The 59,705-nt window shown below is 39.1% G+C and overlaps 1 protein-coding gene across 3 annotated transcripts; it reads left to right on the top strand.

Moving 5' to 3' along the window:
• The first annotated feature begins 5,825 nt into the window (after positions 1–5,825).
• Positions 5,826–44,789, top strand: TDRD1 (tudor domain containing 1). 3 transcript variants are annotated; one of them, XM_069460491.1, is made up of 24 exons: positions 5,847–6,144; positions 8,189–8,241; positions 15,535–15,679; positions 17,201–17,306; positions 18,330–18,393; positions 19,203–19,307; positions 19,533–19,715; positions 20,232–20,375; positions 20,890–21,061; positions 22,131–22,217; positions 26,145–26,312; positions 26,435–26,542; positions 27,568–27,738; positions 28,959–29,201; positions 29,607–29,744; positions 32,362–32,472; positions 33,205–33,375; positions 35,271–35,546; positions 36,050–36,169; positions 37,404–37,520; positions 40,501–40,668; positions 41,498–41,725; positions 42,350–42,396; positions 44,760–44,789. In XM_069460491.1, exons 1-24 carry the CDS (start codon positions 5,847–5,849, stop codon positions 44,787–44,789), a joined length of 3,453 nt encoding a protein of 1,150 aa, XP_069316592.1. The 3 variants fall into 3 exon arrangements, with proteins under 3 accessions (XP_069316594.1, XP_069316592.1, XP_069316593.1); XM_069460492.1 differs by lacking the exon at positions 41,498–41,725; XM_069460493.1 differs by lacking the exons at positions 27,568–27,738; positions 33,205–33,375; positions 44,760–44,789 and adding an exon at positions 42,478–42,570 and having other exon boundaries at positions 5,826–6,144.
• The last annotated feature ends 14,916 nt before the right edge of the window (positions 44,790–59,705 follow it).

The raw sequence follows: 59,705 nt of genomic DNA on the forward strand, positions 1-59,705 counted from the left end.
CAAGATAGCATAGCTAAATGAGGAAGTTGAGACTTCGTTCAGGCTAGCTTCAAAGCTCATGCTGTACTGAACCATTGAGTTTTGTAGCTTTAAGACAGAGTGTTTCCTTTGAGTAGAAGAATGGCTCTCTTTGAATGCATGGGGTTACCAGGAAGACAAAGCAAACACTAGGGAAGGAAAAATATTAAAGCTAAGTATTATCTCTGCATGCACTTTTGATATTAAAAGAAGCTCTAGGCTGTGGTTTCATGGCGGGAAAAGAAATGGCTTACCTTACTGTTTGCAGTGTATCCTAGGATGCTCCCAGCAGCATGAGGGAGAGGGGGTAAGATTTCAAAGGAGTTAAAGAGGAGGGTCTTCCCTAGGGAGCCATAAGTTGTACTGCGGTCAAAGCATGAAGCACAGAATAAAAAGACATAGAAAGCCGAGGCCTCATTTTTACCTGTAGAACTATAGAAATTAGTCACTCTTAGTCCACTGCTCTTTTATACATCAGTGATTCCCAATTCAAAGAAAATAAGGATGCCTTTAATAGAAATGTTGGGACCCTTCTATTAATAATTAACTTCTTGTTTAAGCTTTATAAAGCACGTAACTAATTACTGAGGATTCCAGGATAATTAAATACATTTTTATGCATCACCAGTAGCATGTAAAAAATAGTAGGTTGTATATGGGGGAAATTGTTTATTTTAAAACTGGGTGAGGTCAGCCCTTGAGATTTTGTGACCCTTGCAGCAATACCTGTCACATCTCCTTACCTGCATATCAGAAGTCTGCAGCCTGAGGTTGGGAATGCATTATGCCTTAGGGCCTGTCCACTTGAGATTCACGTACGCCTGGTGGTTGGGACCAGATGAAGCAAAGTAGGAATACATGTAAAGTCTTACAGGAGTTTTGTAATATTAAAATTCAGCCTTAATAGCCTGCATCTCAGTTGTGGTGTTACATAAATATGTTTAACTTCATAGAACTGTAAATGTTGAAATTCATACAACTGTACATCAAAGTAAATATAATGGTTTGATCCTTACACATCTTTTAAAAATTCCAAAAGGTTTTAGGTGTCTGAAAGTTTTATGTGGACTCCTGGTTGCCTGCTCCAAAAGCTAATGCATAAATGGAAGTAGTGTTCAAAGTCAGGGATATCTTGACTCTCCCGCTGGACCGGTTGTCAGCCCACATCTGGATCCAGTGCTGTTATGAGAATCCTGTCTAGATGAGGGTCTCTGATGAACTAGAGAAAGTCCACAATCATGAGGAGTCTGGAAGGTGTTATATGAGCAGGTGAAGGACCTGGAGGAAGGGAACCTGATGGCTGTCTCAGATGTTTTTTGTGGTCGCAGGACAGCAAAAAAAGTGAGTCAGTTGGCAAGAGAACCATTTTACAAAGAAGATTGTAGTGCAGTTGGCTGTCCCAAATGAAAGGCAGTAAGACACTTCTAGTCTTAGAACAAGCCTAAATGTCTATTTGTCCTAGGTGTTGTAATGAAAATTGCTAAATAGGGTGAGGCAAGTGAGGTGTTCTTTAAACCTAAATATTACTATTCCACCATATTTTAAGCTTAAATTCTCTTTACTTGCTACCTAAACTTTACAGCGAATCTAAGACTGACAACAACGGTTGTCCTAAAGTCAAATATATTTACTAATATTTGGATTTTGGGAGAGTTGTTGTTGTTGAAGTTTTGTTATTAAATTTCAGTAAACCTCACAGCATGATGTAATTCTCCACTTTAGACTGCCAGATGTCATTTCAAACATTGAATTTCATTTTTCCTGTCCAAGTTGTCATGAAAACAGCATAATAATGCATTTTAAATAGTCTTTATAATCTGAATATCTTTTGAATGCCTAGTTGTAAAAAGCACCATATTGGATGCTATGGGAAATCTAGGGTTTTTTTTTGGCTTATTTTTAAAAATAAGAGTTCCTGTACTCAAGCAACTTAAAATAATCTAGAAGACAGACATAATTATCTATAGGTGACTGTAACACAGGGTAGTGAGGAGCTGACTATGGATTGACTGGCAACCTAAGTTACTGAATAAGGACAGTGTTATGAAAGGCTATCTCAGGAGTCACATGCAGCATGTTAAGGGTCCTCCTGCTTGGTGTCTTGAGAAGATGACTATACCCTAGGTTTATGGTTTGAATATTATTATAATCGTTTACTTGGTTTAGAATGAAATAACCACGTCTTAGGGAAAAAAGGTTTAATTTAATGTGAAATGATACTTCAATCTTTAAAGTGCTTTTTTCTATAAAAGCAATTCATCCTTTAGCATAATTTAGAAAAATGAAAGGACAGTGAAAGATTCCCTCATCAACCCACCTACCCCATAGTACTCATTGTTATTTAAAATTCATTCATCTCTTTTTTTACAGAGTTTTGTGTTTTCTTTTGCAGTTATATTGAATATACAGGTTTTTTTCCTGATTTTTCATTTGCCATTCTAACAGACATTTTACAATGTTTTTGGAAGCCAGGATTCTGAGTGATAATGTAATAGTCTGTCTAGTAGAGGCTTCACAGTTAACTTTTCCTTTTTGCCATTTTAAATGGACATTAATACATATAGGATTTTTTAGTATTTAAGGATTATTTTAATAGGAAGATTTATATAAATAAAGTTACCAAGTCAGTGGCTAGGAATGTTTTTAAAAACTCTTTAGATATATGTATGTTGCCATATTGCTTCCAAGAAAGAGCATATTTAATTTATACTCCCTTCAGTAATGAGTGTTCTTTTCCTTTTTTCTTTTTCTTTCTTTCTTTCTTTTTTTTTTTTTTTGTGTTCTTTTTAATTACACCCATGCTAGGCAGAAAATAATACATAGTTATGTCAGTTTTTCTTCTATAGATAAAGTTGCATCATGTTTTTCCCCTTATGTGTATCAACTAATCTTCATCCTCTCTGTATTCTGTTAATGCATTTTGCTTCTTTATTTTATTGGTATCTGTAGCAATTGGACTGCAAATCATAGAAAACCCCTAGACTGACTTGTCTGATCCCACAGCAAGTCTATGCATAGGCACACCAGAGCTGGAGTGGTGACTCTCCACCCCCCTGAGGGTGTGCTTATTGCTTCCTGCTTGCTGGATGGGTGATACATGTCCAGGCCTCAGGTCCACATAGCAGGAAGACAGAAGGGAAGGACCCTGCTAGCCACATCTGTCCCTGTTCATCAGGAAAGGGTAGAGCTTTCTCAGAAGCCCCCCTCCGGAGAACTCTAATTGTGACCAATATTGTCACTAACTTCAGCTGGCACATCAGAGGTTGGATGGTGTTTGAGTCAGTCAACCATGGTGTCTGCTAAAGTATCTGAGTGTTTTCACTATTTATCCCACTTTTGAAAAGGTATCAAATTTGTCATCCTGGTGATAATACTGTTTTCCCTATCCTGTTTACTATTGGTAGTAAGCTTTTAATTGTTCATGTGGTCAGGCTTGCTATCATTTCCTTTGTGAATTTTTTTAAAACCACTTTTAAATTAAAACAACAACAAAAAATCTTCTGGGATAGTCTGAGGTGGAGATTTGTGTATATTGTGATGCTTGAATGTGGCCCATATGATACTAGTTTTTTTTTTTTTTTGGAGTTAGTTGAGGTGGTCTTTGTAGTCCAGTATACGCTCAATGTTGAAGAATTAATGTTCTTGGTTGTATTGGTCCCTATTAGAATAAGTCTGTTGTGTTGCTAAAATAGTCCGTATTACTGCTTGTCTTCTGTTTGATCAGTAGGGTCTAAGGCAGGTGTGTCCTTAACATTGTGGATTGAATTTCTTCTCCATCAATTGGTTTTTGCTTTACACATCTCAAAACAACATTATTGTGACTCAGAGATTCCTGGCTGCTTGCTGTGTCCTTGGAGTGCTTTTTTTAAAGTCGATGTAAAATATCTTCCTTTGTCTCAATATTTTCTAGCTGGAGTTCTATTTCATCTGCCATTAATATTAATATTCTACCTTTTTTAGTTATTTGCATAGCACATAACTGGTCCTTTTTTTTTTTCAGCCTTACCATAAAATTTGGTTTTATGTGTACCTTTTGTGCCTAACGTCTTCCTCAATGTTTTCTCCCTGTGTCCTTTTTTTTTTTTTCTTTTTTGATACTAATTCATTGATACTTACTTGGGTATGGTTCTGTCATTTTATTTGATGTTTTCTATTTGCCTTGCTTAACTTTTTTTTTTCTGTTGGATTAAGATTTTTTTTCTTCTGTGATTTTAAAGTTATGCATTATGCTTCTATTCTTGCGGGGGGTTCTATAATATTTTAATGCACATTCTTTTTATTTCTTTGCAAAGAAATATTTCTTTTTATTTCTGTGCAAAGTCTAGAGTTACTCAGCATTCACATCCCACCCCCACCCAATTTTACCTGGAGGTTGTTTTCCTTTTGTAATTTAACACTATTGCTCTCTTATTGCATAAAACATTGTAATTCTTAGTCTCCCTCCATTTTAGGCATGCTTATTGGTACAGGTGTACCTCCCCTGGCAGCTGTGGGATCTCTCACTGTAGCCGCCCACCTGCAGTCCTTCTATGAGGAATCTTCCCAGGGTTTGGTTCACTGAGAGTTCCCCACCTTTGACTGTGCTTGCTTTTTTTTTTTTTTTTTTTTAACTTCGTTATCTTTTCTGTATTGTCATTGGATTAGGTTAGGTCTAATTGAAAACAAGAAATGAGATGGAAGTCTTGGGATACCAACAGGGAGGATTTTTCTGCAGTTTCTTTATTTTCTATTCAAAACCATGTTAAACAATATTTAGATATTACTCATGCTAGTTTTCAGCTCTCTGTAACTTTTTTTCCTCCTCTGAGCAGTTTTGGGAGAATAAGCAGAAGTTTTGCCTGGAGTCTGCAGATAAAGCTATAGGTCACTACTTCAAAGAGAAGAGTTGTCACTTTACTCCCTCTGGGCAGGGCACTTAGTATTCTTTAGGAGTAATAGAAATACTAAATAATTTAAAACTACACGTGAAATATTATATTTCTATTGAATGAGGTTATTATAGAACATAATAAACAGAATTTTACAGGTTTTAAAATAAAAAGCAATAAAAAAATAATGAGCCAGCATCATTTCTGGATAGAGGTTTCTCAGGGGCCCTTTGTGACAGATTAAACACGGAATGCTTGCAATAGAGAAAGGTGCACACAGACAGGTCCTTAGAAGCAGTAGGTACAAGTTGCAGTTTATAGAAGTTCAGCTGGAGATTATCAAAGCAGGGGGCTTGGGAAAGCCAGACGGAAGGGGGGTCAGCTGAGATGGATTGTGAAGGGGGACGGGATGGTCAGGCAGATGAGAGAGCCAGGGCCTTGTGGGTAGTGAGTTCAGCACATTCAAGGACTTGATGCATCGTAAAGAGGAGAGAGGATCGAGGGATTCTGAGAAGGTAGGAAGGTAGGTGATGACCGGATTGAAACAGTAACCTCTATTGTGTTTTGCCTTTAAGGTGTAGGCTTTAGGTTGGAAATATGTCTTTTAAAACATGAAAGACCTTTGCTATTACTGTTGTTTCAAAAGCTTTTAAAAGTAATGAATTGGTGTTGAACTCTGAGATTACTCTCTTGATTTCTCTTGAGTTGGTCTTTTCTTGGTCTGTTAAATTTGGAGTTTGTACTTAATTGATAGAGAATGTTTTTTTTTTTTTCCCTTTGTACTTTTTAGGGCTGGCTTTGATGTCATGGTTATGTCCGCTTTGGAATCGTTTATAGGAATTAACCTGTTACATAAAGAAATCACCTGAGCCTACCGTTCTACTTTTGAAATTAAAAGTTGCCTCTTAAATACATTTCTTTCCTTAGACCTCTGTGAATGTTAAGTTGCCTCTTAATACGATGTCAAGAAATAATTTGGAAGCATCGACTTGTAAAATGACAGAACCATTTAATTTTGAGAAAAATGAAAGCAAGCTTTCGCCACAAAATTCTTTAAGAAGTCCTGGAGCACATCCTAACCATCCTAATTTCAGGTTGAAAAGCCCAGAGAATGGAAGTAAAAAGAACAATTTTTTGCTTTGTGAGCAAACAAAACAGTATTTGGCTAGTCAAGAAGACAATTCAGTATCTTCAAACCTTAATGGCATCAATGGGGAAGTGGTTGGATTCAAAGGAGACAGGAAGAAATTGCCAACAGGTGAGTGAAAACTTCAGGCTTACTACTTTTTTATTCTGATGGTTTCTGTGACTTATCACAAGTATGTATAACCACACACAAGTGGGCTATTAACAGAAGAGCCAAATGACTACCTTACAGTATCTGCATTTAATTATTTAGAAGGAAAAACCAGATACCAAATAGCTACCTTTGGCTTGATTGATCACGGAAAGAATTCTTAGGGTCTGCAGATGAGCTTTGTCCCTTATAGTCAAAGGACTGTATTAGGAATGTAGAAAGGAAACCCTCTTGCTTTTTAAAGGGGTGTTCTAAAGATTGGCCATGTTTTTAAAATACCATGCAAATTTTATGCTGTAAATATAGTAGCTCACAAAGATATATCTGAGATTTTAACTGGTTTTGATTTTACTTGTCTTATCATTCGTTTAGTCCCAATTCTAAAAACCTGCTTTTTAAGGAGGCTAGGTCCTGGTAAAATTTAGCCTCAGAATATTTGTGAGATGTGGTCTTTTAACATTATGGTGATATAATTCTCAGAATATGGCCCTTGGGCCTCTGGGGTTCCCCAAGAGGTCAAAACTATTTTCTTAATAACGTTAAAACATTATTTACCTTTTTTGCTATGCTGGCTTTACACTTACGGTACAAAAGCAAGGATAGCTAAAGGCCTCATTAGCTCACCTTAAGGCAGGAGCACCAGTCTGGGCTAGTGATCATTGAGTTTTTCATTGCCATACGCTTGCAGTTAAATCAAACAAAACCCAGAAATGCCAATTTCACTTAAATATGTCCTTTATGGAGCAGTAAAAATTATTAATTTTATTAAATCTTGACCCTTGTATACAACTGTATTTAATATTTTGTGTAATGGGAATTACTCCTAACTTCTGAAGATTGAAAGTATGAAAAGCATGTGTGCAATTGAGTTGTGAGATTAAGGGAAACTTTTCTCGGGTTATCCTTTTCACTTGAAAAGAATGACAGAGTGGTTCTTCAGACTTTGCTATCTGGCAAGCATTTTCGCAAAAATTAATAAAAGTGAGCCTATGACTTCAAGGAAAACAGCTGACAGTATTTTGTTAATGATAAAACTCATGCTTGCAAGCAAATTGAGATTTCAAGAACTTGTGTCTGCCACTCTAAGAACTTTTGGTACTTAAAGACTGTTCTAGTGAGATGCAAGGTGATATTAACACGTGAATTTTTGATACTGTATAATGAAATGTGTCAACATTTGGCAACTCTGCATAACTCAGTAGACTAGTCTTTCCCAGATGACCAGTGCATGGTTTTGCACAGTCTTGCGTGGGTAAAAATCCATTCAAAGTGCAGGTTAAATCAATGGATTGTAATGTAACAACATGAAAAGTTCGTTGATGTGGTTTTAGAGTCCACATTGCAACTAACCCTTAAACTACTCCTTTTTGGTGTGATATTAAAGGAGAATATCCACATTTATCTGAGAAGGACATTAAATATTCGTCCTTTCTGAAAATATCTGTGTGCGGCCAGATTTTTTTTTCATATGTTTCAACCAAAACCACATATTACAACAATGAATGCAGAAACATGTATGTGAATCTAGCTGTCTAAGCCAGACATTAAAGAGCTATGCAAAAATGTAAAACTCTTCTCGCTGTTTTGTTTTGGAAAATAAAGTTTTTCAAAAAATTGTCAACATGCAATGCATTCATTTTTAAATGAATATTTTAAATTTAGTTTTGATTACTAATATAGTAAATGTTGGTAGAAATAAGCCATGTAAATAAAAGCTCTTTGGGTGCTCAATTTTTAAGTGTAAAGGGGTTCTGAGTTCAAAAAGTTTGAGAACTGCTGCCTTAGTAAATGGAGAAAAGCTCACAATGAAAGGAACAATAGTCAAGAAAATTTCAGACAAGTCTTTATTTTCCATTAGGAAAAGTAGGATGTTGCTTATTTACGGTGTAGTTATAAGGCCATTGTGGCATAGCCCTGTTATTTGAATATCACCTAATTATGCTGTTTTGCATTATGAGGAATGAAAAGTATTTGGCTTTTATTAGGAATTATTTTTCCTCCCCAGGAAATTCACCATTAAAAGTTGGAAATAATTCACCACCCAAAGAAGTAAATACTGTAAGTTATTTTTAAAATCAATGTTGTGTTTTTGTTCAGGTAAAAAAATTCTAAACGTTTTTGTATTTTGTTAATAAAGAATACTTAATTTGTAAGTATCATTCAAGATTAAACTTCTTTTCTTTAGTACCTTTTAAAAAAATGCAACTTTTTCTTTTAGGTAAGTATAGATTCACATGCAGTTGTAAGAGATAACAAAGGGAGATCCTGTATAGCCTTTGCCCAATTTCCCCCAGTGGTGACATGCTGCAGAACAATAATAGCACAATGTCACAACTGGGATTTGACATAGATGCCATCAGGATACAGAACATTTCTATCACTACAAGGGTCCCTTGTCCACTTCCCTCTTCTTAATCCCTGGCAGCCACTAATATAATCCATATTTCCACAGTTTTGTCATTTTGAGAATGTTATATAAAAGGTTACATACAGGCAGTGTGTAACCTTTCGGGATTTTTTTTTTTTTCATTTTGCATTTATTCTCTGGAGATTGATCTAGGTTGTATGTATCAGTGGTTTGATCCTTTTATTGCTGAGTAATATTCCATGGTATTGATAGCTTGTTTAACCATTCACCCATTGAAGTGCACCTGGGTTGTTTCCAGTTTTTGGCTATTAAAACTAAAACTGCTATCTTCGTTCATGTACAGGGTTTTATGTAAACCTAAGTTTTTAGTGCTCTAGGATAAAATGCCCAGGGGTGCAATTTCTAGGTTGTACAGTTGTTGCATACTTTGTTTTTTAAGAAACTGCCAAATGTTTTCCAAAGTGACTGTACTATTTACATTCTCACCAAGAATGAGGGATCCAGTTTCTCTGCATCCTAACCAACATTTGGTGTTGTCAGTATTTTTATTTTACCCATTTTCATGATGTGTAGTAATCGTGTTGTGGTTTTAATTTGCATTCCTCTAATGATGCCAAACATCTTTTCATGTGCTTATTGGCCTCTTGGGTGAAATGTTTTCATGTCTTTTATCCATTTTCTAATTGGATTTTTTTTTTTTTTTACTGTTTCGAAAGTTCTTTATATATTTCAGATATTAGTTCTTAGTCAAGTATGTGATTTGTAAATACTTTCTCCTAGTCTGCAGCTTGTCTTTTTATCCTCTTAATAGGGTCAGTTTTTTTCCTTTCATGGAGTATGCTTTTGGTGTCATCTAAAAACTCTTGCTACTCCAGATCCTGAAAATGTTCATTTTTTTCCCCCAGAAAAGTTTGATAGTTTTACATTTTGAGTTTTGATACATTTTGAGTTAATTTTGTTGAAGTTAAGAAACTTAGGTTGAGGTTTACTTTTTTTTTCTTATGGATGTTCATTTGTTCTAGTGCCATTTGTTGAAAATGCTATCTTTACTGAATTGCTTTTGCACTTTTGTCAAATCAACTGGCATATTTGTGTAGGTCTATTCTAAGCTCTCTATTGATCTTTGTATCTGTCCCTCCACCAGTACCACAGAGTCTTGACTACTGGACTATGTAATAAATCTTGGAATTGGGAAGAATGATTCCTCCCACTTTTTTTTTTTTCTTTTTCAAAGTTGTTTTAGCTATTCTAAGTTTCTTTGCCTTCCAATATACAGTTTAGAATAATCTCATCCATATCTACAAAAAAAATCATTCTGGGATTTTGGCAGGAATTGCTTTAAACCTGTATATCAGTTGGGGAATTACTGACATCTTCGCTGTGTTGAATCTTCAGTCCATGAGCACAGTTATCTCTCCATTTATGATCTTTGATTTCTTTCATTTTATAGTTTTCAGCTTACAAGTCTTGTACATGTTTTGCTAGATTTACACATAAGTATCTCATTTTTTGAGTGATTGTAAATTTACTATTGCATTTTTAATTTCCCTGTGTCCCCATGTTCATTGTTAATCTATAGAAATATTATTGGTTTTTGTATGTTTATCTTGTGACCTTGCTGAAGTCACTTATTCTAGGGAATTTTTTTTAGATCCTTTACAATTGTCTACACAGATAATCATATCATTGCAAATTTTCTTTTTTCTTTCCTTTCCTTTCTTTCTTTCCTTCTTGTCTTTCCTCCTTTCTTTCTTATTTATAAACAACAGAAATGTATTGCTTGCAGTTCTGTAGGATGGGAAGCCCAAGATCAAGGCACCAGTCTTGGTGTCTGGTGAAGCCTGCTTGCTTCATAGATGGAACCTTGTTCCTCTCTCTCAAGCCTTTGTTTTAAATTTTTTTTTGTTATGGATACCTAATAGCTGTGTATATTTACGGGGTGCATGTCATGTTTTGATATAGGTATACACTGTATAATAAATCAGGGTCATTGGGGCATCCACCTCAAGCATTTATCATTTATGTAAGGAACATTCCAATTCCACCCTTTTAGTTACCTTAAAATATACAATAACTTATTGTTGACTATGGTCATCCTGTTGTGCTGTTAAAATGCTAGATCTTAGGGACAGTTTTATTTCTTCCTTTTCAATATATATAGCTTTTATTTACTTTCTTGCCTTTATTGCACTGGAAGGAACTATATTGAATAAGAGTGGTGACAGTGGCCATCTTGCCTTGTTTCCAGTCTTAGGGAGAAAATATTCAGTCTTTCACCATTAAGTATTTAATAGAATGTTGGATGGAGGTTTTTGTAGATGCTCTTTATCAAGTTGATGAAGTTTTCCCTATTCCTACTTTTCTGATACTTTTGATCATGAATAGGTATTGATTTTTTGTCAAAGGCTTTTTCTGCATTTGTTGATATGATAGTGATTTTTTTTTCCTTTAGCCTGTTTATTTGGTGGATTACATTGCTATTTTGAATATTTAACCAGTGTCTTGCTTGGATTCCTGGAATAAATCCCACTTTGTCATGGTATCATTTTTATGTGTTGCTGAATTCTATCTGGTAACATTTTGATAAGGATTTTTATATCTGTTTTCACAGAGATTTTGGTCTATAATTTTCTTTACTGTCTTTGTGGTTTGAGTATCAAGGTAATATTAGCTTCATAAAATGTTTTCTGGAAGAGAGAGTGTATAGAATTGGTGTTAATTCTTCTTTAACATTTCAGCCGGGCGTGGTGGCTCACGCCTGTAATCCTAGCACTCTGGGAGGCCGAGGTGGGCGGATCGTTTGAGCTCAGGAGTTCGAGACCAGCCTGAGCAAGAGCGAGACCCCATCTCTACTAAAAATAGAAAGAAATTATATGGACAGCTAAAAATATATATAGAAAAAAAAAATTAGCCGGGCATGGTGGCTCATGCCTGTAGTCCCAGCTACTCGGGAGGCTGAGACAGGAGGATCGCTTGAGCTCAGGAGTTTGAGGTTGCTGTGAGCTAGGCTGACGCCACGGCACTCACTCTAGCCTGGGCAACAGAGTGAGACTCTGTCTCAAAAAAAAAAAAAAAAAAAAAAAACATTTTGTAGAGTTCTCTTATGAAAACCGTCTGGACCTGGAGATTTCTTTTGGGGGAATTTTAAAACTATAATTTCTTTAATATTTATAGGTCTATTCAAATTATTTCATATTTTGATAATTCATGTTTTTTAAGGAATTGATTCATTTTGTCTACATTGTCAAATTTGTGTGTAGAGTTGTTCCAAGTCTATTATCATTTTGATTTCTGTGGTCTATGGTTATGTTCTGTTTAAGTCCTGATATTGGTAATTTCTACCTTATCCCTTTTCCTCATTATCTGTCTTGCTAGAGGTTTGTCAGTTTTATTGATATTTTCAAAGAACCAGGTCTTTGTTTCTTCTCCTCCCCCCCCTGCAATTTTGTTTTTAATCTCATTGATTTCTGTTCTTTGTTTCCTTCCTTCTACTTCCTTTGGCATGTTTTGCTATTTTTCTAGGTTGTCAAGATGAGAGCTTAGGTTATTGATTTGAAACCTTTTCTCATATGGGCATTTAGTGCTATACATTTCCCTATCAGCAGTGCTTTAACTGTGTCCCACAAATTTTGGTATGTTGTATTTCCATTTTCTTTCAGTTCAGTGTATCTTTTGTTTACCTTGAGACTTCCTCTTTGACCCATGCGTCATTTAGAAGTGTATTTTTTAGTTTCCAAGTGTTTGAGATTATCTGTTCTCTTTCTGCTAATGATTTCAAGTTTGAGTCTATTGTGGTCAGAGAACACTCTGTATGATTTCGGTTTTCTTAAGTTTTTGACATTTGTTTTTATGGCTCAGGATGTAGTCTTTGTATATGTTCTCTTTTCACTTGAAAAGCATGTGTATTGTGCTGTTGTTGGATCAGATGATCTACATATCTAATAGATCTTGTTGGTTGACTGTGATATGGAGGTCTGTGTTCTTACTGATTTTCTGTTACATCAATTGTGGAGATGGGGGTATTGACATTTTTAATGCTATAATTATGTATCGTCTGTTTCTCTTTATGGTGGTTTTTCTTCACATTTTGTAGCTCTGTTTGTAACATACATATTTAGGATTGCTATGTCTTATTGGATTGACTCATTTGTCATCATAATGTACGTCCCTCTCTGTGTAGTAACTTTCCTCTGTAATCTAGTTTATCTGATATTAATACAACCGCTCATATTTTCTTTTAACACTTATTTGTTTTTTCCATTTTTTTAGTTTCAATCTGTCTATATTGTTATACTTGGAATGAGTTTCTTACAGACAGCATGTAATTGGTAACATTTTTTAATGCACTCAGCCAGTCTGTCTTTTAATTGGTGTGTTTAGACTATTTATATTTGATGTAATTATTGATATTTAAGGCTTTAAGCCTGCCATTTGTGTTTTGTTCTGTTTTTCTTTTACTGCTTTCTTGTGGGTTACTTGAATACTTTTTGTGATTCCATTTTGATTTGTCTATAATGTTAAGTGCTTTTCCAGTGGTTGCTCTAGATGTTACATAATATATACACAACTTATCACAGTGTACTGGCATCCTCATTTTACCAATTTGAGTATAGTGTAAAACACCTTACTTTCTCTTACATTCCTTTACTCTCACCCCTTTAGGTCTTACATATTTTATCTGCATAGATTTAGAACTGCTTCAGACAGTGTTATCATTTTTGCTTGAACTGTCAAACATAATTTAGAAAACTCAGGAGAAGGAAAGTCTATCGGACCTATTCATATTTTTGTTTATTGTGTTTTTCTTCCCTTTCTATTCTGATGTTTCTTCCTTTATCATTTCCTTTCTGTTTAGAGAACTTCCTTAAGCCATTTTTTTTTTTTTTTTTTAGGATAGATCTATTGGCAACCAATTCTCTTAATTTTCTTTCATCTGAGAAAGTCTTGATTTCCCTTCATTCCTGAAGGATATTTTCCTTGGATAAATTTATCAGATAACAGTTCTTTTCTTTCAGAACTGGTAAAACATTTTGTCAGTTTCTTTTGGTCTATGTGGTCTGTAATGAGAAATCTGTCTTTTAATTGTTTTTCCCCCTAGAGGTAAGGTGTCATTTTTGTGTTTGCTTTTTAAGCATTTAGTTTTCAGAAGTTCGATTAAGATGTGTCTTGGTCTAGATTTCTTTCAGTTTATTTTGTTTGGAGTTCACTCAGCGTCTTGAATTAGATTTATATTTTTTGCCAAATTTTGGAAGTTTTCAGCAATTTCTTTGAGTACTTTGTTAGCCCAACCTTCTTTCTCCTTTCCTTCTGGGACTCTGAAGATGTGAATGTTAAGTTTTTGTTACAGTCCAGCAAGTCCCTGAGGCTCTGTTCCTTGCCCCCCCCAGTCCATTTTCTCTCTGTTGCTGAGATTAAGCAGTTTCTATTGTTCTATCCTAAAGTTCACTGATTCTTGCCTCTTTCCCCTCCATTCTGCTTTTGAGCCCACCATTGTTTTTTATTTTGGTTATTATACTTTACAGTTCTAAAATTTCCATTTGGTGGTTCTTTGTATCTTCTGTTTCTTCACTGAGATTCTGTATTCATTTGTTTGAAGGATGTTTGTAATTGCGTATTATAATATTGATGGCTGCCTTAAAATCTTCATAAATTAACATCTGTCATCTTGATGTTGGCATCTTTTTTTTTTTTGCATTTAGTTGTGATCTTCTTGATTCTTGGAATGATGAATCATTTTCTACTGAAACTGGGATATCATAGATATTATGAGACTCTATATCTTATTTAAACTTTCTATTTTAGCTGGCTTTCTCTGATGCTACTCCATCAGGGGAAGGGGGGTGGGGCTGCCTTGTTACTGCCAGGTGCGTTGAGTGGTAGATGTCCATGTTCCTCACTCAGCCTCCAGTGTTCAGGTGGGGAGCTCTTCCTTCTGCTGGGTACGGGTGGGAGTTTCAGCTTCGTGCTGGGCTTTAGCTGGTTCCTCCCTGGCTGGAAGTGGTGAATGCCTCCTTACGAGGGTAGGGAGAGGGTCGACACTGAGCTATTGGGTGTTGGGAGGGACTTGTTACTGTTGAATGGTGGTGAAAAGTCCTGACTCTTCACTAGGCTTCCTCTGACACCACCCCAGCAGGGGAAGGGGGCACCTCAGAACTGCCTGGTGGAAATCCAGGCTCCCTTGTGGTCTCCACAGGAAGGGTATCATCTCCCCCCACCCCAGGGATGAAATGCCGGCACCCTTTTCTGTTGGCTTTTTCTGAATCCATAACAGTTGTAATAAGGAGCACCTTATTATAGACTCACGAGGCTAGACGCCTGGGCCCCACACTCTTATCTGTGGAGCACAGTATTTTCTGTCATGTTTTTCTGGAGTAGAGCAGTTACTGATAAAAGTTTTCAGTTTTGCTGTCCGCCTGTTTCCTGGTCCTTTGGGTAGAGAGCAGGGTTTTGTTTTGTTTTTTCTTAGTTTAAGTGACAGGGTCTCATTGTGTTGCCCAGGCTGGAGTGCAGTGGCTGTTCACAGGTGCTATCATGGCACACTGTAGCCTGGAACTCCTGGGCTCAAGCAATTCTCCTGCCTCAGCCTCCTGAGTAGCTGGGACTACAGGCATGCGCCACTGCACCAGGTTAGAGGGCAGCATTTCTGTTGGGGCTTTTATTGTCTGTGCCTTTTAGTGTTTCTGGGTTGCTGGCTTCTCTGGCACCCAATCTCTGGGATATAGGGGGCAAAAAGAAAACCCAGAGGACTTGCCAGCACGTCCTCCTTTGGGTCCCGAGGTTCCTAGTCTGTCTGCCTCCTTCTTTCCTCACTTTCAGAGTCATCTTATGTTTGTTGTATATATAAGTTCAGGGTTTTTAGTTGTACTTAATAGGAGGAATAGGGAAAAGTACATCTCTATCTTACCAGAAGAAGTCCCACATCTAGTATTTAAAGGAAAAAGTTATTACAAAATTCTAACATTGCTGTTCTCTGTTCTTAATAGAAACCCAGCAATAATGTGCCTCCTACAAAGTCAAAAAAATTACACAAGTTGGTTGAGAACCCCTTGTCCGTAAATAACCCAGCACTCTTCAACTCCTTAGGATCTCCTTTTCGGTCAACTACTTGCCATCGCTGTGGCCTCTTTGGTGAGTACGTTGCTCTTTGGTATATGGTACTGGCTTATTCCTCTGCATATTTGAAAAGTAATTTTATTATGGCAAATTTTAAACATATAAGGTGTAAATAGAATATTGCATGTATGCCGTACACTCATCTCTCAGCTTTAACAGCTGTCAACATGCCACCATTCCTCTTCACCCATGTTGTCCTATTTTTCCTGCTTCCTCACTGGATTATTATTTTTATAGTTTTATTTTGGTAAAGCTGACATGCATTGAAATGTACAAACTAAGACCCCATCAAGAAACAGAATATTTCTTTGTCCTCAGAAAGTTCTCTCATGTTCCTTTGCAGTTACTGTACCCCTGAAAGGCAACCGTTGTTCCTTTTTTTAAAACCATAAATGAATTTTGGTGGTCATAGAATTTCATATAAATGTAATCACATAGTATAGACTCTTTTGTGTAAAGCTTATTTAGAGTAGTATTTTTGAGATTATTCCAAGCTGCATGTATTCTTTTTTTGCTTATTGCTGAAGAGTATTCCATTGTATGCCTATACCATATTTTATCTTCTCTCCTGTTGACGAACTTTTTGGTTGGGGCCAGCATTTGTCTATAATGAATAGAGCAATCTAAACAGTTTTCTACAAATCTTTGTGTAGACATGTTTTCATTCATGTTGGACGCGTAGGCAGAAGTAGAATTGCTGAGTCAAAGTGTAGGTGTATGTTTAACAGAAACAGCCAAAGCATTTTCCAAGGTGGTGTCCCATTTTACGTTCCCTGTGGGTAACAAGTTCCGGTTGTTCCACATCCATGACTGCTTTTGGTATTGTCAGTCCTGTTGAATTACTCCCTTCTCATGAATATATAGTTGTACCTCATTGTGGTTTTAATTTGCAGTTTTCTCATGATCAGGAATCTTGAGCAATATTTCATGTCCATCACTGGCTATTTGGATACTTAAGTCCTTTGTTTTTTTCCATTTCTTTTCTTATAGGGGCATTTGAGGCCAGGCTAGATTTTTTGTTTTTTGTTTTTTGTTTTTCATTTCTTTGATTTTTGTTTTTTAGATAACCTTGTTCTTTAACCTGGGTACTGATAGGATTTCTCTTTAATACTGTATTTCAAAAACTTCCTAGGTGTTTCCATGTATGATTCTCTTCATCGGTTTTTTTTTTTTTTTTAATGGTACATGGTAGGCCATTTGAGTCTGCTTGCACCAGTTGTTTTCACTAGAACAGAGTTTTTTGTGTTTCCTTTGCTCCTTTTGTAATATACATTCTGGGATCTATGTGAGGGAAATCAGATATGTTTACAGTCTGATCTCCCTCTTGATTTCATTTTTGCAGTCTTTTTCCTCTGCATTTTGAGAGTGCTTGACAAGTTTAATCTTAACACCTAACCATAAACAGCACAGTTCTTTTCAAATAGTCTTCTTGATATAATGAATAGAATGATGTTTGATGTGTCTGGTCTTTGCAAATGTCTTGATGTCAACCTCAAATATTTGGAACAAAGCCTTGTTCCTGGTCATGTTCTCTAGGCTCACTGAGGTGTTCTCAGTGCAAGCAGACATACTACTGCTCCAGTGCGTGTCAGAGAAGAGACTGGTCGGCACACAGCATTGTGTGCAAACCCGTTCAGCAAAAGTAAGTGTTCATGCATGACCTTTTTATTCATTAGAGAATATTTTAAAAGTTTATTCCTGATAGAATAGGGATCCAGTCAATTAAACAGGCCACACTATGTAGAAATTGTTACTTTTTACTTATTGAGGTCTAAGAAAGTGTACAAATCTGAAGCAAACAACTCTACAAACTCAGTTTCATGAATATAATTTTATTAGTACAATATTAAAATTTTGAACCTTAAGTGAGGTTTTTTTTTCCCCCAATGGTTAGATCTTTAGAATGCCTAATTTTCAATCATGTATGCTTTCCTGGATTTTATTTATTTATTTATTTATTTTGAGACAGGCTCTCATCCTGTCACTTGGGCTAGAGTACAGTGGCATCATCCTAGCTCACTGCAGCCTTGAATTCCTGGGCTCAAGTGATGCGCTCCTCCTGCCTCAGCCTCCCGAGTAGCTGGGACAAAAGGTGTGCACCGCCATGCCTGGCTAATTTTTTTTATTTTTAGTAGAAATGGTGGTCTCGCTCTTGCTCAGGTCTCATCTTGAACTCCTGAGCTCAAGTGATCCTCCCTCCTCAGCCTCCCAGAGTAGTAGGATTACAGGCGTGAGCCACTTTCGTGGATTTTAATAAGTCTAAACTCTCACATGCTTCTTGAGTTGTGATTTTTAAAGACATAAGTCTTGCATGGTGTTTACCAGTTTACAAAACAGTTTCACATGTAACCTCATTTGATCCTCAAAACTCTGTGTAGGTAATGTAGGGATTATCGCTATTTTACAGATAAGAAAACTGAGGCTTGGAGATTGTGACTGTCTCCCTTTCATTAGGTGGCTTTTGGTAGAAGCACAGCTGTGCACACACAGGGTGGACCATTGCATAGCCAGCACTGGGTGGCTTTACTTTGTGATCCTCTCTGGGAGAAACTGTTTTGCTCTTTCTGGATTTTGTTCATTGAGAATTTAACATAATTGTGATTTTTGGCCCCTATTCTTAATTGCTTCTGTAGTATAATTTTTATAATCAGTTGCTTTATTTCAGTTTCCACAAACTTGAAAATAACAAATCATCTTTTGAAACAAAGAAAATGGAAGTGAAAAACGAGGTATGGTAGACTTACTCTCTGTCTTTAAAGAATGACTCCTCTTTATCGCATTAAGAAGACTTAAGCTAAATAAAATATTCTGAACTTATTTCTACATTTTACCAGTACTTATTTAAAAACAAATGTCCTGTAGAGTAAATCCATACACCTTAGTGATGGGATGTGGTGACTGTTGGGGGTCTTTGATAACTTTATTTCCAGCTTTTTTCCAAAAAGGACTTGAGATGGTTGTGTCTCAGTATAAAATCATCTGGACAGTGTCTTCTTCTTAGCCCCTGCAGGCAGCTGTTCTCTAATGTTGTGTACTGCACTCTAATAGGGCCTAGTTGTCTATCTAAGGAGCACTTTTTCTGTTAATAGTTCTCTTCCATTTAGATAACTGTGGGCCAAATCATTTGTAATCTGAAAAACATCTGTTGTGTCCTACTCATATTTATGAATAATTTTTAGCTTTGTCTGCTCCTAGCCTCTACTTTAAAATAAAAATCTGACTTCTTCAAATATTCATTCTTACAAAAACATTGAAAGTGTAACTTTAAAAGACCTCCTCTTTTTAAAAAGATAAACTCAACATCATCTTCGCCATGGTGGTCTTGGTCTTAGGTTACTTTCAGTGCTGTATACACAGCCTGTAGACAGTGGGTTTTAGTGACTCTTGGAGGCCTTCGCTATTTCTGTGCTTTTTTAATTCAAGCCTAAGTGTCAGGCTATTGTGGCTGCGATTCTGGCAAATAGTGGCCAAATAGTGGCCACAGAGTCATTGAAACATGTGCTTATGAGTAACTCACTTGTGTGTTCTTGCAAACCAGAGTGACTATCCAACTGGAGTTACTAAGGAAATAGCCATTCGTCCTGAGAAAATAATGTTTTCTGATTTGAGAAGTCTACAACTCAACAAAACCATGGAAATAAAGGTATTCATTGTTTAATCTCCATAGACAGAGATCCAATGAACTATATAGATTTTTATTCGTTTCCTATTTTTTCAGTTCACAAGGTAGCTACAAAATATCTGATTGAATTAATAAACATTGCAAAAACTTTCTACAACACTTTTTGTATCTCAGTTATAAAGCTTTAGGAAATTTACATTTGCCTGTGTCCCTTATGAATTACTACATCTTTTCTGTTTTTTAAAGGGTACTGTTACTGAATTCAAACACCCAAGTGACTTTTATGTGCAGTTGTATTCTTCAGAAGTTTTAGAGTACATGAACCAACTCTCTGCGAGCTTAAAAGAAACATATGCAAATATGGTGCATGAAGAAGATTATATTCCTGTTAAGGGGGAAATTTGTGTTGCCAAGTACACTGTTGATCAGGTAACTCCTAATGAAATGAATTATTTAATATTAATAAAAATGTTTCAACTTACCTTGGTCACATCAACTTATCAACACCAGAGCTGTCAGTGACATGTCAAATGATCTAAAGCCAGACTCTGCTCACTCTCCTCTTTCACTTCCTTATCGTTCCATGCTCTGTTCAGTTTACTCTGTGCCCTACCCTCTCCAGCTCTGTTTACAGGTTCCTAAATTGCTGGTTGTAGACTGACTTTGGTCTTAAAACTTGTGCTTATATGTGTAGCTGAGGCATTAGTGTGTAATAGATGTTAGTGGGCTGGAAATAGCTTTGGAGTAGTTGTGTATATTAAGATGTCCTAATGTTAGGGATTTCTTAGCAAGATTCTTAGAAAATTAAGCTGACTTTTTAATTGCATGCCTCAGAACAGAAGAGTAGCCTTTCCTTTGCATGTTCTACAGATTAGTTGAAGGTTTTTTAACCTAAGATTGTGAAATGCTGTTTTGAAGCAGAGTACCATTATATTTCATTTTCAGACCTGGAACAGAGTAATAGTACAGGATGTTGATGTGCTGCAGAAGAAGGCACATGTCTTATATATCGATTACGGAAATGAAGAAATAATTCCAGTAAACAGAATTTACCAACTAAACAGAAACATTGACTTGTTTCCTCCTTGTGTGAGTGTCTTTTACTTTCTAAATTCCTAATCATGTCCCAAAGGAGCTGTTTTTAATGTTTTGACGGGCACAATGTTTGTGTGTTCTATTCTGCCATGTTATTGTGCCTATTGATAGATCTTTTACTATGTAGATGAACATCCATTGGCTATCTTGCACTTATTTGCTGAAGTGAGAAACTAACCTTATTTTCGGCATGTCTCATCAATCTGCTCTTGAAAAGCAATCATTTCAATATTTCATTGTTTGGCAGTGGCCTGACTTATGTATAATTGAGGGATAATAATTATTATTTCATGAGTTTCTCAAGCTTCGAATACCAAAAGTAAGCATTATGAATAAAGTACCAAGAGAGACACATAATAATTATACCTAAAGTTGTTTATTTCGTTAGTACTTGAAGATTTTTGGTAAGTTTTCATCATGAAATACATTCTTTGAAGATCTTCAAATAATTATAAAAAGTCATTTTTAAATACTAATTTTTGTAAGTCACTTGTGCAAAATTTTTCAGGCCATAAAGTGTTTTGCAGCCAATGTTATCCCAGCAGAGGGGACTTGGAGCAGTGATTGTATCAAAACTATTAAATCACTGTTAATGGAGCAGTACTGCTCTATAAAGATTGTGGACATCTTAAAAGAGGAAGTGATTACCTTTGCTGTAGATGTTATGCTGCCAGGTTCAGGTAAGATCTGAGTGTTTCTTTTTAAATTGAACACTTAATATGTTGTTTAGTTTCTACCTGTTACTAAGAAGAAATAGAAACACGAAGTGAGGCCAAGTAAACTGCCCTCTGGAGTCATTCAAATTGTGGCTGAAAATACTGCCTTGGGCCTGTTCTTGCAGTTGGCAGTTTGTCAAAGACGTGGCACAAATTCCTAGAATCAGGTGGCTTGAAAGGCAGGATTGAGACTTAGTGTGGGAATAACTATGTTATCCTTTTACTGTGGCCATGATAATATCTCCTCCTGATTTCTATTTATTGAGAGAAATTCTCAAATTTCTCCATGAATTCATTCATCCTCATCAGTGCTTTCTCTTTGAGCACCCTTCACAGAACTGCATTTTGTTTGTACGTAGTATTTAAGTTGTGGGAATGGAAACATTTTGGAATCCTGTCCTTCCATTCTTGCCTCTTCATATCTGTTTGAAAAGTGACTTCTTACGGTGTGCATATAATTGCTTCTCAGTTTCCAAGATGTTACCCATCTACTTTAGGAGGGCTGGCATTGTGGGTGATTTGGTAGGAAATGCACTTAACCTGTTAGGGAATTAAGTATAAAATCTGTTTTGTTTCTTTGCTATGTACGTTTCATGTTATGATTTCAGCTTTTGGATATTATTTCAGGGAACTTAACATTCACGTCAATGCTTGTTTCAGCCATACTGTCAGTCTGAGGAAAAGTAGTCTTTGTCCTAAATTTATTTCTTAAATAGCAAGGTTACCACCTCATAAGCATGATTAATCTAAGAATGTTTGTGAGGTGGTAACTGAATCTTTCATGTAATTCAAAATTTTGAAGTTAAATCTTTTCATTAAATCTACTGTCAATTGACTGTAGGAACTTTGCTTCAATTTAAGCTGTGCTACCAAACCGAATTTTGCCTGTGGAAACTGAATTGGTCAGGCATGTGCCAGTGTACTAATAGTTACAATGTCTGAGTTGGTGATTCACGTATTTGTTATTTATTTTTTTCCTATAATATTTTGTATAATATCTCAATGGAAGTATATTTTCTTAATCACTTTTTAGGAAAACTCTTAGACCATGTGCTCATAGAAATGGGATATGGCTTAAAACCCAAAGGACAAAATTCTGAGAAGCAGAGTGCAGATCAAAGTGAGTGAGTATACAGATTAATAATAGAACAGTGCAGTGGCTTCAGTTATTGAAGAATATCTTCTCTACTAAACAAAAAAGGCACAACTATATAGCACCGTCAAGACTTGATGATAACCATTTGATAAACTTTATGTAAGAAAGATGACATTTTTAATTTAGTGATCTGTTGTATCTAATCTCAGTCTTCCCTACCTGGTCACCTTCTCTGTTTTCCAGGTAAATCTTGACATGGTAATTAACAGATTAGAAAGTATTAAATAGCATGATACTTCAGGGTGAGGGCTTTTTGGCACACATTTCCTTAGTTTATTTTTCTTCCTGTGTATTCCAGCAAAAATAAAATAAGGTTCCTAGAATTCTGTTCTAGTAGGATAGAGTTTGTTTTTTACTTATTTACTTCTGTATGTGGTTTTTCATTTAACAAGAGAACCAAGAAATTTTGCTATCAGTGTTTTATTTCTGCATCATCTAGTTATCTGTGTTATTTTTATTTTCTGTTCCTCCTTTACTTTGCTCCTTTACCAATTACTTTAGTTGTAGAAATAATTCATTTTGTCTTATTTATCCAGAGGTGATTTCCAGATTAATGGTGCCATGATTGGGCACATTGTTATCATATAAACAGCCTTGCCTTATCCCTAAGTCTGCCTTCTTCCTTACCTCTTCCATCCCTTGCCCTAGCTAATTTGTTGCTGATTTATTTTTTCTTTTCTTTCTTTCTTTTTATTTTTAGAGCTGGGGTCTTGTTCTGTTGCCCAGGCTGGAGTGTAGCAGCCCAATCATAGCTCCCTGCAGCAGCCTCAAACTCCAGGGCTCAAGCAATTCTCTCACCTCAGCTATCTGAATAGCTGGGTCTAGACATGTGCCACCATGCCTGGCTAATTTTTAAATTTTTTGTGGAGACAGGCTCTCGCTGTGTTGCCCAGGTTGGTCTAAAACTCCTGGCCTCCCAAACTGCTGGGATTACAGACAGGTGTGAGCCACCACGCCTGCCACTAAGTCTTTATTGATTCTTCTTCCCAACTAGCCCTTGTATATATCTTTTTATTCTTTCTTTTCCCTACTATCATTTCCTCAGGAATCCTCATCATTCATGGACAATTGAAACAACCTTCTGATGTTAGCATTTATCTACTGTCTGTATCTATACAGTGCCTGCCTATATGATATCCTTAAAACACAAATCTTGTTGTGACAACTCTGCCGAAAAGCTTTCAGCAGTTCTTTGCCATCTAGGGGAGAAAACCAAACAATTAATGGTGCAGCAGTAGTCATGGTTGGGACCTTAAGTGTTGGTGGTACAGAGTGAGGAAAAATAATGAGGACGGTAAACGTGGGGCCAGGACGTAGAGTGAGAATCTGTGATGGGAAGGGTGGGAGGAGAATGGGACAAACCTTGTCAGAGCAGCAACAGAAGGGCATGTGCTTTTAGGAGAGGGAGTCATCGGTAATTTAAATGCTGCTCAGGTATCCAGTGGAAGGAACAGTGAAACCCACCGAGCAATGTCTGCTTCACTAAGGAAGGCTATTCTGTGGTCAGAACAGACAGGGGGGAGATTATACAATGGTGCAGTAGAGCGAGTGCAGGGTGCAGTGGAGTACAAAGGGAAGGGCACCTAACCCAGATGTGAAGAGAAGCCTTCTCCAAGTGATGCCATGCTGAGCAAGAAATAACCAGGTGCTGGGGGTAGGGAGTGTGTTCCAAGAAGAATGAACACAGGTGTTAAGGCCTAGAGACATGGAAGAGCATGATTGGGCTGGAAACACTGGTAGTCATGGCTGGATTTGACCATTGGGGAGAGATGTAGGGGAGGGAGAGGAATGTTGGGAGGTGAGCTAGCGCGGATCACGGAAGGTCTCAGGAACTATGTGTATGGGGTTTGATTTGATTCTGAAGCCAATGGAGGTGTGAGAAACATCTGGAATCGTGTTGTTAGATTCGAGTAGTGCTTATGGCTATGGGAGAAGCAGAGATTTGGAAAGGAGAAAAGATAAGAGATGGGATATGGCTAAGGGTCCCTTTTAAACCTGGAGAATTTAGCTATGACTTGGTCACAGAATCAGATCTGCTCTTCTGCCTGCCCCTTTGTGACCTGGCCTGGTCGAATAGCCCCTACAGCCTCGTCTCTCAGAGCCAGCACGCTGAGCCACTGGTACAGGACGGAGTACGTCACACTGCCACGCTCCTGTCTCCTCTCCTCCTGAAATGTCCTTACGCCCAGCTCTGCTCTCCAACGCCTGCCTTTGCTATTGTGCACCTGCCTCCACAGACCTCCCTTCTCTTGTAATATTTACCACATTGTAGCTTCTGATCTAAACACCTGTCTCCTACAAAGTTAGCTTTCAGGAGCAAGGACCATGCCTTTTACTTAACTACCTCTCCCTATTGCTTAGCATGACACCTGAAATGCAATAGACATTCCATATATGATTTTAAAAAGCTAAGCACAGTGACACGTGCCCATAGTTCCAGCTACTTGGGAAGCTGAGGCAGGAGGATCCTGTGAGGCCAGGGTGCCATGACGGTGCCTGTGAGTAGCCACTGCACTCCAGCCTGGGCAGGGTATCGAGATCCCATCTTCTAAAACAAACCCTTGGAGGATGTTTGATGGACTCATGCAGCTGAAAGGTAGCATCGGGATCATGGTCCCTTCCACTTCACGTGTGTAAACCTGTGAGCACACAGAAGCCGACCGGTGCGGTGGGTTCCCTAAGACCTGGGGGGATGGAAAACCAGAATCAGGCCCCTTTATTCCAGTTTAGTGTTCTACCCACCATACTGTGCTGCCTTTCCCATGAAACAACAGGGTGGCAGCTCCTTTTTCTTGCTATTGCCTTTTTCTCTTGCCTCCTGCCTTATTTATATTGGGTCTTTCCAAAACATTTTATGTTTTTGACTTTTAGTCTGTCTCTTACCTTTACCTTTTACATTTGATCATTGACATTACCTCAGCTAGGCTAGTGTTTTGAGCCAATTATCCATTTCAGTGGGATTCCTAACAACGCTGGGAATCCTTTGTAGGAAATACACTCTGAGAGGTCATTCCTAGGGAGCAGATTCCCTCCACTTCTGTGGTCTGCCCGCGTTTCCCTTTGGTCTTCAAAGAGTCAGACTATCTAGGTTCATGGTGAGAATCATTTTCTTTAATAATTCTATGATCTAGATAATGTATTTTCTCATATTTCTGTGTTAAAACAGTGAAGCTGACCTTAGTTTTATCTGAATGATATCCTTAGTTCCTTAAAGCAGTAGTTTTTCTTTGTCTTTCAGGATTCTGGTATGTTGTCATGTCTCTCTCTAAGTCTTGATCCTAAAAATGTACTCCTTTAGTACTTGGAATTTTATACACCATGTGCCTTTTTCTTTTCTTTGAGCTTCCTTAGGTTCTGAGTTACTTTTTATTATGCTTCAAGCCTCTCCTTCTTAGACTTAGGTAGCCCTATTTCTATATTGCTTGTTCCTTTTTTGAAAAGTTTAATATGTTTTTAAAATTTTTAATTTCTAATTAAATTTATTTTATCAAAATAGTTTCCTATGGGATTTATTTCACTGAAGAGCAGGTTCCAATCTGATGTGTCTACTTCAGTATCATGAGATGATGTCTATTCCAAAGTACATTTTCTTAAACTCTTTTAGAGATTGTAAAGGTTCTATTAAATAACTTTTAAATTAGATTTAAATTTTTTTTTTATGCTGCTGGTTTTATTTCTTGGGATTAGTCTAACTTTTGGTGACATAGAAAACTGTCTTCATTATAAACATTTGTTATTTAGAGAAAGAAACACCGTGAGTTCTGAGACTGTCACCTTCCAGAAACCGTGTGCAGTCATGTTGATATTCTTTTTCAAAATGGTTACAATGTGCATATTTTTTTTTTACTTTTGATGAAACCAAAATAGCTTATTTTTCTCTTTTCTTACAAGATGATGCTGAAGATGTTGGGAAAATGTCGGCTGAAAACAAAATTGTTGTGGACAGAAGTGACCTAATCCCAAAAGTGTTAACTTTGAATGTAGGCGATGAGTTTTGTGGTGTGGTTGCCCACATTCAAACACCAGAAGACTTCTTTTGTCAACAGCTTCAAAGTGGCCGTAAGTAAATCTTTTTATTTGCTCTAATGAGCTAATATACTTGAAAGACTCTACGTGCAAAAATAAAGATAATGTATATAGGTATGTATTTCTTTTGTTTAAGATGTGATCTCTGTCTACAGATAAGCTTGCTGAACTTCAGGCATCCCTTAGTGAGTACTGTGGTCAAGTGTCTCCACGCTCTGACTTTTATCCGACCATTGGCGATATATGTTGTGCTCAGTTCTCAGGTAAGGAAAGAATATTACTGAATTTTTTTTACTTAAAATTGAATAAAAATAATTGAAGCAGAATCTTTGGTTTGCGCTAAATGACTGCACTTGAAGCTTGAGTTTTAGAGTGTACCAATTATGTTTTTAAATATGTCCAGTCAAACTGGATCAAAGGAATGTGTTGTGATACGGGTACGGGCAGAGGGCCTGTGTCAAGGGTGGAGGTATAAAGGAAGTTTTGTTGGCTGTTTCGTCAGCCCTTTAGTTTTTGGAGACTGGTATAGATAATTCGTTTATGTAAACATATGGCTGTGAAACCTCCCAGGTTCCAATCTTCACCAGTTTTATTTGGAATAGCAAGAGGACCTGGAAGTATAGAGCTGTCATGGTGCAGCATTTGTACAGATCCTGTACTGTACAGATCCTGCCTTGTGATAACCAGGTTCCGTTATTCTCTGCTGAAGGGAGGGCCCGTGGCCTCACAGAAGGGAGGGCAGTAAGCTTCCAGTAAACTCGTTGCTTGGCCGGTGGAGTCTGGGTGACATATACTGCCAGGGGTTTTAAATTAGTCCTGTTGGTTGCCTCAGTGAATGGTTCATGTATTGATAAAGTCCTTGGAGAGTCATATGATCAGGACATGTCTCTGTCCTAATGAACAGTGTACTGGGGAGACAAGGCATGTCAGTTAATAATGACAGCATATGACATAATTAATGTAGTAAGCTACTAATAAAGGTTACATTGTAGGACCTGAAGGCTTTTTAAATTTTATTTTTTAATTGACAAATAATAATTGTACATATTCATGGGGGTACATGGTGATGTTTGAATGCACATAGGAGTTGAAGGCAGCTGATAAGAAAAAGTAGCCATGTTTAGTAAGCATATCTTGTTCTTTATCTAAGCTTGCTATCTATTAAAATAAAATGTACAAATGACCATCTCTAATTTGGGGAGGAAAAGGGGTTTTTTGTTTGTTTGTTTTTGTTTTTTTCACATCTGCATTGGAAAATCATTTGAAATTGAGTCTCTCCTTTTTTCAGAGGATGATCAGTGGTACCGTGCCTCTGTTTTGGCTTATGCTTCTGAAGAATCTGTACTGGTTGGATATGTAGATTATGGAAACTTTGAAATCCTTAGTTTGACAAGACTTTGTCCCATAATTCCAAAGTTGTTGGAATTGCCAATGCAAGCTATAAAGTGTGTGCTGGCAGGTATGAAATTTTTATAGCCTCCATATTCTTAAAACTTAAAAATGAAACATGAAAACATGGATAGATTCATGAAGGAGGGAAAACATGCTTTGTCAAAACAGTAACATTATGGTCAGATGTGTAAAAACTGCTATATATGTCATTTGTCCCACTGCTGTCAGAGGTTTGTTTCTATGTCAATAAATTGGCTTTAGCAACTTTAATTCAAATGTACCGTAATTTCATTAGTATCCAATATCAGAAGGATATTTCCAAGTTTTTTCCATTAGCAGTGTTTAAAATTTTGACTATATTTTGCAACATATTCAAGATCATTTCCTTAGGCTGTGTTGCAATATGTAGTGATACTGCAAAATACTTCCTTCGTCTATAATCCCAAGGATTGAATGGGGTGTCAGTGAGTATGCTGTTCTTATGTTTGATACATATTGTGAATTTCCTCCAGAAAGGATTGGCCTAGTTTACATGCCCACCAGGAAAGTATGAAGGAGTTAATTCCTTCACACATTGGGGCACCAGAGAGAGACTACTATATTATTTCATCTTGGCCAATTTTGATAAGCTAAAAACTAAATCATTCCAGTTTGCTTCATTACCAATGAGGCTGAAATTTTTTTGTAAGTTACTTGCCTCCAGTATTTTATGAACTGACTGAGGCATAACCTTGGGATTGCTGATTTGTAAGTGCCCTTTCAGTATTAATTTTTAAGTACTGCAAATGTTTCATATGTTAATGTAAAGGACTAGAATTTCTTCCTGGATTGTTTTATACTTTTATGATTTTCTTAACTGTATTGGGCTATAATTTACATACCATAAAATTCACTTTAGGTTTTAGGGATACAGTTTAATAATTATTAGTAAATTTACCAAGTTGTACAAATATCATCATAATCCAGATTTAGAACATTTCTGTCACCACCAGTGAGATCTCTTGTGCCTGTTTATGGTTAATCCATGCTCCCCGGGCAGTGACTAACCTACTTTCTGTCTTGTAGATTTGTTTTTCTAGGTATTTCATATCCATTTTTTTTTATATAGAAGCTTTTTATAGCTTTTTCTTAATTTTGCCTTCATTTTCATGTTTAGAAAATCCTTCTCCTCAGGTGGGACTTTTTGGTTTGCCATATATTTCTCAAGTTTAACTTTGTAGAAATTAGGAGCTAAATTTCTAAATACTTTAAGAATTATTTTAACATTTTCTAAAAACTCTTTGATAGGAGTAAAGCCATCGTTAGGAATTTGGACTCCAGAAGCTGTTTGTCTCATGAAAAAAATTGTACAGAACAAAATGATCACAGTGAAAGTGGTGGACAAGCTGGAAACCAGTTCCCTGGTGGAGCTTATGGATAAATCTGAGACGCCGAACGTCAGTGTTAGCCAAGTTCTCATAGATGCCGGCTTTGCCGTGGGAGGAAAGGGGAGAGTGACAGATAAGCCCAGTGATGTGAAAGAAGCCAGTGGTGAGTAAAATGTTTACCAGATAATGCCTGTGCTGGAGTTCAGATGGTTCTGTAAACATGTGGTTTCTTGTACTTTCAAAAAGAATTGATGTTGAGTCCCCTTCTGTCTTTAGATCAGGCGTTCATCTGAGTACGTTTAGGAGTGTGTTTGAAAAGTAAAAATTTTTTGAAAGTTTTATGGGTTACTGGCAACTGCAGATCAAGCAGAAATGTAAATTTGAAATTCAGTTAGGTAAGAGTGATTAATCGTAAGACTCACTTTAAGGTTAACGTTCCTATAAAGTTACTCAGAATGTCAGTGGAAATTCAGTTCTTGAAAAGCATTTCCCTCAACAACCCAGCCATCGCCACATCCACCCCCTACTCTGTCCATTTGTTTTGAACAATATTCACTTATTTTCACAGTTCCCTTGGATGTAGAAGGAAAAACAAATCCGTTGGAGTGGACGTGGGTTAAACTTGTGGTTGACCAAACAGTAGATGTTGTGGTCTGTATGATATATAGTCCTGGAGAATTTTATTGTCACGTGCTTAAAGATGACGGTGAGTTGGCTCTTCTCATTTATTTCTTTTTACAAATACGTTGGCATAGATGATAACTTAAGATGAGTTTGTTACTGAGCAGTAAAAGTACTCTTTCCAGGAAGGGTCAACTTAGTATTTGGATTTCCAAGAAAGATGTGGTTATACTTAGTTGGTTTTTATTCTCTTTAAGCCATTATTTCTATTTTCAACAATTCCTTTATATTTAAACCAGTTTAGATTTTGTAGAATGTCTCCCAAACTTGTTTTCAGAAATTAAATTTAATGGACATTGTTGAAGTATAACATACATACAGGTAAGTGCACAAATAAAGAGTAAAGCATAATGAATTATCACAAACTCAACACACTTGTATAAACCAGCCTCTAGGTCAAGAAATGAAACATTGTTAGTATCCCAGAAGTTTCCTTCATGTCTCCTCCTGTCATTATTTCTTCTCTTTCAAAAGTAAACACTATCTAGAGCCTTCCAGTAACTTTGATTGTCCTGGCTTTGAACTTTATATAAATGGCATCATACTAATGTACTCTTCTGTGCCTTGCTGCTTTTTCCCCTGCATTGTGAGATTGTTATGTGTAGCTGTAGCTTGTTTTTCATTGCTGCGTAGTCTTCCATTGTGTGAATATGCTGTAATTATTCCTGTCTACCACTGGACATTTGGCTTGTTTCCAGTTTGGGGCTATCAAATGATGTTGTGAATATTTTTATACAAACTTGGTGCACAAGTGCATGCATTTCCATTGAATCTGTTATCTAGGAATGAAATTACTGGGTCATAAAGGGTATGTATATTTTCAGCTTCAATCAATGAATGCCAGTTTCCACAGTGATTATGACAGTTGTCAGTTTGAAACTTCTAATTGCTCCACATCCTCATGAACACTTGGTATTTTCTTTTTCGTTTAAGCCATCTGGTGAGCATCATTGATTTTTAGCTTTTCTGAATCTTGGTTTTTCTCTGTCAAATGAGGACAGTAAACTGGAGAACTGAGTCTCCATGTGAGTCCCAAGTTGTGAGCTTTGTCTTCTCTTCATTCAGAAGCATCTGGTACAGAGGCCACTGTTTCACATAGGATAAAATTCACAGTGTTGAAGTTGCTTTTTATTTATGTTCGTAGTTGATCATACAAGCATATGGTACAAAATTCAAAAGTTACAAAAGAATATGTAGGGGAAAGTAAGTTTCCCACTTCCTCTTCTCAATCTTCTAAGTATCTTTTTGGATATATCTTGGATATCAGTTCACATAGTGTTTTCCCCACTTTTTCTTTTTAATACAGTTTTTATTTAGGAATAATTTTAGACACACAAAGTTGCAAGGATGGTACATTTCCTGTATACGCCTCACCTAGCCGCTTCTATAGTTAACATCTTACTTAATCATGGTATATGTGCTACAACTGAGAGACGAACAGTGGTCTACCACTGTTAACTGAACTCCAGACTTCATTTGGTTTTTGCTAGATTTTCCACTAATATCCTTTTTCTATTCCAGGGTCCAATCCAGGATACCACATTGCTGTTTAGTCTCCATTCCATTCTTTTTCATGGCTACGTGGTGTTCCACTGTGTAGATTTTTCCTAATTGGCCTTGGTGTGCATAGAGGTTTAGGGTTTCCAAGATTTTGTTATGAAAACAATCCTTGTACTCCGTGATTCTACCATGAGAGTATATCTTTGGGGACAGATTCCTAAAGTTGTACTTAAAAGTTTGTTTAAGGATATGTGTGCTTGTGCTTTTGAGAGGTAGTGTCCTTTCAGAGGTCAGCCAGGCAAATCCCCAGCAACCGAGTATGAGAGTACCTTTTTTACCCCACTTCCAATAATGTGTCCGTAAACTTTTTGATTTTGGCTAATCTGAAAGGTGAAAATTCTGACTCATAATTTAATTTCCACTTTGTTAATGAATGAGCCTTTGTCACGTACTTAAAAGGCCTTTACTTTTCTCTTACTACATCTATAGTGGTTCCAATCCCTTTCTTTACATTCTGAGGCTCCCCGTGGTCTGTCTTTCCAAGCACACCTCTGGTGTTCCTCTTCAGCGGCTCACCTTTCCGCTTCTCTGCTTTGCCATATTGCTCTCCTGAGTGTTTTGTGGCTGTCTAATGTTGAAATTCTGTGTTTTATTTCAGAGCTGTTTCTTCTTTCTAGAAAGCCTTCTGGAATACCCTCTCCTTCGTATTAAATGTCTTGTGCTTCAAATGAAACCTCTAGCACACAGAGCTTGCGAGCTCTCTATACTTTCTTAGCACATATTGTCTGTGCCATCCATTTAGTAATTATGTTTACTCTTTCCAGACAGCTTTTATGTAACTTCTGTACAGGCTTGTGTGCTGTTTCCTTGTCCACATGTAAAGCTCATGCTCTCGGGTACTGATAGCAATGCCATAGTTGTGTCTCTGGCTTAGTAAATTGTTGGGATTATTGAGAGCATTAACTAAATAACAACTTATTTGCCCGATAATTTTTTAATAAGGAAAAGCATTTAGTGTACTTAATAGTTGTTTTGGAATGTACCTGACATTTTTATGATCAGAACATTTCCTGACTTTAAAGGAAAAATCTATGTTCTGTTTTTTTTAAATATTAAATGCTGTATGTGTATTGTATTTTCAGCTTTAAAGAAACTCAATGATTTGAACAAATCTCTAGCAGAATATTGCCAGCAGAAGTTGTCTAATGGTTTTAAGGCAGAAGTAGGGCAACCTTGTTGTGCATTTTTTGCAGGTAAGTTGCAGTTTACTATAATCTTGACTACTAGAACCTTATTTCTTAACATTCAACTCTTATTTTTAGTGAGTTTTTTCTTCTCTATGTTTAAGCAAATTATTTTTTCGCAGCTAAGATTAAATGAATGTTTAAAATGTCATATGTTTTCCCTTCTCTTTTTGTATCAAGGAACCTCCAAGTGACACTTCTTGGCTACACTTTATTAAACATTATTTTGATGCTTTTCTTCCTGGAAAATAAGTTAGCTAATGGAATAGCTGTTCACTGCAGGTTCCTTGTTTCTTCTGTCACCCTGTACATGTTTAGAGTATTTTGAAAGTGTACTTGAAAGACTGTCATTTTATTACAAGAGTTTTTCTACTATTTTTAAACTATTTTACCAAGTAACAAGTAAAACAATCTAAGCCATTAATGGTAAGAGTCTTATAAGTCTCCAGTATTGACACGTGTGTTCAACCTTAAGTCTTCACATTCTGCTCATTGGCTAGGTTGTGAATGAAATGTGTATCAGATACAAAAGTGTGGTCCTATAAATTTTAAAGATATTCTAAAAATGGATTTTGAGGATTCTCATTCTAGAGATTTTTGAATGGAAAACTAAAGGCATAATCTGGGGAAGAGAACAAATTTATTACTTACTTTAGACGAAAGGTGCCCTTTTCAAGATAAATATTTCAAATGTTAATAGAAGGGCAGTATTCCATATCACAAACTTTGTGTTAAATCTAGGTGATGATAATTGGTATCGTGCTTTAGTCAAGGAAATCTTACCAAATGGACACGTTAAAGTACATTTTGTGGATTACGGAAATGTCGAAGAAGTTACTGCAGACGAACTCCAAATGATACCATCAAAATTTTTAAAACTTCCATTTCAAGGGATACAATGCTGGTTAGTAGGTATGGTACAGAATAAGAATTTTTCAACTATTTTCTAATACTTAGAGTATATAATCTAAGCATTAATATCTATAGTTTTAACATTGTTGGGAGTTAGACTATTCTGCTTCACATTATAAAATTTAGAAATTTATTTTTTTAAGATAGTGGCCAAAATGTCCAGTATTGGTGTCGGAGTAGGGAAGCAGCTGCCTTACTAACAATGGGAGTGAAAACTGATAAAAACCCTCTTAAAGGCATTTTGCAGGATTCCTTAAGAACCTCAAATATTCATACCTCCTGACTTAGTAATTTTACTTCTAATTTATCCCAAAGAAATGTTGGAATTGCACAGAGTTCAACTACATAATGATAGCAAAAAATAGCCAATGGTAAGGGATTGATTAAATGATGATCCATGTAATGGATAATGATGGTATCTATTTCTTAGGGTTATTAGGATTAAGTGAATGTTTAGGACAGGGTCTGCTCCTCAAAGTTCTGCAGTATTTAAGTGTTTGCTGTTATTACATGGTCATTAAGATGGCTTTAAGTATATATTATTGATAGGAAGAATTGTCCGTGATTTAAGTGAAGAAAAGTTATGAGAGAGATAGATGCAGGATAGCATTGTGATAAAACAGGTGTTTAGGCATATCATTTAAATGTTCTGTGCTTCAATTTCCTCAGGGTTGTTAACAAAAGAGATAGGCCAGGTGCGGTGGCTCACACCTGTAATCCCAGTACTTTGGAAGGCTAAGCCAGGAAGATTGCTTGAGGCCAAGAGTTTTGAGACCAGCCTGGGCAACGTAGACCCTGTCTCTACTAAAAATTTTAAAAACATGCCTGTAGTCCCAGCTATTCCGGACCCTGAAGCAGAAGGATCATATGAGCCCAGGAATTTGGGGTTACAGTGAGCTATGATCACACCACTGCATTCCAGCCTGGGACAGCATGAGACCCTGTCTCAAATACATAAATAAATAAGAGATAAAAGCATAAAGCACTTAATAGTGCTTGGCATTATACCTATAATAACTGTTATTATAAACATGTCTTTATAAGAATATCTGTGTGTTTATGTGCATGTATGTTTGTCTATCTGCACATAAAAATTGTGGAAGGTTAGATTCCAAAATGATAATAGTGTTTATATTGGGAAGCATAGATGCTTTTATTTTCTTTTGCTAATATTTTCTGTTTATTTTGCACTAGATATGTTTCAGATTGTTTTTTAATTACTATGTCTTATGTCAGCGCTTCTTAAAATGCACGCTCCAAACCAGCATCAACATGGGAACTTGTTAAAAACTGCAGATTCTCAGTCCCTATCATAGACCTACTAAACTAGAAACTCTGGGCAGGGCCTCAAAATATGTTTTAACAAGCCCTCTGGGTGATTCACATGCACTTTCAAGGTTTGAGAGTCACTGATAAGAAAACAAGGGTATAAGCTAAAATTATCCAAGAAAAAATTTTTACTTAAGTATTAATAACTTTAAATGCCCTTTTGAAATTATCACTAGAAACTCTCTGCAAAAGTGAAAGTGTATCAGCTGACATCTTTTACCAGTGTGATTGATAAGTCATGATTTTATGTACGTAACAGTACAATGTAGTGGATTTTAAAAGAAATAATACTCCTTTTGCCTATTGGGAAAATGCAGGATTTAAAGATGTTAGTGGAGAAAGTAAGGAAAGATTCTGAGCTTCCTAAAACCCTAGAGTGTATTAGCAAATGTGTTACATGTAACTCACGCATGGGGGATGTAGGTATATAATTGAGTATTGAAAAAAGATACTGAAAATTGCCAACCTGAATGGTTAAGTTGGCAAGGACCCAGTCCTGGATTACTATTAAAGTAAAAATGCAGTATGTGCATGAGATTCTTTTTAATGCTGTTCTTATTTTCCAGATGTACAGCTTAGAAACAAACATTGGACTAAAGAAGCCACAGCAAGATTTCAGATGTGTGTTGCAGGGATAAAATTACAAGCCAGAGTGGTTGAAGTCACTGAAAATGGGGTGGGAATTGAACTCACCGATCTTTCCACTTCTTATCCCAGAATAATTAGTGATGTTCTGATTGATGAAAATCTGGTCTTAAAAGCTCATTCACCACATACAGAATTGCCAAATAACAGACCTGTTAATAAATATGATCTGGAAATTGATGTACAGGTACTTCAAGGTAACATTTTCAAACCATTTATTTAAATTTATATCATCCTTTGCTTTTTATAGACTGTGAAAATTTTTTCATCCAATACTAAATGACACCATTTTCCTGTAACATATGCTTTATGGATATAGATTAATAGTAGGTTAATTTAATATTAATCTATTATTGGAACATTTTATTGAATATCATTGTTTTTAATGTAGTTATCAGGTAAACATGAATTATACAGATGTTTCCCTTAAAGTTTGAATAAATTTTAAGAATTAATTATACTACAGAAATACACTACAGGAGTGTAATAGTTGAAGGATTCTCATTATAGACTGAACTTTTTTCAGTGATCATAAAATCCCTTAAATTGAATAGATCTATGAAAATACAGATTTTCATTTTAGGAATCTGGAAATGTTAATCAGCAGTTGATGAACAAACTGATTAAATAAATATACTCCTGGGAAAGAAGAGTAAATTCTGTCTATTCCATTCGAGACCTCTGTTTTGTATGTTTTCAGCCATCCCTTCAGCTGAGCAATGGAAGACGATAGAATTGCCAGTTAATAAAACTATACAAGCAAACATACTAGAAATCATAAGCCCAAACTTGTTTTATGCTCTACCAAATGAGATGCCAGGTAAGAAGCCAAAATTTGACATATTTATGCTACTCTTTTAAACTGTATAATGAAAGTGCTTATCTTGAACTCTTTAGTGAGGGGAAGAAGGTGATTTTGTTTCACTCACTGTTTTAAGGCAGAATTGATCATAATACTTAAGGGCAAATTCAGTTATAAAAACACAAATGGGGATACATGAAGGAACACCCTGCAGTCAGCACCTACTCAGTAGCTTGGCCTTGATAATCTACACTCTTTTATCACAATGTCCTTAATTACTGTATAATTTCTTGTTGAAAAACATATTATCTATATTGAATTGTATTTACTGTTTCAGATATATTGAAAGGCTTTGTAGTCAGTCCATAATCATAGTTTTACTACATCTTAGAAACTTAGAAATGTTTCACACCGAAACTAATCATGAAGAAAAGTAACATACTGATTTTTAATTTTTTGTTTTTGTTTCATGGAAGTTTACAATTAAAGAATCTCTTAAATATATATGAGTTTATCCCTGTAGTATCCAAAGGTGAGTTAGTGCAGGTTGGGTGGTGTCTATGCAAAATTATTTGCAGGTACTTTAAGGATGAAAAAATGAACCTTTGTTTCAAACTTTCAAGCTTAGAATTATGATAATACCAATAACTGCTCTTAAATTTATCTCCAGTATTATAAAATATCATCATAGTAAAAAGCAGAGGAGTAGGGTAATTTGATGCTGACAACTTATGTTGTGATGAATTGGAAGTACTATTGAGGATAATTTTGTAATAAGTATAGCATACTTACTGAAAAATATACCAAACACTTGTAAAAATACAGCTTAATAAATTTTAAGTGAACATATTAGTATAACCACTCTCAGGCAAGTGTGGTGGCACATTCCTGTAGTCCCAGCTACTCAGGAGGCTAAGGCAGGAGGATCACTTGTGCCCCGGAGTTTGAGGCTGCAGTAAACTATGATTATGCCACTGCACTCCAGCCCAGGCAACAGAGGAAGACCCCCATCTTAAAAGTGCAAAAATCACCCCAGTCAAGAAATTGGCCCACTGGAGGCTTCCTTCATGCCCCCTCCCAGTATCGACTGTATCCCTTCAGAAAAAGGCAACCAATAGTGGTTATATTTTTTTAATATAATGTATATTTTAATACACAGGGGGGTTTTTATTTAAACTTGACCTTCTTTTGTATACTGTTAGTAGTAGCACTGGAAATTTTCTTTACAAAATATTGCTTTTATATATTTTAGACAATCAGGAAAAACTGTGTATGTTGACAGCTGAATTATTAGAATATTGTAATGCTCAGAAAAGTCAGCCATCCTATAGACCGAGAATTGGAGATGCATGCTGTGCCAAATACACAAGTAAGGTTCTTTTAAGTAAAATATTAAAGGGAAAATATTTAGTCTGTTTTCTTTTATGTGAGATTATGTAGATTTTTAGATGCATATTTCATTTGATTAGATAGAAAAATTAAATACAAAGTTGTAAATTTAATTGATTCAGTTTTTCTATCCTGTATAGATAATTTTTAGGCAAGGATGTAGGTAGAGTTATACAAATCTATCAGTACTTGTAGATAACCAGCTCAAGAAAACCTTACTCTATTATAATAGATCGATAACATTATGAAAAGAGAGATTACAAATAATTTATAGAGCTCTATATGTGAATGTACTAAAAAGAAGAATGAAATGCCTCAGACTTGGCTCATTGATTTCGGTATACTTTAGCCGTTCTCCTGTTTAATATTTCATGTTAACAAATTTCCTTTGCCAACAACACATGCAGTGAATATTCTAGTTTGCCTCCAGGATGGAGGTAAAGTGGAGCTGGAGCCAGGTCACATGGCTGCTTTAAGGGCTACAGGTGGGAGGCCTATTATGGGGGCATCTATGGGCATGGCTCGTGCCATTCCCCAGGCAGATGGATGGATGGTGGCCCAGCAGGACTGGAGATGAGTTCACAGGGGGACAGGGCTGCTACCAGGCAGGGACTGAGGTCTGAGAGTCTGCCACTGGATCTTGGGATCCTGCCTTCTCAAAGCAGCCCTCCTTAATCTTGGGCTCCTCTAGGGTTTGGAAACCTACCTGGATCCCAAAGTTCCCACAAAGGGACTTTTGTTTGTGAATGGCTACCAAATTATTTCTGTAGGGAAGATGCAAGCTGGGGACCTATTGTTCCCCCATCTTGCTGATGTCATACCCTAGTTTTGTTTTTCTTTTGTATGACAACTGTAACTATGCTCTTCTTCCCTTTCTTCTCAATAGAAGTAAGTCATAATTTTTGGTTAGATAAATATTCTGTATTACTTTATTAGGACTGCATAAATACTATTCACAGCTGAGCCATGTAGCATACTATGATTACATTTCTCTTTTGCCAATTCTATTGTTAGTGTTCTTTATACTTTCATTAATTATCTTTGCTGCATTAGTCTAAATTCCTTCAAAGAACACTTCTGTGTACTTTATCAACTTTTATCATATTAGAGGCATCTTTATTCAGCCTTCCAACCTCCGGTCCACACTGCTTGTCTTCCAGACCTGAGCTGTCATGGGGTTCTTCCTTCACCATTGTGCTGAGGATTGTTTCAATACTGCCCCTGTTTTCTGGGTTTATTTTCCACTCCACCTTCTTAGCTAGATTTCTCCCTCCTTTGTCTCACCTTGTTTTCTGGACTGCTGACTTCCCTTTTGATTTACTTACAGTATTGAGTGAATCGCATCCTCCAGAACCTCAGGAAAGTTACGTGTAAGAGAAATTCTCTTATCTTCCCGTGTTTGAAAAGTATTCATTGTACCCTAATGGTTAATTGATAGCTTGCCTGGATATAGACTTCTAAATTGAAAATCATCTTCCCCTTAAAATTTTGAAGGCATTGCTTTTATTGTGTTTTAGCTGTTGGTGTTTCTGGTCAAAAGACAGATGTCATTCCAATTCTCCCAACTTTGTACATATTTTTTTCCTTTGTGGAATTTTTAGTATCCTCTTCAATCTCATGTTTTGAAATTTATGATATGACTTGGTATGGTGGTTTTCTTTAGAAATTCATGAGCTTCAGTTTTGAGAAATTTTCTTGAATTAATGCTTTTATTCCCTTTTCTTCTGTTTTAGGAACTCTTAGTCTTCTAATATTGGACTTGAACTCTTCTGCTAAATTTCTTTCCTCTTTCATCATTTTTGTTTTTTCAAGAAATTTCTTTAGTTTCATATTCTATATTGAGGTTTTCATTTCTGATACTTTTAGTTTCAGTAGGTTTTTTTTTTTCCCCTATGTTTTAATACTATCCCGTTCCTATTTTCAAGGATGGAATGTCATTTCTCCAAGGATATTGCTATCGTTCTTTTAACTTTGTCTGCTTCCTCCTTTCTGTTTCCTTGAGGTCCAGTTAAGTTTGTTTTAGTCTTCTTTGTCATGTTAGAGGCTTTCTTCAAATATCTGATGACCCTTTGCTGTTCACATATTTAAGATGGGGCACTAAGAAGTTATTTGGGAGTTTCTTTGTGTGTGGACAGGGCTTGTCTACAGGGGCCTTCACTGTAGGTGATCTGGCTTTGCCATTTCATTGTGGACTCCCCAGGTCTATACCTTGAAGCGCTCTGACTTAGGATAGCGGTCTCCTCGTTGAGCGCATGATTTGCTGATTAGTGTTAAACTCTCCTCTCCTGCTCTGCCTCATGTTCCCCAGTTCATGGTCTCTCTAGAGAAGAAACCTCTATTTGTCTGCCCTTGCATAGGAGCAGTTACCTGGAAAGAGGGAAGGTATTCTAAGCTTTATTAAAATGTGAACATAAAGCTCAACATTCACTTTGCCAACTTTATAAAAATAGGTATTATATGTAAATGTGTCTGTGAACTACAGTCTACTGAGATGTCTTGGGAAGTAACTCTGCTGCTTTTGCCCAACCCTCGTTTCCTGCTCCGTCTGTGCTCCTCCTTTTGGACGAGTAGCACCAATTACTGGGCCTTGGGGCTTGGGGGTTTGGGAGGCAAACAAGATGCTTCTTGGCCTCCCCACTGCCCGCTTTGGTTGTGCTACCAAAATGGCTCTGAAATCGTTCTCATTCATGCATCTGCTTTCCAGCTTCCAGTGTTGTATTATCTTCCCTCTTGTTCTCTATCCTTGTGGTTTTGTGCCTTTTTAGAAAGAAATCCTGTTGCTATCTTTTTAGTAAGATTTGGAAGGAGTAGAGATAAATACTTGTATTTAATCCAGACTCTACTCAGAAATCTTGGCATGAATTTTTAAGTCATATAAATGTAAGTGTGAATAACCATCTTAAAGTAGGGGAGGGGTCATTTACTGTAACTGCTTACCTGAGATTTCATTATATTTTCAGGTGATGATTTCTGGTATCGTGCAATTGTTCTGGGAACATCAGACACTGATGTTAAAGTGCTCTATGCAGACTATGGAAACATTGAAACCCTGCCTCTTTCCAGAGTGCAGCCAATCACTTCCAGCCACCTGGAGCTTCCATTCCAAGTTATTAAATGTTCACTAGAAGGTAGACAATTAAGTTACTTTCCAATTTGGATGTCTGTGGGAATTTGTTTACCTTTATGCTTCATAGCTCTAAGTCTAAATCAAATAGATATTTCAAGTAACTGCTCAGAATTTTAAATACCAAGCAGAGTTTTCAGAGAAATTTCATATTCTTTATTTAATTCTCACAAAAACTATATTCAGTTAGTCTACCTTTGTTTTACAGATCAGTTTCAGAGTGCCCAGGTTCCCTGGTTGCAAAGCCTAGTAAGTGGCAGGGCCAGCGTATGAACCAGGTCGTCTGACCTCTCATCCGGGGTCTTTCTGCTTTGTCACACCTCTCTTTAGGGACGAAACGCATCCAAGTGACACCACTCTTGCCTGCCTTACTATGCATACTAAATCTGCATGTATTCAGCTCTTCAGTTAGAATATAAATAAAGTGAATGAACTAAAATACCTAGAGTAGCTTTTAACTGTTATTCCTGATTTCTTTACACAGAAGCCCTAGCAGGTAATACCATGCTGATTGCCTCATAGTCCACTTTGGTTTTGACTCAGAGTTGGAGAATTATCTTTATTATTGTTTGCTTCTTCCATTGGAATATGTGAGGCAGACACTATGACTGTTTTGTGTTCCCCAGACTGAGATTAGTGCTTGGTGTCTTGGAGGTGACCAAAAAATATTTATTGAGTAATTTTTTTTTAATGCAACGGCAGTAGTACATCAAAACTTAACCTAAATTCACCTAAAATCAGGAAGCCTTTGCTTATTATTCTTAGATAGTTTATCTAAATGTTACCACTTTTAAAAGGGACTTGAAGACTATAATATGCCATTTCTTTTCCAGGACTAATGGAATTGAATGGAAGCTCCTCTCAATTAATAATAGTACTACTAAAAAATTTCATGTTGAATCAGAACGTAATGCTTTCTGTGAAAGAAGTTACTAAGAATGTCCATACGGTGTCGGTTGAGAAATGTTCTGAGAATGGTACCGTCAGTGTAGCCGATAAGCTGGTGGCATCTGGTCTGGCAAAAAACATTGTACCACCAAAGCAAAGTGCTTTAAATACAGGTATTTTTAAAGTGTAATTAATAACGGATGTAAAGTGTAATGAATAACAGAGATAATCAATTTAGTTGACCTGACCTTTCCTCACTGCCTGTGGCCACGCTCCTCTTCCTCCTCCTCTCCAAATCCAGTGGCAGGACTGTGATTCCCGTTGCTACTGCAGAGGAGCCACCTTGGTGGCAGCGGTCCTCTGAGTCCAGGTCTTCCTTAGATCAGGCTCCGCACCATCGTTGTGAGAGTTGGTGCCGAGAGCTTTGGAAATGTCAGGCATTCTGCAGGTGCCTTGCTTCCTCAGTTTACTTTTGATCCTGATCAAAATGAGAATAGCTCATACTTTTGAGGTTGCATCTCCCTGGTACTTCATAAGATGTATGTTTGGCAGGCCTGCCCTCAATCAAAAGAGATTCCATATACGATAGACAAAGGACCTAGACCTTGGTGATGTGGGTGTTAACTTGGTTAAATCAAGGTCACAGTAGTACATAGTCAAGGCCCAAATGGGTCAATCCAGTTCTTTGCAGCTGGAGCCAATGCACAAGGGGCAGATCTGTTATATGTTCAGACTCCAGGTTTTTCTTATTATTTACGCTGTAGGTCATCTAATGACTCTCTTGTATTTGCTTCTAGAAAAGACATATAGAATGAATTGCTGCTGCACAGAGTTACAGAAACAAGTAGGTAAAATTTCCTCTGAGTGAAATTATACTCCGAGCATTTTCAGAAATTAAATTATGCTATTTCTTTTTCACCTATAGGTTGAAAAACACGAACAGATTCTTCTCTTCCTCTTGAACAACCCAACAAATCAAAATAAATTTATTGAAATGAAAAAACTGTTAAAAAGTTAAGATAAGTTTGTTTTTGCTACTTGTGTTGTCACCAATAGGATGTCTCCAGTTATATTGTCAGGATAGATCTAATGGAGTGAAACCCCTTGTAAGGCTGTACTTTTTTTGTGATCTAGTAATCTCAGGTTTGGTTGCAGATATTTTTGCTGTCTTCCTAGGTTTGATCTGATCATTTTCCTTTGACACTGCTAATGGAACTGAGCCCAGGGGTGTTCTAGTTGCATCAGCCTTTCCTTATTGTTTGATTTTGAGAATGCTCATGTTATTGATACGTGGAGGGACATGTAAAAATTGTTGTGAGGTAAAGCTTAGCCTCAAATGCTTTGTCTAGATTTGAAATTAACTCAGATCTCACTTGTGCACACTGCGGTAAACATGTTTAGCACTTTTTATGAATAGTATCTAAGGGACTAAGAACGGAAGCGGGCTGCACTGACTATATTTCGTTTCAAAACAAAATGTACTCCCCCTTTTGGCTGTGGTGTTTCTACTGTTGAAAAAACATATTGGTGAGTTTTTAAACCAATATGTCCTGCTCTCTTTTTTTACTGTCTGGGATCCTTTGTCCCGAAATGGCTCTCAGAAATTCCTTTATGATCAATAGCCAATTAGAACTTCTGATCAGAATGAAGTTGTCCTCCTTACCACTTTGAGTTGATATCAATTCCAGCCAAAAGCAGAGGAACTTCGATTTACTTGATATGTATATGCTTTTGTTGACTAAGGTGCAGTTTATATTAGACTGTTTGGAAATAACCCAAGAGGCCATATTGCTCTTTGTGAATCTTTTATGGCCATAATAATTCTCAGGTAGGAAACGACTATGTTAAAACATATTTTCCATGTGATAATGTACTGTTTCTTCTTTGTTTTTAAGAAAGTACAGCTGAGTTCTAAACTAAATGTCATTAATGCAAGATCAACAGTGTTGATTCTTATGATTTATTTCATTTACAAATTTTGAGTTTTTAATAAATGCTGCTTTACAGTTGCAATTACAACTTTCAGTCTTTTCTAATACATTGTCTTAGATACTGACTGCTTTGTGTGCTTGAATTTAAAATCTTTACTGGTGATTTTAATTTCATAGATGAAGGAACACGCAATGATGTGGACTTCTGGAATTTAGTCTTAGCACCAAGTCAGCATATTTTTAACTAAGTTGGTTAACTTGTATGTGCTTTTTATCTGTGTAATAGCTTTTTTTCATAAGGGTATTAAGGGTGCATACACATACAACTTAAGATGAAACTTCCATTTACTATTGTTTCTAGGTAGATTAAGATTAGGGCTTAGTAGCTTAAAAAAACTTGATTAAAAGCATAGTAGTTGAACTGGCTTTTCCCCTACTGTGGGAATAAATAGATGTTGTCTGTATTTGAATACAGTATAATACCTTGTATTTGGGTAGTGCCTTATTTACAAAGCACTTTTACATCTAGGCACATAATTAGTCTTCATAATACCTTTGAAAGGGACGTAGAGCCCATTTTACAGGTGAGAAGGTTGAGGCTCAGAGAGGTTATTTACATGACTGCCCCAAAGCACACACACAGACGGGAAACTAGGTCTTTACAACTTAAAGCTAGGTTCTCTTTACTGCCCTTTGCTGCTACCTGTATGCTATGCTACCGTATCTTTTTAGTTTAGATGAGTTTTATAGGGCATGAAACTAGGGGGTTATTTTATTAGAAAGAAACTTAAGTACATGGTTGCTTAAGCATTTAAGCATACTTCCTTCATTGTGGTGAAAATACAGCTGAATATTTACTCCTTTAAATTCTTCCTAAATATGGAGAAAATGTGTTTAAAATATATTTCAGCATCTTTGGAGAAATTTGTTAATGTAAAATTGCTAAAGTGGGAGTGTTATGAGAACATAAAACCCTCTGTAATCTATTGCTCAAAAGTGATTCTTCAACAGACAAATTACTGTCAACAATTTTTTATATCTGAAGTAGAGTGCCAACTGCTGTATTTTATATTTGCGAAGGGGAGTATAAACCACTATACTTAACATATGGCACTGTTATTTGGTGGTTAATTTTTTTAACTGACAGATCTGACTTAAATGTGTATTTTCAGTTAAAAGTGAATACTTGATTTGCTTGCACTTAAAATAGAAATTAAGAACCACAGTGATTGAGTTTTTATATAAGGCATAATGATAGTTGATTTTTCTCTTTCAGAAACAGTCTCTTTTGGAGATGAACCCTTAGGAGAAAGGAAACAGCAAAGGCTAGACTTAGTAGAGGAAGTACAGCATCTTGTGGTGGTGTTACGGGAATCTTTTCTTTGTCTGCTTTTTCTTTAATGCCTCCATTTTTGCCTGCCTTCCATTCTTCTATTAGATTGGTCGGTTTTATTCACCCCCCCACCGAGTTCGTCCCACCAAGTAAATATTGCCTAAAAGATTCAGCCCAAACTCATGGGAGTACTGGGAAAAGGAATACAGGGGATTTCTACTGTATATATAACTTTTTATTACTTAAAGGTACTGAAGAAAATATGGTTCCATGTTAATACTGGATACATCTAGTTGGCGGGTAGATGAGTTTTATTATTTTCTAGACCTTTGAAATACTCCTTAATAAACTATTCCCTGCATTCCCTGTCATCATCTGCCTCCTCCACAAAATGAACGTTCTTTGGTTTCTTGCTCCTTTATTATCTGTTCTTCGTTTCCTGTGCACTCTGAGGTCATCAGCTTCTTTCTCTCCCTCCATAATTGGATCACTTTTCTTTTGGCCTTCGGACACAGTGTCTGTCCTTGAGCTCTGGACCACTCCAACCAAGGAAGGAATTCTCTCTCTGCTTCTGCCGTCCATACCCTTTCAACTCGGTACCAGATTTTTATTGTAGGTAGAATTTACTGTTTCCTGAAGCACAAATACAGTTATCAATTTAAGTTAAAAAAAAAAAAAAAAAACTTGGTTAGAATACGTATTTTTCTTGAAGCACGTAAAATAATCTTAAATTCCCCTAAACTCACCTGTGTGGAGTGATGGGCCAGCCGACTTTCCTGGCAGCTTCACAGTTTCTCTGTGGGAAGTTTTCCATGATTTAAGCATTAGACTCTGACAACTGAAGATTTTGTCACCAACTCAAAACAGATACTTTCAGACTTTTTCGTTTTGTTTCTTCTGGTAATGTGTGTCAGCTAATCTGTTAGATTAAATGGAATTTATCCATATGTAAAAAGTTGTTCAAACATTGATGTGCTTCTATTAGATAAGAGTTTATGCTGCTTTCCCCAATAAAATCTTTTCGCTTGTCAACCAGCTTCCCCCCATGTGCTTATTGCCAGCATTTTGCCAATTTCCTTTTGTTGTACGTACCCGGAGCACTAGATGTGTTCATACTGTCTGCTCCATCCCAGCTGCAGTGGACGTGCACATGAAGACTATGGAATCACAATATTTTATTAAGGAAAATCAGGGGAGCAAATCAAGGTACATTAAAAAAAGTATTTCTTCAAATCTCAACATTTATCACTTGGTATTAGAAATTTGAGTAGGAACTTAATTCAGTGGAATTTAATATTACATGGTGATCCAGCTGTTTGCCTTATATTCCTAAAAAGAGACTGATACTTATATTAGTCTCACAAATGGGGATATGGGTTAAATGTCGCCTGGATTTGACATACTATAGACCACCATTTCTTATTTATGAATAGGTTTAAGAAGTTTCCTATTTTAATTAACATGGCAGCTGCATTTTTTTTTTTTCGGTGAATACTTGTGCTCCAGCTTTGTGCCTGACGTGGTGGCAGGTGCTGGATTTATTGTTTAGTAGGGCTACTGGGGCCCTGTCACAGCAGCTGATGAGTCTTCAGAGCCCCTCAGAATACCTAGTTTTGTCCCAGATAGTAAGTACAGTAGAGCCGAGACCATATATCCAAACAGTTTATTCCCGGGCAGAGAGGCCTTGTGAATATTGAGAGAAGTCATACCCAGTTCACCAGGGATTTTTGTCACGCTGATTAAACAGTGAATTCCCCTGGCATTGGCAGGGAAAAAGGACATATGTGATAAGCCTTTTGTTTTGCTAGAATTTTTTTTGCTGCAGCAGCTAGAAATGTAAAAGTCCCAAAAGTTGTGAATGAGGGAGATTAGCATCCTGAAATTGAGCTCTCGCTGTATAATAAATACTCCAGAAATCCACACGTGAGGATCCTTACTTAGCAGCAGGACCCTAAGCTGCCAGATTCCAGTACAGCACCCAGGTCATGGTGAGGCCCACTCCTGGGAGACGGCCGGCCAAAAGCATAAACCTTTGTTACTGGTGGGCTCCTCACCAACAGCTGCTTGGGTCTGGGCTTAGCCAAAAAGGACACCTAGGCTACCTGCCAGTGTAGGTGGTTCTGTAGCCAGACTTGGGCCCAAACAGTTCTTAACTACACACACAAGGAAGATTCTCAGGGATGGTTTTTGTCTGTCATTGGAGGGCAGCTTGTGGTTCTAAACATGCAGTTAAGAGTAGTAGCATGGTTTTGCTTGCTGGAATTGCGGTTCGGTTAGCAGAAAGGTTACTGCCCAAGTGCACAGGATGAGAGCTACAGAAGGCTTGCAGGGAGAGCCGTTAACATTCTCCTATTGCAGGTTTAACTTCCCTAGGGAAGTTCTGACATCTCAGCCTTAGACCGTCGCTTCAGATAACTTCCTAAGACTGGTTTCATTTAAGGTCTTAGCTGCCCAGCCTTGGCCATTTTCCTGTGCTTGCCTTCTTACCTTGAGACCCAGAGGTGATGCCATTTTTAACACCTTTTGGTGATAACTTTTTGATATAGGGGTACTTGCCTCCTGTGATGTGTGCCTTCCAGGAAATGAGATGGACTCCAGTGCTTATTATAAGGCAGGAAAGCCTACTCTGCCTCCTCCAAGGCACACCCAAATGCCTTTCAAAATGCAGTCGATGAATACTTAAGGCATACGTGGATATGTGAAAACTAAACACAAAATTCATGATACAATTTGGAGAGGCGAAGGGAATGACACAGAAGTATTGACGGTTTGATGGTTGGACCTATGCCTTTGCCTTTGTAGACATCCCATGTTTACTTGATTCAGCCAGAAAACATCACGTTCCCCAAAAGCAAATCCAGTATAACTTTGTGCATAATTCTCAGTCTTAAGGAGTTGGGATGTATGCTTTAACCCTTAGAACAACTGGTTCCTATTGCAAACCCAAGGGGCTTTAGCTTTGAGATGGCGGTATTTCAGCTCCTCCTGTCTACCCCCACCCTTGTTCTTTCTCATTCTTAGCTCCACAGTTCTTGCTATGGCTTAATTTGCTACCTTGTGGAGCACTTCAGAGGCCCTTTCTGGGATGGTTTCTTTGCTATCTAATAGGCATTGTTTCCTGTTCTTTGATTCCTCAATAAAAGGGCTCTGATTAGTGGCTGCTCTGTGGATTCTGGGAAATATGCAGCTTTGCAGCTCTGTTATGCATCCTCCCTTTGTTGTGTTGTTTTCCTTGCTGTCATCATTTATATCATTTGGGGAACTGGATCAAAGAATTAGAGTGGGGGTTCTATAGGGTTAGGATCTGTGTACCCATCACTCTTTGTAGGTCAAGAAACTGAGCAATCAAAAGTTAAGCATCTTTCCTGTGTCACAAAACCAACAGGCAGGAGAACTGGCTGGAGAACCCCAGATCTCTTCACCTCCAAAGCCACGGGCATTTCGCTACACTGGGTGCCTCCAGGTGGTGTATGTTGGGGAGTGCTGAAGTCTCCATTTATCTCTGCACGGAATTCAGAGTCATCTCTGTGCCTTGCGTGTTTGCAGGTGAGACATACCACACAGGGCGACTCATGAATTCACATTTTAAAAGGGCATTTATGCTGTACACTTAACCAGGCACCAGGGCTGCAAAGGTGAATAAGGCAAAGTCCCGGGAAGCAAGGAGCTCGCAAAGCCTTGTGGGATGATGGGCCTTCATAATTTATTTTTTTTAATTCCCCTAAATCTTCACAAAGGAAAGTTCATAGATGACAAAAGTAGCTGCCCAGCTTTCCACCCTGCGAGTCAGCCACTTGCCATTCTCCAGAGCCTGGGCCACTGTCTGCCCTGCTTCCTACGTGCACACCTGGTGGTAGCACCTGCTAGGCGTCTGACTATACATCAGTCTGTTTGAAGTTTGAAGCAACTGGTGTCTCCTCCAGTATTTATACTTTCAGTTCTTTACCTCTTAATCATGCAATAAAAATGGGAAATATACCCAATTAAAGATGTCAAAATAGGAACATCCAGGATTGAAATTTGGCTTCTCCAAGGTAAACCTAATTAGGCAAAAGTGTGTTGGTAAATGTTGAACAACTGCCAGGTGGGGTGGCTCGCACCTGTAATCCTAGGGCTTTGGGAGGATGAGATGGGAGGATCGCTTGAAGCCAGGAGTTTGAGATCAGCCTGGGCAATATAGTGAGACCGCCCCCCTCACCCCCCGCCTTAAAAAAAAAGTTTAACAATCAGCATTAAGGGGTGGGGGAAGAAGGTTGTTGAAGGTGGAATTTCCACTTTTACCTAGGACCTGAGGTCTGCACTTCTTGGACCTCTCCACTGCATGTGGCTATTGAGCACTTGAACGGGACTAGTGCAAATTGAAGTGTGCTGTAAGTGTAAAATATAACAGGATTTTGAAGGCTTAGTATAAAATATTTCATATTGATTACATGTTGAGATATTTGGGATCTTTAGGTTAATATTAATGTTACTGAAATCTAGTCTGTACAGAGTAAAACATCCTCAAGCGATCCTCCCACCTCATCCTCCCAAGGTGCTAGAATTACAGGCACGAGCCACCCCACCTGGCAGTTGTTCAACATTTCCCAGCACACCTTTGCCTCTCTTCACTTTTTAAACGTGGCTACTAGAACATTTAAAATTACACGTGTCTTGCATTACATTTCCCTGGGACAGTGCTGATGTACAGGCGGAGACCATCCCTCTCCAGCATTTAGACCTCAAGGTAAGTTCTCCTGCAGGGATAACATGCTGGTACATTACCTGTGCTGCTCTGGTGTGGCCTTATTTTTACTTTTGGGTGCTCGGTCAGCGTTATTGGGAGAAACGAACTGAGTGAAAAATGAGTCATTCTTCCCCCCTCTCCTCTTCACTGAGGTTTGCAACATTAGAGTTACCACGGGCCACTTTCACCGGAAGCTGTCAGTGCTGGGAGGGTTGGAAACCATCTGAGAGCTACAGACTGATGTGTTTTTGAATTTTTAAAAAGGAAAGGTGTAAAAACAAAATTGTTGTTTGCCTATCAGATTGACATTTACAAGAATTAATGGGGGAGGAACGTGGAAAAAAGGAGACATGTCAACCTTCCTAAGAGGGCAATTTGATAATAAGCATCAAAAGTCCTAAACTGTATGTTCACTGTATCCAAGAAATTTACTTTCTTGCAGTTTAATCCACAGAAGTAATTGGACAAAAGCACAAAGATACCTAATTGTATTATTAAAATTGAAAGTTTAATGTTCAACAATGGCAGATAAGTACATTAGAACATTACGTAGTTTCTCAAGACAGAACAATGTTCAAAATGGGAAGTGGAAAATCTTTTTAATGTACAGCTTGTATGTAATGAGCTAAAAAAAGGTAAATTTTCATATAGGTAGAATGACCGTGGAAGACTATACACCATAATGTTAACAGTAATTATCTCTGGGGGGTGGAAAATGAGCGGTTTATCAACTTGCTTACTGGAATTTTTTTTTTTTTTTGCAATGAGCATACATTGTGCAATGACACTTTTTGGATGAAGTATAAAATTATAGATTATGCAATAGCGTTTATTGAGAGCTTACTATGCACAAAGCATCGTGCCAGACATTGTGCTTTGTGGCGTTTGTTTTAAAAACTCAGGCGCCCACAACTTAAATGAGGATGCTAACCAAAAGGTCCACTTAACACTCAACTGCAATAATAAGACAGGTAAACTAACAAAAGGCAATTGCCACGACAAATAGAAAAGATGCCAAAGTCAACATTTTTTCATGGATTGGAGCAGTAAATCGTGTGGAGTAGACAGCTGATGGCACAGTGCTCACAGCTGCACCTCGGAGGCTGGGCGGCGCACGTGAAAGTACGTACTTGGTTTATTTGCGGACCTTGGCCGACGCCTCCTGAAAAAACGCGAGGGGCGAGGCCGGCCGGGTGCCCAGAGCGTCTCCGACCGCCAAGGGGACCGGCCGCGCCGCCCTCCGCGCCGCTCCCGGAGACGCGAGCAGGTGGCCCACGTGGCTGCTCCCCCGGGCGACCCTCCAGCGGGCGCGTCCTGGCTGGAGCTGGGCCCGCGCCCGCGATCAGAGCCGCCCGGGCGCCGTGCGCTGTCCCCGCGCTCCTCCGGGTGAGTCGCCGCCCTGCGTCGGCCCCGCTCGGCGGGGGTGCTGCCTACCGACCCGCGTCCCTAGCCGAGCAGCCCGCCCTGCTCCGGGCGCCGAGACCGCGCGGCCCCGCCTGGACGTGGCGGGCTTTGTTTGGCGCCGGCAGCCCCCACCTGAGCGCGGCCTTTCCGGGCGATCGCGAGCCGGGAAGAGCGCACCTGGCGCGCGCCTCCCACCGGTCCCCGCGGTTGGCCCGGGGCGGGAAGGGCGCGGCACGCAGGTAAGGGGGTCGGGCTCGGGTCTGTGGCTGGGGGAAGGCAGGTTGTATTGAACCCGAGCTTCCCTGGCGGCCGCGGCGGGGAACTCGCCTTTTGAATAAAAGTTTTGGGGATATGACCCCCTCCCCCAGTATAGGACGTGTATAGGTGTTAAGGTGACTCCGTGCAGTTTTCCCAGGCAGCTGCGTGGCCCCAGGGAAATGTCTGCAAGGAGAACGGAGAGGGGCCCGCTGCCCTGAGAGATTCGCGCTTGGGCGATGGGAAGTCCAGGGCATTTGTCCTCCTCTCTGTGACTTCACAGGCTGAGACAAACCCTGTCCCACCTCCTCCCCCTACCTGGCTCAGCTCTGCTTCCCACACTTCTTCCCAGGGCCCTGGTCCGTGTTGGGGGGCTGGCGCTGAGTCTTGGCCACCTGCTGGGCCGGTAAATGGGAGGGTCTCAGAATTGCACTTTGGAAAGTTGCCAGGTGCATAGAGTTTTTAAAAACATCTTGGCACCAGGCAGAAGAGAAGAGAGGAGGGGCTACCTTTGATTGTGGAATCAAGACTTCAGCTGAGAGAGGCCGTGCAACGGGGACGCTGTGCCATGTGTTTGATGTCTTGGAGATATGAATAATTAGTGCCTGTACAATTTTCAAATGACAAGCTTTTTAAAGTAAAACAAACAAAAACCTTAGAACCTCTAAGCGTCTTACAGATTTATGTCTAAAAATTTAAGGTGTGTTTTGCTCTCAATGTGACATTACCTTAGGCAGCGTCTATTTATTGAGAAAAGAGTCAGAAAAGAAAAGGAACAAGTCAGAGAGGTACGACTGCAGTTGGTGAAGGCCACCCGAGTGAATCCATAAATGTTGCTGGCTTCCAGCAACCGGAAGCCATTCTCTTCTTGTGTCTGACTGGGATACAACCCCCCCAGGACTTACTCTTCTTTTGTAGAAATCCATGTAAGAATTACCCAGACTAGGTCCCCAGGCAAGTCTGAGGGGGAATCCTTCCTTCATCATCCCCTTCTGGGTGACTGAAAATCATCAATTACATATTTTTTTTACTAAATTTGGTTTGTGGTCTGCCATCCAGAGCTCAGAGCCACTATTTCTTCTGACTTCAGTAGGCTCAGGCCCCTCCTGGAATGAATCATAGAGGCCCATATTTTTATAGATAAGGAAACTGAGACCCAGTGTTAGAGTTTTAGGTTCAAGGCAAAATTGAGCAGAAGGTATAGCTATATTCCATGTACCACCTGCCCGGTCCTACAGAGGCACAGCCTCCCCCATTAGCAACGTCTGCCACCAGAGTGGCACAGTTGCTACAACTGGTGAACCCCCATTGACACATCACTATGACCCAAAGTCCATAGTTGACATTAGGGCTCACTCTTGGTGTTGTACCTGCTATGGGTTTGGACAAATGTGAAATAACATATATCCACCATCATAGTATTGGACAGAGTAGTTTTACTGCCCTAAAAATCCTCTTGGCTCCACCTGTTCATCCCTCCCCGCCTCCCCAGCCCAGCCCGGCCCGGCCCAGCTCCTGGCAATCACTGATCTTTTTACTGTCTCCATAGTTCTGCCTCTTCCAGAATGTCGTATAGTTGGAATCATACAGTATATAGCCTTTTCAGATTAGCTTCTTTCACTTAGTAATATAAATTTAAGTTTCCATTCCTGTCTTTTTAGTGAGCTTCACAAACAGTACAGTCACGAACTGGCAGTGATTGACATTGGGAATAAGCTCCTAGTGAAAGTGCCTTTTGTTAATAGTGCATCTTACAATGACAGAGCATCATCATTGTATCCCCTGCACCTGGAAGGGTCCTGGGCATAGGGCAAATGCTTAATAACTTTTATTGGATAAATGAAATTTCATATAATTATAGCAATGGAAAAGTCAACAACGCTACAGGTGTTTTAACAGTGGTCCTCAAACTTTTGTACTTCACACATCAGTAGTTAAAAAATTCTTTTAATTGGGAGGGCTATAATAGTATTGCTAATTTTTATTTTATCCAATAAAACTATCTTAAAACACGTCCCTCCCATCATCAACAAAGCTGTTGGAGATCTCTTGGTGATTCTGCACGTCCATTCCCTCCGTTCCCTGCAACGCTCTTGTTTCAACATAACCCTAAGCCAGTGCCCTGGGACAGCTGAATACATTTTTGGAGTCCCTTCCTTTAGTTTGCCCTTTCATCTTCTAAACAGCTCTGTACTGCTTGCTTGCTTTTCTTCTTCCACCCCCAAAATGACCTGCTGACTTTCCCTGAACGTGATTACTACCTTAAGTCCTCCACCTCCTTTCCTAATCATTAGTCTCTTCTCTAGAACTGGGTTTCCTTGATCTCAAATTAGGAAACCTATCCCTTGTCCAGGGTCCTTTTGCACTGTGGTTTCATGGAATGCTGGCAACAACCTGTCCAGTAAATAGGATGGGTAGTGTCACCCCCATTTTGGAGAGGAGGAAATTGAGAGACTGAAGTGAAGGCATTTACTGGAGAGGCTAATGCTCAGATCTGCTGACATCCACCTGTGGCTCTTTCTACCTATTTGCATACTGCATGCCTCTGGTCACGGCTGAGAACACCTGGACTGGACCCCAAGCTTGTGATTTGCTAGCCCTTTGGCCTGGGGCACCATCTTCCACAAAACTATTTCTTCATCTATAAAAATGGAAATGAAAATATCTACCCTACAGGTTATGAGTGTTGTTAAATGTAATTAATGTATTAAATATAATGATAATCTTTTAACATAGTTCATTCATTGGGAAAGCTTTTTACCAGTTAGCAGGGACTTTCCCACACTGGATCTTTACACCACTGTGAGTTTGTGAAACTGAGATTCTCCCCATTTAATAGATAAATAAACTGAGGCAGGGGAGGTTGTTGCTTGCAGAGTCACCCAAGTGATAGTAGCAGAGCTGGGCTTCCTATATGTGTCCTCGTGTACCTCAGTGCTTCTCCGAGTCCCACTACAGTAAATTGGGGTTCTGTACAACCTAAAGCATTTTCACATATTATCAAACATGAAAATCTCTTCTGGCCAAAAATGTCTCTTTGCAGGTGCAGACAGTGTGGCAGGCCCTGTGACTTATGCCCATCTTCCCGGCTTTCTCTCTGACCCTCCAGGGGCTTCAAAAATGGCATGTTCCTAGCACTCTGGGAGGCCAAGGCAGGAGGATTGCTTGAGTTCAGGAGCTCGAGACTGGCCTGAGCAAGAGTGAGACCCCCTCTCTACTAAAAATAGAAAAATTAGCCAGGTGTCGTGGTGCACGTCTGTAGTCCCAGCTACTCGGGAGGCTGAGGCAAGAAGATCACTTGAGCCCACAAGTTTGAGGTTGCAAAGAAGGAGCCACCATGATCCCACTGCACTCTACCCAGCACAACAGAGCGAGAGGCTCTGTGTCAGGAAAAAAAAAAAAGAAAAAGTGTATTGTGGCCAGGCGCAGTGCCTCATGCCTATAATCTCAATGCTTTGGGAGGCTGAGGTGGGAGGATTGCTTGAGGCCAGGAGTTTGAGACCAACCTGAACAACATAGCAAGACCCTGTCTGTACAAAAAATAGAAAAATTGGCCGAGCAATGTGGTGCATGCACCTATAGTCCCAGTTACTAGGGACGCTGAGGCAGGAGGATCTCTGAGCCCAGGAGTTCAAAGTTGCAGTGATTTAAAGTGATGCCACTGCACTCTAGCCTGGGCAACAGAGCGAGACCCTATCTTAAAAAAAAAAAAAAAAAAAGACATATCGTTTGTCCCTTGGTGCTGACTTGTGGTTGTCAGGCTGCTGGGTTCTGAAAATATGTTGATACTTTAGGGGAGCATGACTTTCCCTGAGCAGTTTGTAAAATGCTCTTTCTGCCATATCAAACTAGACACGTCGTCCACATCCCTGACTCTGTGGGCCGGAGCCAAATATGTTGCCAAATGGACAAGGAAGATGATTGTTACAGCAAAAGACAGCAAGGACTTCCTGGCCAGAGACTTTTACCTCTGATTTTAGTCTTCCTGTTCAGGTGTTTGCTATTCTTATAAAGGGCTCAGATTTCCATTCTGCTGATTCAGAGGATGCTGCCAAGAGCTAATCTAATATTTGGGGTTGCAATTGCATTTTGTAAGGAGATGGAAGTGGTTTCCTCTTTCACCCTACACTCATTTCATTTCCAATCATAGAGGAGAAGGCAGGCATTGTCCTGCAAAACTGCCCACGGCTATTGCCAGTCCGGCCCTTCTTTTTTAAAAGTAGCCTTGTTTGGCCTTTTCTTCCTGTGCCATGGGAAATGTAATCCCTGGGTAGTGCAGAGTGGAATGTTTTTGTGACGTCCTGCAGCAAACCTCACTAGCCGGCTGCCCAAATGCTGCTGGTGCTGTGTAGAACCTGGATCTGAAGATTACAATGAGATGAAGAGATGGGGAGCAGAGGAGGCATCTAGGTCCACGTGTGAGAACCCCAGAAGCAAGGAACGATGCGTGGGATTAGCATGCGTAATGGAACAGGAAGGAAGGCAAGTGATGCGCGAGGTGTTTTGGAATGGAAAAGGCTGGACTAGATGTACCTGGGAAGGAGAGGTTTGTTCCTGCCCCTGGCTTGCAGATCATTCCTGACTGCTTTGTACAAGAACTCAGAAGGCCTTGGAAATCTCACATTATGTGCTTGAGCGTGGGAGTTACTGGCAGGTATTAACTGGGCGGAAAACTGCCAAAGGGCAGGATTTGGGCTGGCAGATTTTTAATTATGCTTCTGTTCTTTTATTACTGCCCATAGCTCATGGCCTTCTTTCCTGGAGCCTGGACTTCTGCCAGAGTGTTCCCTCTTGTCCCCCAGCCCCAACACCTCTCCCTTGTTAAACATTCTGTAGTGGCTCCCCAGTCTTTCCCCAGAACCAGGAAGGTGATGGAATGAACAAATCGCTGAGAGGCCAGAATGGATTCTGATCTACTAATTAGCTGTGTCGCCTGGGGCAAAACACTCTCTGTGCCTCAGTTTTCTCATCTGTAAAATGGGGATATTATACCCTCGCTAGCTGGCTGTGAGGATTAGGACAAAAGACGCTAAATGCAGACCCTAGTGGCAGGCACTTGGTAAACACCCACTAGGTGGTGGTAGCTGTTGACTCTTACTGTGGAATTCATCTTTTAAAAAAACTTCCAGGTGTGGGACTGTATTTTGGATGTCAAATTAGTATTGTAGGAAAGTTCTGATATGTGATGAGAGGGAAATAAACTGAGTATTTGAGATGATTGGGTGGGAGGAGTTAAAGAGTGCTAACAATACCTCCCCAACGTCGAAATAGCATTTGTTTCATTTGTTATCTTGGTATAAAAAAAACCACAGTGAATTCAATGAGTGCAAAGATGCACCTGGAAGGATCCCTCCAGCCGGTCTGCGGTGTGCATTCTGGTGGTTTGTTCACCCTGCAAGCATGGACCTCCCCTACTACATACCAGGCACATTCGGGTCGCCAGGGCTCCAGCAGAGACTCCACTGGCACTACAGTGCCCAGCCCCAGGCATTTGCCACCTGGCTGTCAAGGTGCACCTGTCACCGGGCAGTTTAAGCATGAGCTGTGTGACAACAGGGGTTATGTTGAGGGGACAGGTGGAGAGGTGCAGCTGAGGTTGCAGAGTCAGTCCCAGCCAGTGCAAATGCTCGTGAAGAGGCATCTGGCATCTTGCATCCATTTGCAGATTGCCAACACACGTTTGGTTTTAGTGAGCATTAACTTGGGAGACTACAGTGGGCTGGGCGAGCAGAGGCGCAGAGTGAGATGAAGTTGCTTAGGTTGGTCTCATGGCGGGGCGAGGGGGCCTGTGTTTACTGGGCACCTTCCTGCGTGGCAGTAACCTTCTGCACTTCCTTCCACTTCATCCTCACAGCAGCTGGGGAGTTGGCTGCTAGAATCCTTGTTTTATGAATAATCCACAGGCCTGAGCCTCGGTCTCCTGCACATGCCCATGGTCAGAAGCTGTAACCCCAGAAAATCGTCCTGCACCTAAGGACTAGACAGCATTGAGAAGCCCTTCACCTCTGCCTGCACTGCCCCTCATCCTCACTGCCTCACCCCTGCCTGGCTCCCAGGTGGCAGATGAGGACTTGTCCTACGTCTATTGTGTGGAATACCAGGAAAAAACATGTTCTTGGGGGAAAGGAAAGCCACGAGTCTGTCTTGCTGATGTGCCAGGGTTGGAAGGTAGCAGGAAGCCTGTGAGCCCCCCAGTAGGCCAGCATCCTGTCCGGCCACCTTTCTCCCTTTGATCGTGTGTCTGGGGAGCTCCTGACATCCTTGCTCTTACAATATTGGATCCGATTTTCACTTAGATTAGATGAAGAATTGAGCCTCTGTGTCGGGGGCGGGGAACCTACAGTGTTGGGGGCCACATGTGGCCTTCTGGATCCTTGAGTGCAGCCTTTTGATGGAATCCAAATTTTACAGAACAAATCCTTTAACTCAGAGTCTGAGTCATTCGAAGCAGGAGGACCCCGCACAAAGACGCTCAGCTGGTCGGGACATTTGATTTAGTTTGTTTCAGGACTGCTCTGAAATCCGAGGGGCTCGATGTACAGCTGCGTAAGGTCTGGCCATCACAGGTCCGTGATGGAGGGGTCAGATGGGATTTTTAAAATGAGGAGACACCTCAGCAGCATCAGGGCCATCTCCTCATTTTGAAAGTGAGGAACCATGGCCTCCCTCAGGGCCACAGGGCGGATTGTGTTGGGGGCTGTCTACCACCACGCCTGGTAATGAAGCCATGCGTCCTGTCAAGGGGTCATTTATAGGTGTTCCCTCTCGGTGTGGCTGGAGTCCTAAGCTGTGGCTCAAGTCCCCTGAGCTACCCTTGGCTTGGTGGTTAGAGGAAAGCACATGAGCTGGCAGCCGGAGACGGGAGCTCTGTGGCCGCCCCCTCTGCAGCCTCGGTGACCTCTTCCGTCCATCTCTGAGGTGCTGAACAGCTCATTCATTCTCAGACTCCTTCCTTTCCATCATACTGTGACCCTCTGATCCCCGTTCCTGCTCCCTGAGGGTGGGAATGAAACCCCATGGGCGAGCAGTGTCCCATGAAAGTGTCCCCCCACCCCCCACCACAATGTATATTCGTATTTCCTGCAATTTCAAGTAAGGTCTGGCGACAGCAATTGAAGAACATGAGTTGAGGTCATTTTAAACTTTGCTGCAAATCAAAAGCAGCAACATTTCCCGGGTAACTTTAATTTTCAGGGCAGCCATAGCTCTCAGCCTGCTCAGCAAATCGTCTGAATTTGGAGTCGGACTTCTGTTTTACTCCCGTAGCTTTTACGCCCTGGCAGAGGTGGTGGAGCACATCAGGGAAGTGAGAGAGTTCCTATCAGTGCAGATTAGATTAAGGGCACTTTTGTGAGCTGCTAAAGATGATCAGGAAGCTTCTGCCATGTGTTTTGGAGAACTGATGCTCCCCAGTGAGGGTGGCCGGGCATTCCTGCCTTGTCATCCGTGTTCAGAGCTGGAGGAGAGTGGCACTTATTCAGGATGTCAGAGGGATTTTCAGATCGGAGTGCATCAGGCGGAAGGGGGCTCCCACCGACTGGCGCACTCCGGTGATACCGCACGCACCGACTGACCGCTTCTCTCTCGCGCCTGGCCCCTCTCGGCCCCGGAATCCTGCCCTGCTCCCCCTTCCACATCCCTGCCCCGGGTTTTCTCCTTGGAATTGGCTACAGAATGAGTGTCAGTGTTATTTGTTTGCTGGAAGGAAAATTTAGTAAGACCTGCATGTAGCATTGCCTCACTCTTGCCAAGTCTTTTCTTAGTGGGCAAGTTTAATGCAGAGAAATTATAGGGTGATCTTGAATTTGTAGACCCTCTGCTGGTATTTTTCGGTTTTTCCCTGCTAAATGATACTGGTGGGGAGGGAGTCACAATTTCATTCTGTGTGACTTTTTCTGTTCTTGTACTACCTGTTCACTTGCTTAAACATCAGCCTGTCTGCAGTGTGCATGACGTCTGTGATCAAAATGGTGACGATGCGTTTCCTGGGCCTCACAGCTAAAAGCAAATCTTAGGTGTGTGCCCTTAGGGAATCGGAGTCCTTCGTTTTGTATTAAAAAAAACTCGCTCCCCATCTCTCTCAAAAACTGCTAAATAATCAGGCTCCATGGAATGGAATTTTACCCATGTTAGAAGTATGTAATACAAAACTTAAAATAATTTACTCCTTCCTCAGCCAAATTACTGTCTATAAGTAATTTAGAAAGCACAGGCTTTCTTCAGACGCTGTCATCTTAGCTAGGGATGGGCTTGTTAATGTCACTAGAAGGTTTCAGAGAATGAGGACATTGAAAACAGATCTTGAACCTGTCGGATTCTAACTCCTCGGGAAGAAATGGAGGCCCCAAGAGAGGAGTGACTTTACCTAAAGTCACGTGGCTAGTCAGGGCCCAGGCAGAGTTGAGACCCAGGACTCAACTCTGAGCAGAACACACATCCCCAGGGTGCGTGGAGGGCTGGGGTGGGTTTGAGGGGGCGAGAGTGGTATTCTGGGGAAGGTAATA

Source organism: Eulemur rufifrons, chromosome 28, assembly GCF_041146395.1.
Source record: "Eulemur rufifrons isolate Redbay chromosome 28, OSU_ERuf_1, whole genome shotgun sequence".
Taxonomy (NCBI): Eukaryota; Metazoa; Chordata; class Mammalia; order Primates; family Lemuridae; genus Eulemur; species Eulemur rufifrons.

What these genes read in the sequence shown, in the direction of transcription:
- TDRD1 (XM_069460491.1), top strand. Translation starts at nt 5,847, where the DNA reads ATGTCAAGAAATAATTTGGAAGCATCGACTTGTAAAATGACAGAACCA. An exon ending in CCAAGTACACTGTTGATCAG is followed by an intron (nt 19,716 to 20,231) that starts GTAACTCCTAAT and finishes TTTCATTTTCAG; the next exon opens with ACCTGGAACAGAGTAATAGT. An exon ending in GATACAATGCTGGTTAGTAG is followed by an intron (nt 33,376 to 35,270) that starts GTATGGTACAGA and finishes CTTATTTTCCAG; the next exon opens with ATGTACAGCTTAGAAACAAA.